We start from the raw sequence: 61,991 nt of genomic DNA on the forward strand, positions 1-61,991 counted from the left end.
AAGGTCTTTAGTTCAGGTTTCAGCATTTATGTATTCTGTCCTGTATCTCAGTCTATGCCGGTCTGATATTGCTCGTGCAAAAATGTATATATTCTTAATTAAATTCCTTTACTTTAGATTGTGTGTATTGTTAGATATTACTTGTTAGATATTACTACACTGTTGGAGCTAGAAACACAAGCATTTCGCTACACCCGCAATAACATCTGCTAAACACGTGTATGTGACAAATAACATTTGATTTGATGATGCTGGTATAGTAGGTGTCACAGATACGCTGGGAGTCAGGAAGCAGGTGCAGAAAGTTAGTTTAATCGTGATAAATGCAGGTAAACAAAACATGAGAAGCGTACAGCACGTGAACGAAAACAATACTACCTAATGACTGCTGTCTACTGAGGGCTAAATAAAGTGGGAGTAATCAAGGAGATAATGATGTCCAGGTGTGCGTAATGATGGGGAGTAGGTGTGCGTAATGATGGGGAGCAGTTGTGCGTAATGATGGGGAGCAGGTGTGCGTAATGATGGGGAGCAGTTGTGCGTAATGATGGGGAGCAGGTGTGCGTAATGATGGGGAGCAGGTGTGCGTACTGATGGGGAGCAGGTGTGCGTAATGATGGGGAGCAGGTGTGCGTAATGATGGGGAGCAGGTGTGTATACTGATGGGGAGCAGATGTGTGTAATGATGGGGAGCAGTTGTGCGTAATGATGGGGAGCAGGTGTGCGTAATGATGGGGAGCAGGTGTGCGTAATGATGGGGAGCAGGTGTGTGTAATGATGGGGAGCAGTTGTGCGTAATGATGGGGAGCAGGTGTGCGTAATGATGGGGAGCAGGTGTGCGTAATGATGGGGAGCAGGTGTGCGTAATGATGGGGAGCAGGTGTGCGTAATGATGGGGACCAGGTGTGCTTAATGATAGGGACCAGGTGTGCTTAATGATAGGGAACAGGTGTGCGTAATGATGGGGAGCAGGTGTGCGTAATGATGGGGAGCAGGTGTGTGTAATGATGGGGAGCAGGTGTGTATAATGATGGGGACCAGGTGTGCATAATGATAGGGAACAGGTGTGCGTAATGATAGGGTGCAGGTGTGTGTAATGATGGTTGCCAGGGCCCGGTGGTTAGTAGATCGGCGACGTCGAGCGCCGGACAGGGAGTAGGCGTGACACTAGATCAAAACGTTTAATTCATGGAATGGGGGTGTGGTATATTGTATATCTTCAATGTATGCCTACATTCAGATGTGGATCTCTCTGTTCAACGTCACATCCTTCCACAGGGATGTTGTTTCAATGTGCCAATTCGTAGGCAAGTTCTCCTGGTTTGAGGCTACTAAGCCCATGAAACTGGGCTGCGAGATTCTTGATATGTTTATCAAGCTCAGACTCCATGTCATCAGATAGGACCTTATTTTCCTCTGTTACTCTGTCATAGCCTCTCTATATCAAGCTCAGACTCCATGTCATCAGACCTTGTGTTCCTCTGTTACTCTATCATAGCCTCTCTTTATCAAGCTTAGTTAAGGACAAGGGGGTGCTGTTTTCACTTTTGGAGAAAATCGTAAGATTTTTAAACGGCCTCGTACTCAATTCTTGCTCGTACAATATGCATATTAATATTACTATTGGATAGAAAACAGTCTCTAGTTTCTAAAAACGTTTGAATTATTTCTCTAAGTGAAACAGAACTCCTTTTACAGACCATTTCCTAACCGGAACTGAGATTTCCAAAATCGAACTCTCTCTTCAGGAGCTTGTCTATAAAAGGGCATGTCACTTATGACTGTAGAAACACGTCATACGCCTTCGCCTGTGTGTAATGCGAAAGTGAGAGAAAAAATCAGTTGATTATCTCGACCAGGGACTGAACACAACGTCTTTGACTGAGACGTGCGCACTTTTATTTATTTTCTGGGCGCGAAGTCTGACCTGTACTCGGCTCATTGAAGAACCTTTTTAAAGGTGAATATGATCTCTGGCTTCGATTTTCTTTGATACATGTCACAATATCATCTTAAAGTATGTTTTTTCAATATAGTTTAATTATATTATTGAAATTTATTCTGGACTTTAGATGTGATGCGACGCAAGAATTGGTTCAAGAACGAGAGGCTAGCAATGCTAGCTAATGTTGCTTGCTAATTCTGAGGGAAATCGTTCCTTATGGATCCAAATAAAGTCGGTTCTGAACAAAGGACCCCTTGGAGAACATTCCGATGGAAGATCCACAAAGATAAGGACCCAATTTGGGATGCTTTTTCATATATATCTGTCGAACTGTGCTATGCTACCGTTTGACTAGAAGCAATAACGATATATTGTGTTTTTGCTGTAAAACACTTCAAAAATCGGAAATATTGGCTCTGTTCACAAGATCTTATTCTTTCATTAGCTATCCACCATATATTGTTCTGAAATGTTATATGATGTGTAATTAGTAGTTGACGTTGGTGTCTGTATTTTCTCTGGCTACTGCCGTGCGATTTCTGACTGTAGCTGTGATTGTGGCTATGATGGTAGCAGTAATGTAAAACTGATTTATAGCTAAAATATGCACATTTTTCGAACAAAACATAGATTTATTGTGTAACATGTTATAGGACTGTCATCTGAGGGAGTTTTTTCTAGGTTATTTAGGTTGGTTCTAGGTTGGTTCTAGGTTAGTTAGGTTAGCTACTTGCATGCTACCGTTGCTGTGAAAAACTGTCTGTCTGTCTTTTGTATTTGGTGGTGAACTAACATAAATATATGTGGTGTTTTCGCTGTAAAACACTTCAACAATCGGAAATATTGTCTGTATTCACAAGATATTTGCCTTTCATTAGCTATCCACCATATATTTGTCTGAAATGATTTATGATGTGTAATTAGGTAGTTGGTGTCTGTATTTACTCTGGCTACTCCCGTGCGATTTCTGACTGTAGCTATGATGGTAGCAGTAATGTAAAACTGATTTATAGCTAAAATATGCAATTTTTTTGAACAAAACATAGATTTATTGTGTAACATGTTATAGGACTGTCATCTGAGGTAGTTTTTTCTAGGTTATTTAGGTTGGTTCTAGGTTAGTTAGGTTGGCTTGTGCATGCTAAATGCAGCCTACTTGTGCTGTGAAAAATGAATGTCTGTCTTTTTTTATTTGGTGGTGACCTAACATAAATATATGTGGTGTTTTCTCTGTAAAACATTTAAAAAATCGGACATGTTGGCTGGATTGACAAGATGTTTATCTTTCAAATGCTGTATTGGACTTGTTAATGTGTGAAAGTTAAATATTTCATTTTTTTTTTGAGAATTTGCCGCTCTGCCTTTTCAATGGAATGTGGGAGGAGTGCCGCTAGCGGCACCTGTAGCCCCAACAGGTTTTAAACTCCATGTTATCAGACCTTGTGTTCCTCTGTTACTCTGTCATAGCCTCTCTTTATCAAGCTCAGACTCCATGTTATCAGACCTTGTGTTCCTCTGTTACTCTGTCATAGCCTCTCTTTCACACAGGTACATATTCATTTTATTTTTTTGTCAGCGTATCTCTTCAGTGTCATTCAGTCTATTTCTTCATCCCTTGCTGCTGCTCTAATTTCATCCCTTCTCTCACTTCCTTGGCTGTTCTCTCAAGAACCTCAAGGGGGGGGGGGGGGCCCTTCTCTGACTTCCTTGGCTGTTCTCTCAAGAACCTCAAGGGGGGGGTGGGGAGGGGCTGTTCACTCAAGAACCTCAAGGGGGGGGGGGGGGGGGGGGCTGTTCTCTGGTGACCATTAGCTCAACTTAGCCCATGGCCATTGACTCAACTAAGCCCATAGCCATTGGCTCAACTTACCCCAAGGCAAACATTTTGACTATATTAGCCCACACAGCTACAAGGATGCCCTTTCATTCTAAGTTTAGGGCCTCGTATTGAAGCTGATAGAGACCCCAACCGACGTATAAAAACCATCTACCTTCGCTTAGATACAAGTGTCATTAAACCTATAACACCATAAATTAATTCGAATTTGTGAAATCCGTTTTTTGGACCTAACTTGCATACCACTTTTTCCATGTGGTTTATAGGTTTCACAGTGTGTGGCCTCTTCCTATATATTTGGTCACATGATTCATTTTGTGTATGGTTACCTAGAAACAAGGGGTGGTTCAACTAACCCGTTGGCTCTCCCCTAGTACATAACAGTACTACAGCCATACAGTGAATATTATCAGTAAACACATTTTCTTTAAATAAAACATGAGTCAGAACATACATATTAAATAGTACTTGACTAACCACCCTAATAACACATGAATCAGTAACTATTGAATAGTATGAGCGTGGAGATTCCTATAATTATATGAAAAAATGATGAATTATAGGATCTGTGAGTACAAGAATGTGTCTATAACAAGACATGACTAAGGCTGTACCTCCACTAAGTGAAAGAGAAAAAACAGTAATCTCTCCTGCCCAGGGGTGTTTATGCATGAGTCTCATTCATTCTGCATCTGAGGAGACTCACCAACTCAGACTACCTGCTACTACATTCTACACTAATATTTCTCTCTATATATAGCCTATTAAGCCTAAGTGTTATAACCTCTCTCTGCCTCCTTATAACACTCTTTGCCTGTATATAACACAGTTATAACATGTCTGTCTTCACATAACACTGTAATAACAGTTATAACATGTGTCTGTCTTCACAACACTGTAACAGCAGTTATAACATGTCTGTCTTCACATAACACTGTAACAGCAGTTATAACATGTGTCTGTCTTCACATAACACTGTAATAACAGTTATAACATGTGTCTGTCTTCACATAATACTGTAATAACAGTTATAACATGTATCTGTCTTCACATAACACTGTAATAGCAGTTATAACATGTGTCTGTCTTCACATAACACTGTAATAACAGTTATAACATGTGTCTGTCTTCACATAACACTGTAATAGCAGTTATAACATGTGTCTGTCTTCACATAACACTGTAATAGCAGTTATAACATGTGTCTGTCTTCACATAACACTGTAATAGCAGTTATAACATGTGCCTGTCTTCACATAACACTGTAATAGCAGTTATAACATGTGTCTGTCTTCACATAACACTGTAATAGCAGTTATAACATGTGTCTGTCTTCACATAACACTGTAATAGCAGTTATAACATGTGTATGTCTTCACATAACACTGTAATAGCAGTTATAACATGTGTCTGTCTTCACATAATACTGTAATAACAGTTATAACATGTGTCTGTCTTCACATAACACTGTAATAGCAGTTATAACATGTGTCTGTCTTCACATAACACTGTAATAGCAGTTATAACATGTGTCTGTCTTCACATAACACTGTAATAGCAGTTATAACATGTGTCTGTCTTCACATAACACTGTAATAGCAGTTATAACATGTGTCTGTCTTCACATAACACTGTAATAGCAGTTATAACATGTGTCTGTCTTCACATAACACTGTAACAGCAGTTATAACATGTGTCTGTCTTCACATAACACTGTAACAGCAGTTATAACATGTGTCTGTCTTCACATAACACTGTAATAGCAGTTATAACATGTGTCTGTCTTCACATAACACTGTAATAGCAGTTATAACATGTCTGTCTCCCTGAATACCATTGTTATAACACCTCTTTGCCTCCATATTAAACACTTATAACACCTCTTTCCTTAATTATAACACTGTTATAATAACATATCTTATAACACTGTATAGCATATCTCTGCTTCCATATAACACTGTTTAAGCTCACAGGGCGGAGGCCCCTTTGATACTTACCAACGCTGACTATTGTAACTAAATTCATGCATCTCTCTACCTCTACAGTACGGGTTGAACACTGCCGTAGTGCTCTCATAACACATCTCATCCCCCATCTACTGTAGCAGTGTTAAGGCTTACTGGGAGGTTCCTGTCATACTGTAAATCCTCTTATCCCATTGGACACAGTCAAAACTTCCATCCTCTTATCCCATTGGACACAGTCAAAACTTCCAATCAGCCTCCAATTGTATATTCCGCCATGCAAAGGGGAAATTAGATGATCTCTCCCAAATGGCACCCTACAGTATTCCTTATGTAGTGCACTACTTTTGACCAGGGCCCATAGGGTAGTGCACTATGTAGGGAATAGGGTGCCATTTGGGACACATCCCCTATATGACCTCTCCCAAATAGGGCTGAAAATGTGCCTGCTGCAGTAATAATAAAGAGATGCCAAATAATACATGGCCTAGCTATGGCAACTACTAACCTGTTAGTTAGGCTAGCTATGGCAACTACTAACCTGTTAGTTAGGCTAGCTATGGCAACTACTAACCTGTTAGTTAGGCTAGCTTTGGCAACTACTAACCTGTTAGTTAGGCTAGCTATGGCAACTACTAACCTGTTAGTTAGGCTAGCTATGGCAACTACTAACCTGTTAGTTAGGCTAGCTATGGCAACTAATAACCTGTTAGTTAGGCTAGCTATGGCAACTAATAACCTGTTAGTTAGGCTAGCTATGGCAACTACTAACCTGTTAGTTAGGCTAGCTATGGCAACTACTAACCTGTTAGTTAGGCTAGCTATGGCAACTACTAACCTGTTAGTTAGGCTAGCTATGGCAACTACTAACCTGTTAGTTAGGCTAGCTATGGCAACTACTAACCTGTTAGTTAGGCTAGCTATGGCAACTAATAACCTGTTAGTTAGGCTAGCTATGGCAACTACTAACCTGTTAGTTAGGCTAGCTATGGCAACTACTAACCTGTTAGTTAGGCTAGCTATGGCAACTACTAACCTGTTAGTTAGGCTAGCTATGGCAACTACTAACCTGTTAGTTAGGCTAGCTATGGCAACTACTAACCTGTTAGTTAGGCTAGCTATGGCAACTAATAACCTGTTAGTTAGGCTAGCTATGGCAACTAATAACCTGTTAGTTAGGCTAGCTATGGCAACTACTAACCTGTTAGTTAGGCTAGCTATGGCAACTACTAACCTGTTAGTTAGGCTAGCTATGGCAACTACTAACCTGTTAGTTAGGCTAGCTATGGCAACTACTAACCTGTTAGTTAGGCTAGCTATGGCAACTACTAACCTGTTAGTTAGGCTAGCTATGGCAACTAATAACCTGTTAGTTAGGCTAGCTATGGCAACTACTAACCTGTTAGTTAGGCTAGCTATGGCAACTACTAACCTGTTAGTTAGGCTAGCTATGGCAACTACTAACCTGTTAGTTAGGCTAGCTATGGCAACTACTAACCTGTTAGTTAGGCTAGCTATGGCAACTACTAACCTGTTAGTTAGGCTAGCTATGGCAACTAATAACCTGTTAGTTAGGCTAGCTATGGCAACTAATAACCTGTTAGTTAGGCTAGCTATGGCAACTACTAACCTGTTAGTTAGGCTAGCTATGGCAACTACTAACCTGTTAGTTAGGCTAGCTATGGCAACTAACAACCTGTTAGTTAGGCTAGCTATGGCAACTACTAACCTGTTAGTTAGGCTAGCTATGGCAACTAATAACCTGTTAGTTAGGCTAGCTATGGCAACTACTAACCTGTTAGTTAGGCTAGCTATGGCAACTAATAACCTGTTAGTTAGGCTAGCTATGGCAACTAATAACCTGTTAGTTAGGCTAGCTATGGCAACTAATAACCTGTTAGTTAGGCTAGCTATGGCAACTAATAACCTGTTAGTTAGGCTAGCTATGGCAACTAATAACCTGTTAGTTAGGCTAGCTATGGCAACTAATAACCTGTTAGTTAGGCTAGCTATGGCAACTAATAACCTGTTAGTTAGGCTAGCTATGGCAACTAATAACCTGTTAGTTAGGCTAGCTATTTAAACTAATAACCTGTTAGTTAGGCTAGCTATGGCAACTAACAACCTGTTAGTTAGGCTAGCTATTACAACTACTAACCTGTTAGTTAGGCTAGCTATGACAACTAATAACCTGTTAGTTAGGCTAGCTATGACAACTAATAACCTGTTAGTTAGGCTAGCTATTACAACTAATAACCTGTTAGTTAGGCTAGCTATGGCAACTAATAACCTGTTAGTTAGGCTAGCTATGGCAACTACTAACCTGTTAGTTAGGCTAGCTATTACAACTAATAACCTGTTAGTTAGGCTAGCTATGGCAACTAATAACCTGTTAGTTAGGCTAGCTATTACAACTAATAACCTGTTAGTTAGGCTAGCTATTACAACTAATAACCTGTTAGTTAGGCTAGCTATGGCAACTAATAACCTGTTAGTTAGGCTAGCTATGGCAACTAATAACCTGTTAGTTAGGCTAGCTATGGCAACTAATAACCGGTTAGTTAGGCTAGCTATGGCAACTAATAACCGGTTAGTTAGGCTAGCTATGGCAGCTAATAACTTGTTAGTTAGGCTAGCTATGGCAACTAATAACCTGTTAGTTAGGCTAGCTATGGCAACTAATAACCTGTTAGTTAGGCTAGCTATGATAACTAATAACCAGTTAGTTAGGCTAGCTATTACAACTAATAACTTGTTAGTTAGGCTAGCTATTACAACTAATAACCTGTTTGTTAGGCTAGCTATTACAACTAATAACTTGTTAGTTAGGCTAGCTATGACAACTAATAACCTGTTATTTAGGCTAGCTATTACAACTAATAACCTGTTAGTTAGGCTAGCTATGGCAACTAATAACCTGTTAGTTAGGCTAGCTATTACAACTAATAACCTATGCTAGTTAGTTAGCCTAGTTATTACAACTAGTAACCTGTTAGTTAGGCTAGCTATGGCAACTAATAACCTGATAGTTAGGCTAGCTATTACAACTAATAACCTGTTAGTTAGGCTAGCTATTACAACTAATAACCTATTAGTTAGGCTAGCTATGACAACTAATAACCTGTTATTTAGGCTAGCTATTACAACTAATAACCTATGCTAGTTAGTTAGCCTAGTTATTACAACTAATGACATGTTAGTTAGGCTAGCTATTACAACTAATAGCCTATGCTAGTTAGTTAGCCTAGTTATTACAACTAATAACATGTTAGTTAGGCTAGCTATTACAACTAATAACTGGTTAGTTAGGCTAGCTATTACAACTAATAACCTGTTAGTTAGGCTAGCTATTACAACTAATAACCTGTTAGTTAGGCTAGCTATTACAACTAATAACCTGTTAGTTAGGCTAGTTATGACAACTAATAACATGTTAGTTAGGCTAGCTATTACAACTAATAACCTATGCTAGTTAGTTAGCCTAGTTATTACAACTAATAACATGTTAGCTAGGTTAGCTATTTCAACTAATAACCAGTTAGTTAGCCTAGCTATTACAACTAATAACCTGTTAGTTAGGCTATCTTTTACAACTAATAACCAGTTAGGTAGTTAGGCTAGCTATTACAACTAATAACCTATGCTAGTTAGTTAGCCTAGTTATTACAACTAATAACCTGTTAGTTAGGTTAGCTATTACAACTAATAACCAGTTAGTGAGCCTAGCTATTACAACTAATAACCTGTTAGTTAGGCTAGCTATTAAAACTAATAACCTATGCTAGTTAGTTAGCCTAGCTATTACAACTAATAACATGTTAGTTAGGCTATTTATTACAACTAATCATCTATGCTAGTTAGTTAGCCTATCTATTACAACTAATAACCTGTTAGGCTAGCTATTACAACTAATAACCTATGCTAGTTAGTTAGCCTAGCAGTTACAACTAATAACCTGTTAGTTAGGCTAGCTATTACAACTAATAACCTGTTAGTTAGGCTAGCTATTACAACTAATAACCTATGCTAGTTAGTTAGCCTAGCTATTACAACTAATAACCTGTTAGTTAGGCTAGCTATGGTAACTAATAACCTGTTAGTTAGGCTAGCTATTACAACTAATAACCGGTTAGTTAGGCTAGCTATGGCAACTAATAACCTGTTAGTTAGGCTAGCTATTACAACTAATAACCGGTTAGTTAGGCTAGCTATGGCAACTAATAACCTGTTAGTTAGGCTAGCTATTACAACTAATAACCGGTTAGTTAGGCTAGCTATTACAACTACCAACCTGTTAGTTAGGCTAGCTATTACAACTACTAACCTGTTAGTTAGGCTAGCTATGGCAACTAATAACCTGTTAGTTAGGCTAGCTATTACAACTAATAACTGGTTAGTTAGGCTAGCTATGGCAACTAATAACCTGTTAGTTAGGCTAGCTATTACAACTAATAACCTGTTAGTTAGGCTAGCTATGGCAACTAATAACCTGTTAGTTAGGCTAGCTATTACAACTAATAACCGGTTAGTTAGGCTAGCTATTACAACTACTAACCTGTTAGTTTTAAGTTCCTCGGTGTACACATCACGGACAAACTGAACTGGTCCACCCACACAGACAGCGTTGTGAAGAAGGCGCAGCAGCGCCTCTTCAACCTCAGGAGGCTGAAGAAATTCGGCTTGTCACCAAAAGCACTCACAAACTTCTACAGATGCACAATCGAGAGCATCCTGTCGGGCTGTATCACCGCCTGGTACGGCAACTGCTCCGCCCACAACCGTAAGGCTCTCCAGAGGGTAGTGAGGTCTGCAGAACGCATCACCGGGGGCAAACTACCTGCCCTCCAGGACACCTACACCACCCGATGTCACAGGAAGGCCATAAAGATCATCAAGGACAACAACCACCCAAGCCACTGCCTGTTCACCCCGCTATCATCCAGAAGGCGAGGTCAGTACAGGTGCATCAAAGCAGGGACCGAGAGACTGAAAAACAGCTTCTATCTCAAGGCCATCAGACTGTTAAACAGCCACCACTAACATTTAGCGGCCGCTGCCAACATACTGACTCAACTCCAGCCACTTTAAAAATGGGAATTGATGGAAATTATGTAAAAATGTACCACTAGCCACTTTAAACAATGCCACTTAATATAATGTTTACATACCCTACATTACCCATCTCATATGTATATGTATATACTGTACTCTATATCATCTACTGCATCTTGCCATCTTTATGTAATACATGTACCACTAGCCACTTTAAACTATGCCACTCTATGTTTACATACCCTACAGTACTCATCTCATATGTATATACCGTACTCTATACCATCTACTGCATCTTGCCTATGCCGTTCTGTACCATCACTCATTCATATATCTTTATGTACATATTCTTTATCCCTTTACACTTGTGTGTATAAGGTAGTAGTTGTGGAATTGTTAGGTTAGATTACTTGTTGTTATTACTGCATTGTCGGAACTAGAAGCACAAGCATTTCGCTACACTCGCATTAACATCTGCTAACCATGTGTATGTGACTAATAAAATTTGATTTGATTTGAGTTAGGCTAGCTATTACAACTACTAACCTGTTAGTTAGGCTAGCTATGGCAACTACTAACCTGTTAGTTAGGCTAGCTATTACAACTAATAACCTGTTAGTTATGCTAGCTATTACAACTACTAACCTGTTAGTTAGGCTAGCTATTACAACTAATAACCGGTTAGTTAGGCTAGCTATTACAACTAATAACCTGTTAGTTAGGCTAGCTATGACAACTAATAACCTGTTAGTTAGGCTAGCTATTACAACTAATAACATGTTAGTTAGGCTAGCTATGACAACTAATAACCAGTTAGTTAGGCTAGCTATTTCAACTAATAACCTATGCTAGTTAGTTAGCCTAGTTATTACAACTAATGCCATGTTAGTTTGGCTAGCTATTACAACTAATAACCTATGCTAGTTAGTTAGTTAGGCTAGCTATTACAACTACTAACCTATGTTAGTTAGTTAAGCTAGCTATTACAACTACTAACCTATGCTAGTTAGTTAGGCTAGTTATTACAACTAATAACCTATGCTAATTAGTTAGCATAGCTATTACATCTAATGACCTGTTAGTTAGGCTAGCTATTACAACGCATAACTGGTTAGTTAGGCTAGCTATTACAACTAATAACCTATGCTAATTAGTTAGCCTAGCTATTACATCTAATGACCTGTTAGTTAGGCTAACTATTACAACTAATAACCGGTTAGTTAGTTAGCCTAGTTATTACAACTAATAACCGGTTAGTTAGGCTAGCTATTACAACTTATAACCTATGTTAGTTAGTTGGGCTAGCTATTACAACTACTAACCTTTGTTAGTTAGTTAAGCTAGCTATTACAACTACTAACCTTTGTTAGTTAGTTAAGCTAGCTATTACAACTACTAACCTTTGTTAGTTAGTTAAGCTAGCTATTACAACTACTAACCTTTGTTAGTTAGTTAGGCTAGCTATTACAACTACTAACCAATGTTAGTTAGTTAGGCTAGCTATTGCAACTACTAACCTATGTTAGTTAGTTAGACTAGTTATTACAACTAATAACATTTTAGTTAGGCTAGCTATTACAACTACAAACCAATGTTAGTTAGTTAAGCTAGCTATTACAACTAATAACCTGTTAGTTAAGCTAGCTATTACAACTACTAAACAATGTTAGTTAGTTAGACTAGTTATTACAACTAATAACCTGTTAGTTAGGCTAGCTATTACAACTACTAACCTATGTTAGTTAGTTAGGCTAGCTATTACAACTACTAACCTATGTTAGTTAGTTAAGCTGGCTATTACAACTACTAACCTATGTTAGTTAGTTAAGCTGGCTATTACAACTACTAACCTATGTTAGTTAGTTAAGCTGGCTATTACAACTACTAACCTATGTTAGTTAGTTAAGCTGGCTATTACAACTACTAACCTATGTTAGTTAGTTAAGCTGGCTATTACAACTACTAACCTATGTTAGTTAGACTACATAAAAATTCTGAAACCTGATCATAGCTGCTCATCTAGAATGATTCAAAGGTTTACAAAAATACCTTTGTTTGTAGATGCATTGGCGTGTATTATATTACATCATATGCGTGCGTTGCATGTTCCTAAATAAATACAGCTGCCAGTGTGCCCATGCACACAATCATATTACCAATTTGCCATTTTGAATGCAACTCCCTATTTATAATTGGCCGGTATGAAGCGTAGGCTATTATGTAAATCCTGTGTCAATTACAGACTTTATCTAGGAATATTTTATAGCCTGCTATGTGCCAATTTTTAACTCTTAATTATACTAGATCACATCACGTGGTCCCTATCATCACTCTTTTCTCCTCTCTGTCCCCTCTTTATTTCTCTTCAATCACTCTCTCTGCTCCCTCTCCCTATTTTCCTCCCCCACTCTCCCATCCATCTCCTCTGCCCTCCCCTCTCTCTCTCGCTCTCTCTCCCCTGCCCCCTCTTTCCCTCTCCCTTTCTAACCATGTGATGTACGTGTTTGACAATGCTCTCTCATGTCCCTCTGTTTCGGTTGCTAGGGAGGGGAGACAGTCCTAGGCAACGTTGTACGCAAATCTCCAGCCGAGACGCGAGAACCAGGATAACGTACACTAGTTTGAGATATCAAGAGGCGACAGTGAAGAGTGGACCGAGCGACAGCGCGCAACCGATAGTTTTCATAGTAGCCAAATTGAAAATTCTCCATTTTGTATACAGGCGACGGTCTAGTGACTTTGGGCACCAAGATGACGACATTAACGATGCCCGAAATGCGCAACCGTCATCACCAAAGCAAGAGTGAGTGATCACCAAAGTGGACTTCCCTTTTGCTCTTTCACTTTGCCGCTGGCCAGGTCAACACATCACATCACCACACAGCTGCGTAGCCGCCTGCGCGTCAAGCTGGGCTCCGACTCGCTCGCTCTCTCGACGGACGGAATATACAGTCATCACGGAAAAGAACATCTAGCGCGAACGTATCCACTTTTTTTGGGGAGGTAATTCTTGTTCTGCGTTCTCACATCATACGATCAGTGGAACAGGTGACACTGACATCTGCTCCGTCTGTCGAGCAGAATTCAAGCTCATATGGAAACTAAAATGAAATGTGTAAAGCCTGCGGTTGTCGTGTGTCACACAGGGCTGAAAACATATCTACTGAAAACTTCCATGGAGTAAAGTAGCCGACAGTAAGACGCGGACAGCATCAACATGAACATATGATACCCAAATGGCAAGTTTGCTTCTGTTGGAAGTTTGTGGAGCCATTTTATCTGTTCTGGGAAGACATTTATAGTCTTATTTACATTGGTTGACTGCTCTGTCTGACTCCAAACAGACACGAAGAGACTATGTTTTATCATCAACATTCAGCTTTATATTGTTGAGTTAAATTATTATTATTATCACTTCTGTAAACACTACTCTGCTGCTTTTGGTTGTTGTTGATAATACGCCTCTAATTGGCTTATCCATCCCCCCCACCTCATCCTTTCAACTGTTCCCCAGGTCCTTGCTGTAAATGAGAATGTGTTCTCAGTCAACTTACCTGCTAAAATAAGGGTAAACATATATATATATATATTTTTACAATTACAAGTAAATCAATGTTATTGTAATGTGTAGATGTCAGTTGACACTTCATCTAATGTGGGGCAGTCAGACAGTGCCACTTCTAGTACCATGTGTTGGTCTGTGGCTGCTGAGCTAGCAGAGAGCAATCACTGGCCTATTAAGGAACACAATGCCCCCTGTTGCTGCGGGTCCTGCCACTGGATCCTTTCTCACCAGTTCAGAGCCTCCGACCGGGCTGACCAGCACCAGCCTCAGTTCAGAGTAGGAGCCTCCGACCGGGCTGACCAGTCTCAGAACCAGCGCCAGCCCCAGCCAGACCAGCCTCGGACACAGACACGACCAGCCTCAGAACCAGCCTCGGACACGTCTTCAGACACTGTCCTATCCTGACCAGCTTCAGCCTCAACCCCAGACAGTGTCGAAGCTTCAGTCTCAGTCTCAGTCCCAACCCCAGTCTCAGACAAGGCTTCAGCCTCATCCCCTGATTCCATCCTGACTCAGCCAGTATCCAACGGCAGGCTGCCGGGCCACGGGTGTAGCAACGGGCGTAGCAACGGGCGTAGCATGGGCAACTCCTCCAGGAAGGAGGAGGATGAGGAAGAGAAGGATGGGGATGGGGAGAAAGTGAAAGTAATGGAGGAGGAGAAGAGGAGGAGGAAGAAGAAGAAAGAGGAGGAGATGGAGGACGATGAGCTTCCCCTAGGTGTGGAGGAGATGCTGGCGAGCGGAGATCCCGTCTTGGATCTGAGCTATAAGAAGTTCCGCAGGTTGCCCGGTGTGATCTGTGGGCTACGCCACCTGGAGAAGCTGTATGTGTGTGGTAACAGCCTGCGGACCCTCCCGGAGAACATCGTCCAACTAAAGGGCCTCCGCATCCTGGCTCTAGACTTTAACAAGATGGAGGACGTCCCGTTGGCCATCTGCCAGCTCCGCAACCTGACACGTCTCTACCTGGGCTCCAACCGCCTGATATCTCTCCCTCCAGAGCTACGCAACCTTCAGAGCCTTCGCTGCCTCTGGATGGAGAGCAACTACTTCACGTGCTTCCCCCGCCAGCTCTACGATTTACCCCACCTCAGGTCCCTCCAGATGGGGGACAACAGGCTACGGACCCTGCCCCCGGACCTGTGGCGTATGGAGGCTCTGCGAGGGCTATGGTTATACGGGAACCGTTTCACAGAGTTTCCCCGTGTCTTACTCCGCATGGTGGATCTGGAGATCTTAGACCTGGACAAGAACAAGATCGCGGTGTTCCCTAATCTGAGTCGGCTCCCCGCCCTCCGCCTCTTTTCCTACGACCACAACCCTGTGGAGGGGCCTCCCGGCGTGGGGGAGGAGGTGCTGCTGGTTGGGGAGGGGGCCCAGGAGGAGCTCCAGGATCGGGCAGACAGGAAGGCTAAGAAGGAGCAGGATGTGAGGGATGCGGAGGAGGCTGTGCTGGCCGGGGATGGGCCTGTGATCCAAGGCATTCTAAAGACGGCCAAACAGAACAGTGCATCGCACGCTGGGCACAAGTACAACGAGGTGGTAACCGAAGCGATGCCCCTAACCGAGGAGGAGAGGAGGAAGAAGGAGATGGAGGCGGAGTTAGAGAGGGCGTTGAACGACTACGGGGCGGGGCTTGAGTATGACCTGGAGGGGATAGAATATGACAAGGAGGAGCTTATATGTGAGGGGGAGGGGTATGAGGTTGGGGATTTGGAGTACGAACGAGGAGATATGGACTATGAGTATGAGGAGGGGGAGGAGCTAGAGGAACCAGGAAGACAAGGGGGCCGGCATTGATGACTGACTGATTGACTCCTCCTCCTGCAAAGGCTCTGACTCCTGCCCTCCTAAGTCTAGACTTGTTTGACCTTGCAGCAGACATTGCAGGCGACTGACTGATCTACAAGCCACCTTGCATCATAAATAGCTACTTCGAATTATTTGTAGATCAGTCAGTCACAATTTACCAACAATGCATCACGGATTCGATGCTCTCAGACACAGCCTCTCACCCCTCCCCTTCCTAAACCTAGGACCCATCCCCTTCCTAAACCTAGGACCCCTCCTCTTCCTAAACCTAGGACCCATCCCCTTCCTAAACCTAGGACCCCTCCCCTTCCTAAACCTAGGACCCCTCCCCTTCCTAAACCTAGGACCCCTCCCCTTCCTAAACCTAAGACCCCTTCCTAAACCTAGGATCCATCCCCTTCCTAAACCTAGGACCCCTCCCCTTCCTAAACCTAGGACCCCTCCCCTTCCTAAACCTAGGACCCCTCCCCTTCCTTAACCTAGGACCCATCCCCTTCCTAAACCTAGGACCCCTCCCCTTCCTAAACCTAGGACCCCTCCCCTTCCTAAACCTAGGACCCCTCCCCTTCCTAAACCTAGAACCCCTTCCTAAACCTAGGACCCCTCCCCTTCCTAAACCTAGGACCCATCCCCTTCCTAAACCTAGGACCCCTCCCCTTCCTAAACCTAGGACCCATCCCCTTCCTAAACCTAGGACCTATCCCCTTCCTAAACCTAGGACCCATCCCCTTCCTAAACCTAGGACCCATCCCCTTCCTAAACCTAGGACCCCTCCCCTTCCTAAACCTAGGACCCATCCCCTTCCTAAACCTAGGACCCCTCCCCTTCCTAAACCTAGGACCCATCCTCTTCCTAAACCTAGGACCCATCCTCTTCCTAAACCTAGGACCCCTCCCCTTCCTAAACCTAGGACCCCTCCCCTTCCTAGACCTCGGACCCATCCCCTTCCTAAACCTAGGACCCATCCCCTTCCTAAACCTAGGACCCCTCCCCTTCCTAAACCTAGGACCCCTCCCCTTCCTAAACCTAGGACCCATCCTCTTCCTAAACCTAGGACCCCTCCCCTTCCTAAACCTAGGACCCCTCCCCTTCCTAGACCTCGGACCCCTTCCTAAGATTCTGACTACTTGACAGCTTCCTGATTTGCACTAGGAGGTGATATGAGAACTAAGTGGACAATATAGGGAAAACACCAGGATTAATAGCCTATGTTAGTTAGTTAATTATCCATTCAAGTGGATTCAAATATTGTTCTTCTGCCTTTCAAGGCTAGACCTTTTTATGACAACGCTCCAGCTGTCATGACAACGCTCCAGCTGTCATGACAACGCCCAACTAGAGGGTTGTTTAACTTAGTAAATCCTGTGTGAAATGAATTAATGACTAGCCTCCTGAACCTGTTGCTATAATCTGTGACTTTGACATTCTCTCTCCGTAGTTAGAAGTAGAGCAGGGCTGAGCCACTAAATAACTAAAGTCATTAGATGTTTTTCAAACTGACCTGAAGACAGATCCATGCACTGCTCATTGTGGAGATGACGGCAGGCGACGGCGTCTTTGCCAACTCGGCAAATTGGCAAGTCAGAGCAGGACTCCGGTGACGCTGTATGTGTGTGTCAGTGTGTGTGTGTCTGCATGGAGTGTGTGTGTGTGTGTGTCTGCATGGAGTGAGTGTGTGTGTGTATTTGAGTGGCTGTGTGTGAATGCGGACACGCAAGTGTGTATATATGTGTGCGTGTGTGAACGTGTACACGCTTGAGTGTGTGTGTGTGTGTGTGAACGCGTACACGTTTGAGTGTGTGTATTTTGAAGTGGGGGGTAAACTTATTACCTTGTAATGTGATATAGTTTGTTTTGTTAAATCCATTATGTGTATAAAGGAAATGTAATCTTGCCTCATTAAATAATGATTGAGTTTATCAGGTTGGACTGAATCATTCATACACAAGGGGACCGAGGCTGTATTCACCAGGCCTCTCAGGAATCTGTTACAGCTCCCAGATGATGTTCGGACAATATCTGAGCCAGGAACTAAGTCAAATAAAATAACAAATACAATAACATTTTATTAGTCACATGCGCCGAATACAACAGCTTGTTGTAGCTTGTAGCTCGTTTACCTTACAGTAAAATGCTTACTTACAAGCCCCTTAACCAACAAATGCAGTTTAAAAAAATATATAAATACGGATAAGAATAAGAAATAAACATCAAATGTTGCAATGAAAAAAATAAAAAAAAGAGTTTGGTATAGTATTCCCCTGACACGATCACTTCTCTTAAAATATTGCCTAATATGTTGATTATGTGAATCAGCTGAGTATAGTGTGAGGTACCCACGACTGAGTTTGGGAAACACTGATATAGGTCGTTAAATAATCTAGAGAAACGCGTTTATTTATTGGCCTAGTGGTTATTAATATTCAGGCATGTCATGGGAAATAGGCCTCGTTGTCAAATGCACAAGAGATTCTGTTGTTGCTATTAGGTTTAAGATGATGTATGGATTGATCATATCGAAACAGAAATATGAAAACATTATTTTCACAATTTCATGTGGCGCAGGAAACCCCCCTGACTCGCTGCATGTTGCTATTATCAAGACATCTGCTGGTAACTGGGGCCGACAGTCTGAGAGGAGTTCTGATTGGTCCGCATTGACACAGTCTGAGGAGGAGGAGGAGTGCTGATTGGGCCGCATTGACACAGTCTGAGGAGGAGGAGTGCTGATTGGTCCGTATTGACACAGTCTGAGGAGGAGGAGTGCTGATTGGTCCGTATTGACACAGTCTGAGGAGGAGGAGTGCTGATTGGTCCGTATTGACAGTCTGAGAGGAGGAGTGCTGATTGGTCCGCATTGACACAGTCTGAGGAGGAGGAGTGCTGATTGGTCCGTATTGACACAGTCTGAGAAGAGGAGGGCTGATTGGTCCGTATTGACACAGTCTGAGAAGAGGAGGGCTGATTGGTCCGTATTGACACAGTCTGAGAAGAGGAGGGCTGATTGGGCCGTATTGACACAGTCTGAGAGGAGGAGTGCTGATTGGTCCGTATTGACAGTCTGAGAGGAGGAGTGCTGATTGGGCCGCATTGACACAGTCAGAGGAGGAGTGCTGATTGGTCCGTATTGACACAGTCTGAGAGGAGGAGGAGTGCTGATTGGTCCGCATTGACACAGTCTGAGGAGGAGGAGTGCTGATTGGGCCGCATTGACACAGTCAGAGGAGGAGTGCTGATTGGTCCGTATTGACACAGTCTGAGAAGAGGAGTGCTGATTGGTCCGTATTGACACAGTCTGAGAGGAGGAGGGCTGATTGGTCCGTATTGACACAGTCTGAGAGGAGGAGTACTGATTGGTCCGCATTGACACAGTCTGAGAGGAGGAGTTCTGATTGGTTCACATTGACACAGTCTGAGAGGAGGAGTTCTGATTGGTTCACATTGACACAGTCTGAGGATGAGTGCTGATTTAGGATCAGTTTAGCCTTTTAGATCCCAGTTAATCAGATTAAATGGACGGGGGGGGGGGGGGGGGATCTGCTCCTAGATCAGAATGAATCAGATTAAATGGACGGGGAGGGGATCTGATCCTAGATCAGAATGAATCAGATTAAATGGACGGGGGGGGGGGGGGATCTGCTCCTAGATCAGAATGAATCAGATTAAATGGACGGGGGGGGATCTGATCCTAGATCAGCACGCTTTTTGAAAACTGCACAAAGAGATCTATGGTGTTAACGTGAAGAGTAACATAAATAATTAAGCCGTTCAAAATTGCACTAGTTAGAAGTAAATATTACGTCTAATTGGTGTAATATACAAGACACAGTAAACATGTATTGAAGACCACTAACTTTAATGTGTCCATTACTTGTTGATGTTTCTTCACCATTTTGTCTTGTTTGCGGACAGTGGCTGTGTTCTTTGTAAGCACACAATCCAACAGCATCATTTGTACAGTATTCATGACCAATCCTTAACAAGACCTTCACCTCCTCCCTTCCCTCTGCCAGCGGCGAGGAGTGTTATCAGTAGTCTCCTGAGCATGTCTGTGCCAAGAGGGAGAGAGAGAGACAGTTGGAGAGAGAGAGAAAGAGATGAGAGGGGGATAGAGAGAGGGGGGCAAGGGGGAGAGAGAGAGAGAGAGGTGACGGGGATAGAGGGAAGAGAGAGGGAGAGAGGTGAGGGGGATAGAGGGAAGAGAGAGGATAGAGAGATGTAGAAAAGGGGAGAGAGGGGGAGAGAAAGGGAGAAGGGAGAGAAAGAGAGAGAGGGGGAGAGAAAGAGAGACGGGGAGAGAAAGAGAGAGGGGGAGAGAGATGAGAAAGGGAGAGAGAGGAGGAGAGGAGAGGGGTGAATAGTTGCCTGGGGTACTTCTCCATAAAAGGCAGGGAGAGACGTTTTAAACACAAGATGGAATGTCACCAAGAAAACAAGGGAGAGAAGAGAGAGAGACCACTGTGCAGGTACAGTTAGCATGCATCCCCATGGCATCATGTCCTGTGGAGCCTTATGGGCCCTGGTCTACAGAGGGAATAGAATGGGAAGCAGGTTAGAGAGAACACCCTACACTCAGAGGAGAGGGTCATAGGTCAGCTGGCATCAGAGAGGGTCATAGGTCAGCTGGCATCAGAGAGGAGAGGGTCATAGGTCAGCTGGCATCAGAGAGGAGAGGGTCATAGGTCAGCTGGCATCAGAGATGAGAGGGTCATAGGTCAGCTGGCATCAGAGAGGAGAGGGTCATAGGTCAGCTGGCATCAGAGAGGAGAGGGTCATAGGTCAGCTGGCATCAGAGAGGGCCATAGGTCAGCTGGCATCAGAGAGCAGAGGGTCATAGGTCAGCTGGAAATCAGAGAGCAGAGGGTCATAGGTCAGCTGGCATCAGAGAGCAGAGGGTCATAGGTCAGCTGGCATCAGAGAGGAGAGGGTCATAGGTCAGCTGGCATCAGAGAGCAGAGGGTCATATGTCAGCTGGCATCAGAGAGGAGAGGGTCATAGGTCAGCTGGCATCAGAGAGCAGAGGGTCATAGGTCAGCTGGCATCAGAGAGGAGGGGCATAGGTCAGCTGGCATCAGAGAGGAGGGTCATAGGTCAGCTGGCATCAGAGAGGAGGGTCATAGGTCAGCTGGCATCAGTGAGGAGAGGGTCATAGGTCAGCTGGCATCAGAGAGCAGAGGGTCATATGTCAGCTGGCATCAGTGAAGAGAGGGTCATAGGTCAGCTGGCATCAGAGAGAAGAGGGTCACAGGTCAGCTAGTATCAGAGAGGAGAGGGTCATAGGTCAGCTGGCATCAGAGAGGAGGGTCATACGTCAGCTGGCATCCGAGAGCAGAGGGTCATAGGTCAGCTGGCATCAGAGAGGAGGGTCATAGGTCAGCTGGCATCAGAGAGGAGAAGGTCATAGGTCAGCTGGCATCAGAGAGGAGAGGGTCATAGGTCAGCTGGCATCAGTGAGGAGAGGGTCATAGGTCAGCTGGCATCAGAGAGAAGAGGGTCACAGGTCAGCTGGCATCATAGAGGAGAGGGTCATAGGTCAGCTGGCATCAGAGAGAAGAGGGTCACAGGTCAGCTGGCATCAGAGAGGAGAGGGTCATAGGTCAGCTGGCATCAGAGAGCAGAGGGTCATAGGTCAGCTGGCATCAGAGAGGAGGGTCATAGGTCAGCTGGCATCAGAGAGGAGAGGGTCATAGGCCAGCTGGCATCAGAGAGCAGAGGGTCATAGGTCAGATGGCATCAGAGAGGAGGGTCATAGGTCAGCCGGCATCCGAGAGCAGAGGGTCATAGGTCAGCTGGCATCAGAGAGGAGGGTCATAGGTCAGCTGGCATCAGAGAGGAGAGGGTCATAGGTCAGCTGGCATCACATCTGACCCCTGATGTGTTATTTAGTGATAGATTTACTCTTTCTTTCAAGGGCCTTATTCACAAAGCGCCTGGAGTTGGAGTCTGGGGTTGATCTTTGAAAAGGTGGACCTGATCCCAGATCAGCACTCCTAGACTGAATGAAAAGGTGGACCTGATCCCAGATCAGCACTCCTAGACTGAATGAAAAGGTGGACCTGATCTCAGATCAGCACTCCTAGACTGAATGAAAAGGTGGACCTGATCTCAGATCAGCACTCCTAGACTGAATGAAAAGGTGGACCTGTTCCCAGATCAGCACTCCTAGACTGAATGAAAAGGTGGACCTGATCTCAGATCAGCACTCCTAGACTGAATGAAAAGGTGGACCTGATCTCAGATCAGCACTCCTAGACTGAATGAAAAGGTGGACCTGATCTCAGATCAGCACTCCTAGACTGAATGAAAAGGTCTGTGTCCCTCTGTCTCTCCCAGCCTCTGTTCTGCTCTCTGTCTCTCCCAGCCTCTGTTCTGCTCTCTGTCTCTCTTAGCCTCTGTTCTGCTCTCTGTCTCTCCTAGCCTCTGTTCTGCTCTCTGTCTCTCTTAGCCTCTGTTCTGCTCTCTGTCTCTCCTAGCCTCTGTTCTGCTCTCTGTCTCTCCCAGCCTCTGTTCTGCTCTCTGTCTCTCCCAGCCTCTGTTCTGCTCTCTGTCTCTCCCAGCCTCTGATCTGCTCTATGTCTCTCCTAGCCTCTGTTCTGCTCTCTGTCTCTCCCAGCCTCTGTTCTGCTCTCTGTCTCTCCCAGCCTCTGTTCTGCTCTCTGTCTCTCCTAGCCTCTGTTCTGCTCTATGTCTCTCCCAGCCTCTGTTCTGCTCTATGTCTCTCCCAGCCTCTGTTCTGCTCTCTGTCTCTCCCAGCCTCTGTTCTGCTCTCTGTCTCTCCCAGCCTCTGTTCTGCTCTCTGTCTCTCCTAGCCTCTGACTGGTTACTGTGTCTGGTTACTGTGACTGGTTACTGTGACTGGTTACTGTGACTGGTTACTGTGACTGGTTACTGTGTCTGGTTACTGTGACTGGTTACTGTGACTGGTTACTGTGTCTGGTTACTGTGACTGGTTACTGTGTCTGGTTACTGTGACTGGTTACTGTGACTGGTTACTGTGACTGGTTACTGTGTCTGGTTACTGTGACTGGTTACTGTGACTGGTTACTGTGATTGGCTGCATATTGAAAACAAGTGCCAAGCAACATTTCTTGTGAAGACCTCAACATTATCTATAAAGATCTTAGGTTCAGGTCTCAGGTTACGTCTCAGGTTACCTCTCAGGTTACGTCTCAGGTTACGTCTCAGGTTGCGTCTCAGGTTACGTCTCAGGTTACCTCTCAGGTTACGTCTCAGGTTACCTCTCAGGTTACGTCTCAGGTTACCTCTCAGGTTACGTCTCAGGTTGCGTCTCAGGTTACGTCTCAGGTTACCTCTCAGGTTACGTCTCAGGTTACGTCTCAGATTACGTCTCAGGTTACCTCTCAGGTTACCTCTCAGGTTACCTCTCAGGTTCCCTCTCAGGTTACGTCTCAGGTTACCTCTCAGGTTACGTCTCAGATTACGTCTCAGGTTACCTCTCAGGTTCCCTCTCAGGTTACGTCTCAGGTTACCTCTCAGGTTACGTCTCAGGTTACGTCTCAGGTTGCGTCTCAGGTTACGTCTCAGGTTGCGTCTCAGGTTACGTCTCAGGTTACCTCTCAGGTTACCTCTCAGGTTACGTCTCAGGTTACGTCTCAGGTTACCTCTCAGGTTACGTCTCAGGTTGCGTCTCAGGTTACGTCTCAGGTTACGTCTCAGGTTGCGTCTCAGGTTACGTCTCAGGTTACCTCTCAGGTTACGTCTCAGGTTACCTCTCAGGTTACGTCTCAGGTTACGTCTCAGGTTGCGTCTCAGGTTACCTCTCAGGTTCCCTCTCAGGTTACCTCTCAGGTTACGTCTCAGGTTACGTCTCAGGTTACGTCTCAGGTTACGTCTCAGGTTACCTCTCAGGTTACGTCTCAGGTTCCCTCTCAGGTTACCTCTCAGGTTGCGTCTCAGGTTACGTCTCAGGTTACCTCTCAGGTTACGTCTCAGGTTACGTCTCAGGTTGCGTCTCAGGTTACGTCTCAGGTTACCTCTCAGGTTACGTCTCAGGTTACGTCTCAGGTTACGTCTCAGGTTACGTCTCAGGTTACGTCTCAGGTTACGTCTCAGGTTACGTCCCAGGTTCCCTCTCAGGTTACCTCTCAGGTTACCTCTCAGGTTACGTCTCAGGTTACGTCTCAGGTTGCGTCTCAGGTTACCTCTCAGGTTACGTCTCAGGTTACGTCTCAGGTTACGTCTCAGGTTACGTCTCAGGTTACCTCTCAGGTTACCTCTCAGGTTACGTCCCAGGTTCCCTCTCAGGTTGCGTCCCAGGTTACGTCTCAGGTTACCTCTCAGGTTGCGTCTCAGGTTACGTCTCAGGTTACGTCCCAGGTTCCCTCTCAGGTTACCTCTCAGGTTACCTCTCAGGTTACGTCTCAGGTTACGTCTCAGGTTGCGTCTCAGGTTACCTCTCAGGTTACGTCTCAGGTTACCTCTCAGGTTACGTCTCAGGTTACCTCTCAGGTTACGTCTCAGGTTACGTCTCAGGTTACGTCTCAGGTTACGTCTCAGGTTACCTCTCAGGTTACGTCTCAGGTTGCGTCTCAGGTTACCTCTCAGGTTACGTCTCAGGTTACGTCTCAGGTTACGTCTCAGGTTACGTCTCAGGTTACCTCTCAGGTTACGTCTCAGGTTACCTCTCAGGTTACCTCTCAGGTTACGTCTCAGGTTACGTCTCAGGTTACGTCTCAGGTTGCGTCTCAGGTTACCTCTCAGGTTACGTCTCAGGTTACGTCTCAGGTTACGTCTCAGGTTACGTCTCAGGTTGCGTCTCAGGTTACCTCTCAGGTTTGTAATAATAATATAATTATTATCACGTTTCATCTCAGCCTCCATAGTGTCCTAGTGTAGTGGGACGAAGTCTTGATGAGGTAAACCAACTCATTGTCCTGTATTTCACTCCAGTGAATCATTTGGCAGTTGGTCACTGCTGTCTCTAGGACTGTTGCTGTGTCTGCTGCTGTTTATGTCTGCCTGTTGATGTGTCTGTCTGTCTGTTACGATGTCTGTTACTGTTTATGTTGCTGTATATGTCTGCCTGTTGATGTGTCTGTCTGTCTGTTACTGTGTCTGCTGCTGTTTATGTCTGCCTGTTGATGTGTCTGTCTGTCTGTTACTGTGTCTGCTGCTGTGTCTGTTGCTGTATATGGGGCGGCAGGTAGCCTAGTGGTTAGAGCGTTGGACTAGTAACTGAAAGGTTGGAAGATTGAATCCCTGAGCTGACGAGGTGAAAATCTGTCGTTCTGCCCCTGAACAAGGCAGTTAACCCACTGTTCCTAGGCCGCCATTGAAAATAAGAATGTGTTCTTAACTGACTTGCCTAGTAAATAAATGTTAATAAAAAATTAAAAAATATGTCTGTATGTTACCGGGTCTGCCGCTGTGTCTGTTGCGGTTTATGTTACTGTGCCTGTGTGTCTGTTGCGGCGTCTGTGTGTCTGTTACGGTGTCTGTCTGTCTGTCAGTCTGTAACAACCAGAGACACTGGCTGTATCCAAAATGACACTCTCTTACCCATGAAGGGTAGGGCCCTGGTCAACAGCAGTTACCCATGAAGGGTAGGGCCCTGGTCATCAGCAGTTACCTACGAAGGGTAGGGCCCTGGTCAACAGCAGTTACCCATGAAGGGTAGGGCCCTGGTCAACAGCAGTTACCCACGAAGGGTAGGGCCCTGGTCAACAGCAGTTACCCATGAAGGGTAGGGCCCTGGTCAACAGCAGTTACCTACGAAGGGTAGGGCACTGGTCAACAGCAGTTACCCATGAAGGGTAGGGCCCTGGTCAACACCAGTTACCTACGAAGGGTAGGGCCCTGGTCAACAGCAGTTACCCATGAAGGGTAGGGCCCTGGTCAACAGCAGTTACCCACGAAGGGTAGGGCCCTGGTCAACAGCAGTTACCTACGAAGGGTAGGGCCCTGGTCATCAGCAGTTACCTACGAAGGGTAGGGCCCTGGTCATCAGCAGTTACCTACGAAGGGTAGGGCCCTGGTCATCAGCAGTTACCCACGAAGGGTAGGGCCCTGGTCAACAGCAGTTACCTACGAAGGGTAGGGCCCTGGTCATCAGCAGTTACCTACGAAGGGTAGGGCCCTGGTCATCAGCAGTTACCCACGAAGGGTAGGGCCCTGGTCAACAGCAGTTACCCATGAAGGGTAGGGCCCTGGTCAACAGCAGTTACCTACGAAGGGTAGGGCCCTGGTCATCAGCAGTTACCTACGAAGGGTAGGGCCCTGGTCATCAGCAGTTACCCACGAAGGGTAGGGCCCTGGTCAACAGCAGTTACCCACGAAGGGTAGGGCCCTGGTCAACAGCAGTTACCCACGAAGGGTAGGGCCCTGGTCAACAGCAGTTACCCATGAAGGGTAGGGCCCTGGTCAACAGCAGTTACCCACGAAGGGTAGGGCCCTGGTCAACAGCAGTTACCTACGAAGGGTAGGGCCCTGGTCAACAGCAGTTACCCACGAAGGGTAGGGCCCTGGTCAACAGCAGTTACCTACGAAGGGTAGGGCCCTGGTCAACAGCAGTTACCCATGAAGGGTAGGGCCCTGGTCAACAGCAGTTACCTACGAAGGGTAGGGCCCTGGTCAACAGCAGTTACCCATGAAGGATAGGGCCCTGGTCAACAGCAGTTACCTACGAAGGATAGGGCCCTGGTCAACAGCAGTTACCCACGAAGGGTAGGGCCCTGGTCAACAGCAGTTACCTACGAAGGGTAGGGCCCTGGTCAACAGCAGTTACCCATGAAGGGTAGGGCCCTGGTCAACAGCAGTTACCTACGAAGGGTAGGGCCCTGGTCAACAGCAGTTACCCATGAAGGGTAGGGCCCTGGTCAACAGCAGTTACCCATGAAGGGTAGGGCCCTGGTCAACAGCAGTTACCTACGAAGGGTAGGGCCCTGGTCAACAGCAGTTACCCATGAAGGGTAGGGCCCTGGTCAACAGCAGTTACCCATGAAGGGTAGGGCCCTGGTCAACAGCAGTTACCCATGAAGGGTAGGGCCCTGGTCAACAGCAGTTACCTACGAAGGGTAGGGCCCTGGTCAACAGCAGTTACCCATGAAGGGTAGGGCCCTGGTCAACAGCAGTTACCCATGAAGGGTAGGGCCCTGGTCAACAGCAGTTACCTACGAAGGGTAGGGCCCTGGTCAACAGCAGTTACCCATGAAGGGTAGGACCCTGGTCAACAGCAGTTACCTACGAAGGGTAGGGCCCTGGTCAACAGCAGTTACCCATGAAGGGTAGGGCCCTGGTCAACAGCAGTTACCCATGAAGGGTAGGGCCCTGGTCAACAGCAGTTACCTACGAAGGGTAGGGCCCTGGTCAACAGCAGTTACCCACGAAGGGTAGGGCCCTGGTCAACAGCAGTTACCTACGAAGGTTAGGGCCCTGGTCAACAGCAGTTACCCATGAAGGGTAGGGCCCTGGTCAACAGCAGTTACCTACGAAGGGTAGGGCCCTGGTCAACAGCAGTTACCTACGAAGTGTAGGGCCCTGGTCAACACCAGTATATTGAACCGCATCATTAGAACACCTACTGTCATTGGACCAGCATCATTAGAACACCTACTGTCATTGGACAACATCATTAGAACACCTACTGTCATTGGACCGCATCATTAGAACACCTACTGTCATTGGACCACATCATTAGAACACCTACTGTCATTGGACGGCATCATTAGAACACCTACTGTCATTGGACCACATCATTAGAACACCTACTGTCATTGGACAGCATCATTAGAACACCTACTGTCATTGGACCACATCATTAGAACACCTACTGTCATTGGACCACATCATTAGAACACCTACTGTCATTGGACCACATCATTAGAACACCTACTGTCATTGGACCACATCATTAGAACACCTACTGTCATTGGACCACATCATTAGAACACCTACTGTCATTGGACCACATCATTAGAACACCTACTGTCATTGGACACATCATTAGACACTGTCATTGGACCACATCATTAGAACACCTACTGTCATTGGACCACATCATTAGAACACCTACTGTCATTGGACCACATCATTAGAACACCTACTGTCATTGGACCACATCATTAGAACACCTACTGTCATTGGACAACATCATTAGAACACCTACTGTCATTGGACCGCATCATTAGAACACCTACTGTCATTGGACGGCATCATTAGAACACCTAATGTCATTGGACCACATCATTAGAACACCTACTGTCATTGGACCACATCATTAGAACACCTACTGTCATTGGACCACATCATTAGAACACCTACTGTCATTGGACCACATCATTAGAACACCTCCTGGCATTGGTCCACATCATTAGAACACCTACTGTCATTGGACCACATCATTAGAACACCTCCTGTCATTGGACCACATCATTAGAACACCTTCTGTCATTGGACCACATCATTAGAACACCTCCTGTCATTGGACCACATCATTAGAACACCTCCTGTCATTGGACCACATCATTAGAACACCTACTGTCATTGGACCACATCATTAGAACACCTACTGTCATTGGACCACATCATTAGAACACCTACTGTCATTGAACCACATCATTAGAACACCTACTGTCATTGGACCACATCATTAGAACACCTTCTGTCATTGGACAGCATCATTAGAACACCTACTGTCATTGGACCAGCATCATTAGAACACCTTCTGTCATTGGACAGCATCATTAGAACACCTACTGTCATTGGACCAGCATCATTAGAACACCTACTGTCAATGGACCAGCATCATTAGAACACCTTCTGTCATTGGACAGCATCATTAGAACACCTACTGTCATTGGACCAGCATCATTAGAACACCTTCTGTCATTGGACAGCATCATTAGAACACCTACTGTCATTGGACCAGCATCATTAGAACACCTACTGTCATTGGACCAGCATCATTAGAACACCTACTGTCATTGGACCACATCATTAGAACACCTTCTGTCATTGGACAGCATCATTAGAACACCTACTGTCAATGGACCAGCATCATTAGAACACCTCCTGTCATTGGACCAGCAACGTTTAACTGCCTCATCCTTGTCCTGTTTCAACGACGGCTCCGTGCGTCCCAAACGACACACTATTCTAATGCCTGATACAGAGCCCTACAAGCCCTGGTCTAAAGTAGTGTACTTCATAGGGAATAAGGTGCATTTGGGACGTGTCCTCTGTTCAGAAAGGAACAGGTGTACCACACAGATCCACAGCTATGAACCATGTAGTAGAGGAAGTGTTACGTTTTATGTGTTTCTCCAGACTTTCATTTATTCTATTTTGCCGTTATTTAACCAGGTAAATTCATTGAGAATACAGTATATAATTTTACACAAATAACGAGATGAAGCCTAGTCCCGGAAACAGATTATTTTTATGCTTTTTAGTCCAGGACTGGGTTTAAGATGTATCTATGTCTGCCCGGGAAACTGTCCCATTGTGTTTTGGCGCAGTAAGCCTGTATTTATTTAAACTAGTGTCGATTTTGAAAAGGGGAAAAACGACTGCTAATACTGTATGTAATTGTGTCGGCTTGGCTGGTGCTGTTGCCTGTAGGGAGCGAGGCTAGGTCTACTGGGGGGTAAAAGATGACACGCTGATACACTACTGTGACGCCGATGCGGCATGACCTCACAGGGGTCATTGTCCTGAATACTGCCTCTTCATTCCAGGCCTGGATTCAAACACTATTCAAATACTCTCCTGGGCGTTTGCTTGAGTCTGCCCGGGTTGCCAGATAGGCAGAATTTAGGACTAGTTCCATTAGATTGATATCACGCGGGTTGCCAGATAGGCAGAATTTAGGACTAGTTCCATTAGATTGATATCACGCGGGTTGCCAGATAGGCAGAGCAGCTGTGGAGACAGGTAGCCTGGTGGTTAGAGCGGCAGGTAGCCTAGTGGTTAGAGGTGCAGGTAGCCTGGTGGATAGAGGCAGGTAGCCTAGTGGTTAGAGGCAGGTAGCCTAGTGGTTAGAGAGGCAGGTAGCCTAGTGGTTAGAGAGGCAGGTAGCCTAGTGGTTAGAGAGGTAGGTAGCCTAGTGGTTAGAGAGGTAGGTAGCCTAGTGGTTAGAGAGGCAGGTAGCCTAGTGGTTAGAGAGGCAGGTAGCCTAGTGGTTAGAGAGGCAGGTAGCCTAGTGGTTAGAGAGGCAGGTAGCCTAGTGGTTAGAGAGGCAGATAGCCTAGTGGTTAGAGAGGCAGGTAGCCTAGTGGTTATAGGCAGGTAGCCTAGTGGTTAGAGGCAGGTAGCCTAGTGGTTAGAGGCAGGTAGCCTAGTGGTTAGAGAGACAGGTAGCCTAGTGGTTAGAGGTGCAGGTAGCCTGGTGGATAGAGGCAGGTAGCCTAGTGGTTAGAGGCAGGTAGCCTAGTGGTTAGAGAGGCAGGTAGCCTAGTGGTTAGAGAGGCAGGTAGCCTAGTGGTTAGAGAGGCAGGTAGCCTAGTGGTTAGAGAGGCAGGTAGCCTAGTGGTTAGAGGCAGGTAGCCTAGTGGTTAGAGGCAGGTAGCCTAGTGGTTAGAGGCAGGTAGCCTAGTGGTTAGAGAGACAGGTAGCCTAGTGGTTAGAGGCAGGTAACCTAGTGGTTAGAGGCAGGTAGCCTCGTGGTTAGAGGCAGGTAGCCTGGTGGTTAGAGAGGCAGGTAGCCTAGTGGTTAGAGAGGCAGGTAGCCTAGTGGTTAGAGGCAGGTAGCCTAGTGGTTAGAGGCAGGTAGCCTAGTGGTTAGAGGCAGGTAGCCTAGTGGTTAGAGGCAGGTAGCCTAGTGGTTAGAGAGGCAGGTAGCCTAGTGGTTAGAGGCAGGTAGCCTAGTGGTTAGAGGCAGGTAGCCTAGTGGTTAGAGGCAGGTAGCCTAGTGGTAGAGAGACAGGTAGCCTAGTGGTAGAGAGACAGGTAGCCTAGTGGTAGAGAGACAGGTAGCCTTGTGGTAGAGAGACAGGTAGCCTAGTGGTAGAGAGACAGGTAGCCTAGTGGTTAGAGAGGCAGGTAGCCTAGTGGTTAGAGAGACAGGTAGCCTAGTGGTAGAGAGACAGGTAGCCTAGTGGTTAGAGAGGCAGGTAGCCTAGTGGTTAGAGAGGCAGGTAGCCTGGTGGTTAGAGGCAGGTAGCCTGGTGGTTAGAGAGGCAGGTAGCCTAGTGGTTAGAGAGGCAGGTAGCCTAGTGGTTAGAGAGGCAGGTAGCCTAGTGGTTAGAGGCAGGTAGCCTAGTGGTTAGAGAGGCAGGTAGCCTAGTGGTTAGAGCGGCAGGTAGCCTAGTGGTTAGAGGCAGGTAGCCTAGTGGTTAGAGGAGGCAGGTGGCCTAGTGGTTAGAGGGGCAGGTAGCCTAGTGGTTAGAGCAGGTAGCCTAGTGGTTAGAGCGGCAGGTAGCCTAGTGGTTTAGTGGTTAGAGTGGCAGGTGGCCTAGTGGTTAGAGGGGCAGGTAGCCTAGTGGTTAGAGCAGGTAGCCTAGTGGTTAGAGAGGCAGGTAGCCTAGTGGTTAGAGGCAGGTAGCCAAGTGGTTAGAGAGGCAGGTAGCCTAGTGGTTAGAGCGGCAGGTAGCCTAGTGGTTAGAGCAGCAGGTAGCCTAGTGGTTAGAGAGGCAGGTAGCCTAGTGGTTAGAGAGGCAGGTAGCCTAGTGGTTAGAGGCGGCAGGTAGCCTAGTGGTTAGAGCGGCAGGTAGCCTAGTGGTTAGAGGCGGCAGGTAGCCTAGTGGTTAGAGAGGCAGGTAGCCTAGTGGTTAGAGAGGCAGGTAGCCTAGTGGTTAGAGAGGCAGGTAGCCTAGTGGTTAGAGAGGCAGGTAGTCTAATGGTTAGAGAGGCAGGTAGCCTAGTGGTTAGAGAGGCAGGTAGCCTAGTGGTTGGAGCGGCAGGTAGCCTAGTGGTTAGAGAGGCAGGTAGCCTAGTGGTTAGAGAGGCAGGTAGCCTAGTGGTTGGAGCGGCAGGTAGTCTAGTGGTTAGAGGGGGAGGTAGCCTAGTGGTTAGAGCAGGTAGCCTAGTGGTTAAAGCAGGTAGCCTAGTGGTTAGAGAGGCAGGTAGCCTAGTGGTTAGAGAGGCAGGTAGCCTAGTGGTTAGAGAGGCAGGTAGTCTAGTGGTTAGAGGGGGAGGTAGCCTAGTGGTTAGAGCAGGTAGCCTAGTGGTTAGAGCGGCAGGTAGCCTAGTGGTTAGAGAGGCAGGTAGCCTAGTGGTTAGAGCGGCAGGTAGCCTAGTGGTTAGAGAGGCAGGTAGCCTAGTGGTTAGAGCGGCAGGTAGCCTAGTGGTTAGAGAGGCAGGTAACCTAGTGGTTAGAGAGGCAGGTAGTCTAGTGGTTAGAGGGGGAGGTAGCCTAGTGGTTAGAGCAGGTAGCCTAGTGGTTAGAGCGGCAGGTAGCCTAGTGGTTAGAGGGGGAGGTAGCCTAGTGGTTAGAGCAGGTAGCCTAGTGGTTAGAGGGGGAGGTAGCCTAGTGGTTAGAGAGGCAGGTAGCCTAGTGGTTAGAGAGGCAGGTAGCCTAGTGGTTAGAGAGGCAGGTAGCCTAGTGGTTAGAGAGGCAGGTAGCCTAGTGGTTAGAGAGGCAGGTAGCCTAGTGGTTAGAGGCAGGTAGCCTGGTGGTAGAGAGACAGGTAGCAGGTAGCCTAGTGGTTAGAGAGGCAGGTAGCCTAGTGGTTAGAGAGGCAGGTAGTCTAGTGGTTAGAGAGGCAGGTAGCCTAGTGGTTAGAGGAGGCAGGTAGCCTAGTGGTTAGAGGGGGAGGTAGCCTAGTGGTTAGAGCAGGTAGCCTAGTGGTTAGAGCAGGTAGCCTAGTGGTTAGAGCAGGTAGCCTAGTGGTTAGAGCGGCAGGTAGCCTAGTGGTTGGAGCGTTGGACTAGTAACTTAAATGTTGCAAGATCGAATCCCCCGAGCTGACAAGGTAAAACATCTGTTGTGCTGCAGGCTCCGCAGTAGGCTGTCATAGTAAATAAGAATTTGTTCTTAACTGACTTGCCTAGTTAAATAAAGGTTAAATAAAAGTAAAATAACACAGCTCCTGTGGATTTACAACAGAGGCAACAGTTCTGTGTCTTTGAATCCAAACGGATAAAAATCAACCATTTTATTTGGATGGAAATAGCAGCACCCATGTCATTGTCATCTGAACATTGCATATGTTACACACCATCCCTGTTATATTAAGGGTATTTAATGGGCGAGCAGATGTCTGACTTTGTACCTTGGCTGTCAGTGCCTGAGGTTAAACCTGTGGAAGAGAGGAACAGGGGAAGTCAAAAAGGGAGAAATATGAGATACAACATTTCTGTCATAACAGGATATCACAAGAATATAGTGGTGTGTTAAACGCTCTACCTACCGGTCTGTCTCTCCCTGTCTGTGTCTCTACCTACCGGTCTGTCTCTCCCTGTCTGTGTCTCTACCTACCGGTCTGTGTCTACCTGTCTGTGTCTCTACCTACCGGTCTGTCTCTCCCTGTCTGTGTCTCTACCTACCGGTCTGTCTCTCCCTGTCTGTGTCTCTACCTACCGGTCTGTCTCTCCCTGTCTGTGTCTCTACCTACCGGTCTGTGTCTACCTGTCTGTGTCTCTACCTACCGGTCTGTCTCTCCCTGTCTGGGTCTCTACCTACCGGTCTGTCTCTCCCTGTCTGTGTCTCTACCTACCGGTCTGTGTCTACCTGTCTGTGTCTCTACCTACCGGTCTGTCTCTCCCTGTCTGTGTCTCTACCTACCGGTCTGTCTCTCCCTGTCTGTGTCTACCTGTCTGTGTCTCTACCTACCGGTCTGTCTCTCCCTGTCTGTCTCTCTACCTTCCGGTCTGTCTCTCCCTGTCTGTGTCTCTACCTACCGGTCTGTCTCTCCCTGTCTGTGTCTCTACCTACCAGTCTGTCTCTCCCTGTCTGTGTCTACCTGTCTGTGTCTCTACCTACCGGTCTGTCTCTCCCTGTCTGTGTCTCTACCTACCGGTCTGTCTCTCCCTGTCTGTGTCTCTACCTACCGGTCTGTCTCTCCCTGTCTGTGTCTACCTGTCTGTGTCTCTACCTACCGGTCTGTCTCTCCCTGTCTGTGTCTCTACCTACCGGTCTGTCTCTCCCTGTCTGTGTCTCTACCTACCGGTCTGTCTCTCCCTGTCTGTGTCTCTACCTACCGGTCTGTCTCTCCCTGTCTGTGTCTCTACCTACCGGTCTGTCTCTCCCTGTCTGTGTCTCTACCTACCGGTCTGTCTCTCCCTGTCTGTGTCTCTACCTACCGGTCTGTCTCTCCCTGTCTGTGTCTCTACCTACCGGTCTGTCTCTCCCTGTCTGTGTCTACCTGTCTGTGTCTCTACCTACCGGTCTGTCTCTCCCTGTCTGTGTCTACCTGTCTGTGTCTCTACCTACCGGTCTGTCTCTCCCTGTCTGTCTCTCTACCTTCCGGTCTGTCTCTCCCTGTCTGTCTCTCTAACTACCGGTCTGTCTCTCCCTGTCTGTGTCTACCTGTCTGTGTCTCTACCTACCTGTCTGTGTCTACCTGTCAGTGTCTCTACCTACCGGTCTGTCTCTCCCTGTCTGTCTCTCTACCTTCCGGTCTGTCTCTCCCTGTCTGTCTCTCTACCTACCGGTCTGTCTCTACCTGTCGGTGTCTCTACCTGTCTGTGTCTCTCCCTGTCTGTGGCTACCTGTCTGTGTCTCTACCTACCGGTCTGTCTCTCCCTGTCTGTGTCTACCTGTCTGTGTCTCTACCTACCGGTCTGTCTCTCCCTGTCTGTGTCTACCTGTCTGTGTCTCTACCTACCGGTCTGTCTCTCCCTGTCTGTCTCTCTACCTTCCGGTCTGTCTCTCCCTGTCTGTCTCTCTACCTACCGGTCTGTCTCTCCCTGTCTGTGTCTACCTGTCTGTGTCTCTACCTACCTGTCTGTGTCTACCTGTCAGTGTCTCTACCTACCGGTCTGTCTCTCCCTGTCTGTCTCTCTACCTTCCGGTCTGTCTCTCCCTGTCTGTCTCTCTACCTACCGGTCTGTCTCTACCTGTCGGTGTCTCTACCTGTCTGTGTCTCTACCTGTCTGTGGCTCTCCCAGTCTGTGTCTCTACCTGTCTGTGTCTCTCCCTGTCTGTGTGTCTCCCAGTCTGTGTCTCTCCCAGTCTGTGTCTACCTGTCTGTGTCTACCTGTCTGTGTCCACCTGTCTGTGTCTCTCCCTGTCTGTGTCTCTCCCTGTCTGTGTCTCTCCCAGTCTGTCTCTCCCAGTCTGTGTCTACTTGTCTGTATGTCAACCTGTCTGTGTCTCTCCCTGTCTGTGTGTCTCCCAGTCTGTGTCTCTCCCAGTCTGTGTCTCTCCCTGTCTGTGTGTCAACCTGTCTGTGTCTCTCCCTGTGTGTCTCCCTGTGTGTGTGTCTACCTGTCTGTGTCTCTCCCAGTCTGTGTCTGTCCCAGTCTGTGTGTCTACCTGTCTGTGTGTTTACCTGTCTGTGTCTCTCCCAGTCTGTGTGTCTACCTGTCTGTGTGTCAATCTGTCTGTGTCTCTCCCAGTCCGTGTCTCTCCCAGTCTGTGTCTACCTGTCTGTGTCTCTCCCAGTCTGTGTCTACCTGTCTGTGTGTCTACCTGTCTGTGTCTCTCCCAGTCTGTGTCTACCCGTCTGTGTGTCTCCCAGTCTGTGTGTCTCCCTGTCTGTGTGTCTCCCTGTCTGTATGTCAACCTGTCTGTGTGTCTCCCTGTCTGTATGTCAACCTGTCTGTGTCTCTCCCAGTCCGTGTCTCTCCCAGTCTGTGTCTACCTGTCTGTGTCTCTCCCAGTCTGTGTGTCTACCTGTCTGTGTGTCTACCTGTCTGTGTCTCTCCCAGTCTGTGTGTCTACCTGTCTGTGTCTCTCCCAGTCTGTGTCTCTCCCAGTCTGTGTGTCTACCTGTCTGTGTCTCTCCCAGTCTGTGTGTCTACCTGTCTGTGTGTCTACCTGTCTGTGTCTCTCCCAGTCTGTGTGTCTACCTGTCTGTGTCTCTCCCAGTCTGTGTCTACCTGTCTGTGTCTCTCCCTGTCTGTGTGTCTACCTGTCGGTGTGTCTACCTGTCTGTGTCTCTCCCAGTGTAACCATTGGTCCTGTGCTTGTGGATGCCTCCCCTTGTCCAGCCTGCTCTTAGCTTCTCCAGCGCTGAAACGTCACAGAACCTGGAACATATTGTAGCGACCTCAGTACAACACCTAGGGGCAGTTTCCCGGACACAGAGTACGCCTTTTCCTGGATTTAAAGCTCAATGAAGAATCTCTATTGAAAATGCTTTTTGGTCCAGGATAAGGCTGTGTCCGGGAAACTAGCCCGTAAGACCTTGTCAAGAGGTTTGGACCTCTAGATGTAACAGTTAACTGACAGTCACAGGGACCACGGTTCAAGTCCTGATGAGGACTACCCCCTGAATTCACCACAATATGTACAACTGACGTTTATCTCATTTTACATCTACATGTTAGTCATTTAGCAGATGCTCTTTTCCAGAGAGACTTACAGTAGTGAGAGCATACATTTTATTACATTCTTCATCTCAAGTCCCAGTCAGGACTAACGTGTTGCCATGACGTCACTGCAATATGTACTACTGACGTTCACCTCAAGTCCCAGTCAGGACTAACGTGTTGCCATGACGTCACTGCAATATGTACTACTGACGTTCACCTCAAGTCCCAGTCAGGACTAACGTGTTGCCATGACGTCACTGCAATATGTACTACTGACGTTCACCTCAAGTCCCAGTCAGGACTAACGTGTTGCCATGACGTCACTGCAATATGTACTACTGACGTTCACCTCAAGTCCCAGTCAGGACTAACGTGTTGCCATGACGTCACTGCAATATGTACTACTGACGTTCACCTCAAGTCCCAGTCAGGACTAACGTGTTGCCATGACGTCACTGCAATATGTACTACTGACGTTCACCTCAAGTCCCAGTCAGGACTAACGTGTTGCCATGACGTCACTGCAATATGTACTACTGACGTTCACCTCAAGTCCCAGTCAGGACTAACGTGTTGCCATGACGTCACTGCAATATGTACTACTGACGTTCACCTCAAGTCCCAGTCAGGACTAACGTGTTACCATGACGTCACTGCAATATGTACTACTGACGTTCATCTCAAGTCCCAGTCAGGACTAACGTGTTGCCATGACGTCACTGCAATATGTACTACTGACGTTCATCTCAAGTCCCAGTCAGGACTAACGTGTTGCCATGACGTCACTGCAATATGTACTACTGACGTTCACCTCAAGTCCCAGTCAGGACTAACGTGTTGCCATGACGTCACTGCAATATGTACTACTGACGTTCACCTCAAGTCCCAGTCAGGACTAACGTGTTACCATGACGTCACTGCAATATGTACTACTGACGTTCACCTCAAGTCCCAGTCAGGACTAACGTGTTGCCATGACGTCACTGCAATATGTACTACTGACGTTCACCTCAAGTCCCAGTCAGGACTAACGTGTTACCATGACGTCACTGCAATATGTACTACTGACGTTCACCTCAAGTCCCTTATGTTTTTAATTCACACCAAAACAATAATGAAAATAATACACAATACAACATAAGACATTTGACAAGATGATGTAAATAAAAAGAGCTACCTACTTGGACTGGTAGTGCGTGCGGACGCGTGAGGGGTCAGACGGTGTGTGTGAAAGGCTTTTCAGATTTGGTGAGTTGAGGATGAATCCTGAACGCTCCTGGAAACCAAACTAAAGGTAACACCTTACCCTGACAGTAACTAACGGCAACACTTTACCCTGACAGTAACTAACGGTAACACTTTACCCTGACAGTAACTAACGGTAACACTTTACCCTGACAGTAACTAACGGTAACACTTTACCCGGCCAGTAACTAACGGTAACACTTTACCCTGTTCGTATAATGCTTTAGAAAATGTTATAAGCATGTACGAGCCTTCAGAATGTCTTATTAAGGCGTGTATGATATAGCTCTCTAACCTTCATCCCAATCAACTTCTGGTCAGCAGGTGAGCTGATCTTCTGAGTCCCAGAGCCAGGTAACACAGAGGCCTAGAGGTAATACACAGGAAGTGACATCATACAGTATAACAGAGCAGCTTAGAGGTAATACACAGGAAGTAAGTCGTTTCAGTATAGACATTGCCATTGAGGACTTCCAACATTTAAAAGTAGTCGACTGTGTGGGGATTCCTATGGGATCAGTCAGCATAGCATAGTGGGTCTATATCTTCCTATGGGATCAGTCTTCTATAGTGGGTCTATATCTTCCTATGGAATCAGTCTTCTATAGTGGGTCTATATCTTCCTATGGAATCAGTCTTCTATAGTGGGTCTATATCTTCCTATGGGATCAGTCTTCTATAGTGGGTCTATATCTTCCTATGGGATCAGTCTTCTATAGTGGGTCTATATCTTCCTATGGTATCAGTCTTCTATAGTGGGTCTATATCTTCCTATGGGATCAGTCTTCTATAGTGGGTCTATATCTTCCTATGGAATCAGTCTTCTATAGTGGGTCTATATCTTCCTATGGGATCAGTCTTCTATAGTGGGTCTATATCTTCCTATGGGATCAGTCTTCTATAGTGGGTCTATATCTTCCTATGGGATCAGTCTTCTATAGTGGGTCTATATCTTCCTATGGGATCAGTCTTCTATAGTGGGTCTATATCTTCCTATGGGATCAGTCTTCTATAGTGGGTCTATATCTTCCTATGGGATCAGTCTTCTATAGTGGGTCTATATCTTCCTATGGGATCAGTCTTCTATAGTGGGTCTATATCTTCCTATGGGATCAGTCTTCTATAGTGGGTCTATATCTTCCTATGGGATCAGTCTTCTATAGTGGGTCTATATCTTCCTATGGGATCAGTCTTCTATAGTGGGTCTATATCTTCCTATGGGATCAGTCTTCTATAGTGGGTCTATATCTTCCTATGGGATCAGTCTTCTATAGTGGGTCTATATCTTCCTATGGGATCAGTCTTCTATAGTGGGTCTATATCTTCCTATGGGATCAATCTTCTATAGTGGGTCTATATCTTCCTATGGAATCAGTCTTCTATAGTGGGTCTATATCATCCTATGGAATCAGTCTTCTATAGTGGGTCTATATCATCCTATGGAATCAGTCTTCTATAGTGGGTCTATATCTTCCTATGGGATCAGTCTTCTATAGTGGGTCTATATCTTCCTATGGAATCAGTCTTCTATAGTGGGTCTATATTTTCCTATGGGATCAGTCTTCTATAGTGGGTCTATATCTTCCTATGGAATCAGTCTTCTATAGTGGGTCTATATCTTCCTATGGGATCAGTCTTCTATAGTGGGTCTATATCTTCCTATGGGATCAGTCTTCTATAGTGGGTCTATATCTTCCTCTTCTTCAAACTGGGTTGGTTTGTAAACCAAAGGCTAAGGGGCGGATTCAATCAGATCCACTTTAGCAGACATCCGCATAGCAGCAGAGTACAGTAGAATAGAGTAGAGTACAGCAGAGTAGAGTAGAGTAGAATACAGTCGAGTAGAGTACTATACAGTAGAGTAGAGTAGAGTACAGTAGAATACAGCAGAGTAGAGTAGAGTACAGTAGAGTACAGCAGAGTACAGCAGAGTAGAGTAGAGTACAGTACAGTACAGTAGAGTGCAGCAGAGTACAGTAGAGTACAGCAGAGTAGAGTAGAGTACAGTACAGCAGAGTACAGCAGAGTACAGTAGAGTACAGCAGAGTAGAGTACAGTACAGTAGAATACAGTAGAATACAGTCGAGTAGAGTACTATACAGTAGAGTACAGCAGAGTACAACAGAGTAGAGTACAGCAGAGTACAACAGAGTAGAGTACAGCAGAGTACTGTAGAGTACAGCAGAGTACAGTATAGTAGAGTAGAGTACAGCAGAGTACAGTAGAGTACAGTGAAGTACAGCAGAGTAGAGTACAGTACAGTACAGTACAGTAGAGTACAGCAGAGTAGAGTACAGTACAGTACAGCAGAGTAGAGTACAGTAGAGTACAGTCGAGTAGAGTACTATACAGCAGAGTACAGTAGAGTACAGCAGAGTACAGTACAGTAGAGTACAGTGGAGTACAGTAGAATACAGTAGAGTGCAGTACAGTAGAGTACAGTGGAGTACAGTAGAATACAGTAGAATACAGTGCAGTACCGTACAGTAGAGTACAGTCCAGTAGCATACAGTACAATATAGTACAGCACATAATAGACATATATGTTTTGGCCAAATAGACATCAATGTTTTTTGTCTCTTGAAGGTTGGAGCCGTCCGTCTGGCTATACATCTGAATCACAGGAGGCTGGTGGAGGATGGGCTGGCGGTAATGACTGGAGAGGAGTCCGTGGAATGGCTTCCGTTCGCTCTGTTCCAGACATTATTATGAGCCGTCCTCCCGTCAGCAGCCGCCACTGATCTCAATATTCTACCCCTATTTCCACAAGCGTGTACTTGTCCACGACCCACACGATGGTCCTCTGTAGCTCAGTTGGTAGAGCGCGGTACGTTCAACTTTAGAATAGAGATCGCCTCGATGGCGTTGCCCGTGCTGTCACAGGCCCCATCTGGGCACAGACACAAAGAAGAGACCTCTATATATCGGTTATGACCGCTTCAGTTTGGACAAATTGGAATTATTAATCCCCATAGCTAGTACATGACATCCTGCAAACATATCTTTTAGTCCCAAATCCATACTTAACGTATTTATATATATATTTATAGATATACAGTACCAGTCAAAAGTTTGGACAACTTTTGTGCCAGCGAGGACATAAGGAAGTAGTCGAGACGACCAGCTTGATTAAACCTCCTCCGTGTATATCTCACTAGGTCAGGATATTAAACCTCCTCCATGTGTATCTCACTAGGTCAGGATATTAAACCTCCTCCATGTATATCTCACTAGGTCAGGATATTAAACCTCCACCATGTATATCTCACTAGGTCAGGATATTAAACCTCCTCCATGTATATCTCACTAGGTCAGGATATTAAACCTCCATGTATATCTCACTAGATCAGGGTATTAAACCTCCACCATGTATATCTCACTAGGTCAGGATATTAAACCTCCTCCATGTATATCTCACTAGGTCAGGATATTAAACCTCCTCCATGTATATCTCACTAGGTCAGGATATTAAATCTCCTCCATGTATATCTCACTAGGTGATTGAGTGTCCATATAGCCAAATACCATGGTATTTGCACTACTACTGAGTAGATCTCCCATTGTTCTCCACTATTCCACCTGCTAAAACCTCCCCACATCCCAATGTGGATTGTCGTCCCAGTGACTGGCAGACCCTGTCCACCAGTATCCCAGGGCCTGTGAGTATTTCGTTTTTTACATTGAGAGAGATCGTCTACAGTACACACTAGACAGGCCAGAGGGTCCACGGTGTCCCTGGTGAAGCCTGTTTCTCTGGGGCCTCTACTGACCAGCCTGGGGAGCATCTCAGAGCCCTGGAACACACAGAATAGATCTTGATTATTGTGCCAAAATACATTTTTATTTTGTCCTCTGCTCTGAAACCCACAGACACACAAAACAAAAAAGACAACTCCCAAAACAAAAAGACAAACCACAAAACAAAAAGACAACTCACAAAACAAAAAGACAAACCACAAACACACATTCATCCTCTAATTATAGAAGAGATGGTTTTACAAGAGACGGACGTATATTCTAATCTACTGTGACATATCGGCAGATAGAGAACAAGGACAAATAAAAACACGTTAGAGCCAACCTGAAGAAAGGATATTGGCAGGAAGTCATCTCTCATCACAGAGTTCTCAGTCCTCCTAGGATTGACCTAATAACACACACACACACACACACACACACACACACACACACACACACACACACACACACACACACACACACACACACACACACACACACACACACACACACACACACATTTTAATAACAGGAACAAAGACACAACGAAGATGAAAAATGATCAGCCGTGTGGTTACGTTGATATAATACAACATAAAAACAAAATGGAGGATGAACGAGGTGCTACGTAAAGCTGTTTACTTCCCATTGGACGCGTCCCAAAAGGCACCCTATTCTCTGTATAGTGAAGGACTTCTGACCAAATCCCTAGGGGTCCTGGTCAACAGTAGTGCACTAAGTAGGGAACAGGGAGCCATTTTGGGACGCGGGCGTGATGTTTATCCTTTAGTTGGGACGCAGACTGCTTAGCCTTGGGGTTAAGTGACTGCTCATGCTAAAGTGGGATAATGTCAACCTCAGGGTTAGCACAGACTTTTTTTCAGGGCATGAATATCACAGAATTACGCTGTCAGTTAATTTGAATATTCTACTCCAGTTCCTGTTTGATTTTCTTTTAATGAACAGATTAACAATTTCTTCTTAGGCACAGTAAAACCGTCCGTGTCCTGGTCAGTTTTGGTGTTGATGTGGTGTTACTATGACTGAATGCCAGCTGGTGCTGCTTTGAAACTCTTGTTAAAGAAGTACTGTTCTTCAATCAGGGTGTCAAACTGGACAGTTGCTAGTAAGTGTTGATTATTCAGTGTAACATTTCTCCTGTTGAATCAGGTGTTAAATTAAATCTGTAAGTGTTAAATTAACAATTTTGTTTATAAAAGAACCCCAGTGTAGGTTTTAATAACCAGTGTAAAACCAAAACCACACCCATCATTGTCATATTTCCCAGCATGCTCTGATGCAGTTTGATTTTTAGAATTGTTTGTTTCAATATCTATGTTTATTTGCATGGACATTGATTGATTAATAATCTGACGCTACTCGAATATCAAATAACATAATTTTTTTATAAACTAATCCAATCTGTTATATGGATTTATTGCACCCGTTACTGAAACGGTTGTCCAGTTTAGTCTCAAATCTTAGTCTTCACGACACATCAAACATTCTGAATGCAGATTAAGGGTGAATAAAAATGTGAAATGTTGGATATCTCCATTCTACCTGCATTCCAATAGCACAACACTTTGCAAACCAGAATAATCTTATTTGAATGACATATTCACCTAGGATCTCACTTGGTGAAGGCCACAGGACTGAAAATGGATGAACGTAACAGCCATACAATGGAGATAATACAAGACAAGTACTGGAAACCAGGCCTGGTATTCATAGCTGACTTTGAAAAGGCCTTTGATAAAGTAAGACTGGAATTGATATATAAATGCCTGGACTATTTTACATTTTTTGAGAATTTCTTATACAGTGGCAAGAAAAAGTATGTGAACCCTTTAGAATTACCTGGACACCTGCATTAATTGGTCATCAAATGTGATCTGATCTTCATCTAAGTCACAACAACAGACAAACACAGTCTGCTTAAACTAATAACACAGAAATTATTGTATTTTTATTGTCTATATGGAATACATTGTTTAAAATGTCAAGAGGAGTAAAACATGGTTGTTCACTATCGGCATATCTATTCTTTATTATTTTTTATCTATTTCTTTATCGCCATCGAAATGTTAGCTATTAAAATCATAATAATAATCATTTAAAAGGGATTGGAAATGCAGGGCTTAAAAACAAAGGTGTCATTGTACGCTGATGATTCACGTTTTCTTCTAAATCCACAATTTGGATCCACAGCCTCATAGAGGATCTAGATCATTTTCCTGACCTCTCTGGATTAAAATCTAGTTATGTTAAGTGTTCTATATTACGTATTAGATGACAAAAAAAAAAAGTACTTTCACATTACCATGTAGTTTACCAATAAAACGTTCTGATAGTGCAGTGAAAATACTCTGTATTCATATTCGAAATAAATAAATAATCTCACTACAATACATTTTGGGCTCCCGAGTGGCGGAGCGGTCAAAGACACTGCATCTCAGTACAAGAGGCGTCACTACAGTCCCCGGTTCGATTCCAGGCTGTATCACATCCGGCCGGAAATTGGGAGTCCCATATGGCAGGGCACAATTGGCACAGCGTCGTCCGGGTTTGGCTGGGGGTAGGCCATCATTGTAAATAAGGTTCAATTAATAATTAAAAAAAAAAATTGAATGTTAGTCAAATTAGATAAGATCTTGCTACTGGAAAAATCACCCTGATAGTTTAACATCTACTTCCAGCTCACACCCTCAAACACCTAGATCCCCTGAACGCAGCTCACTCTCCAGATCCCAATCACCTGAATTCTGATCACCTGTTCACACACCTGTATGTCATTATCACACACTATTTAGTTCAGTTCTTTGCAGCCCATCACTGTGAGGTATTGTTTGTTTTGTGATACACTTCTATTCAGAGCTCTGTTTTTGCAGTAATTTAATCCTCCCCTGCCTCACTAACGACGCCTATTCCCTGCCTGTACTTTAGCCTATCGGATTTCCTGTTATCAACCTATTGCCTGATCTCCCGGACTACGTTACTAGCCTTTTCCCTGCCTGTACTGTTGCCTTTGGACCCCTTGTGTATGACCTTCTGCCTGCCCCTGGACCCAGCTACCTGCCTCCTCCTGTGTATGACCTTCTGCCTGCCCCTGGACCCAGCTACCTGCCTCCTCCTGGACCCAGCTACCTGCCTCCTCCTGGGTATGACCTTCTGCCTACCCCTAGACCCAGCTACCTGCCTCCTCCTGGGTATGACCTTCTGCCTACCCCTGGACCCAGCTACCTGCCTCCTCCTAGGTATGACCTTCTGCCTGCCCCTGGACCCAGCTACCTGCCTCCTCCTGTGTATGACCTTCTGCCTGCTCCTGGACCCAGCTACCTGCCTCCTCCTGTGGTCTTTTACTAAATGAACACCTACTGTGCCCTGTGCTTGAAACCAGCTCTGTCTCCCCTCGTGTTCATTACAGATTCATTCTTTCATATCTTTACCTATTTACTTATGGCCCTGCCTACACCTAACAACTTGTTTTTTTATTATCTGAGCAAAGAATATTCCATTTTTATTTGGAATGGCAAACCAGACAAAATTAAATGGGCCTATTTATATAATGAATTTGGAGAGCAAAAATGATTACGTATTAAAGCGTTAGACCTAAAGACTTCAATCATAAAGCTATACTTCAAATAAAATGTTGTCACATGCGCCGAATACAACAGGTGTAGTAGACCTCACAGTGAAATGCTGAATACAACAGGTGCAGTAGACCTCACAGTGAAATGCTGAATACAACAGATGTAGTAGACCTTACAGTGAAATGCTGAATACAACAGGTGTAGTAGACCTCACAGTGAAATGCTGAATACAACAGGTGTTGTAGACCTCCCAGTGAAATGCTGAATACAACAGGTGTAGTAGACCTCACAGTGAAATGCTGAATACAACAGATGTAGTAGACCTTACAGTGAAATGCTGAATACAACAGGTGTAGTAGACCTCACAGTGAAATGCTGAATACAACAGATGTAGTAGACCTTACAGTGAAATGCTGAATACAACAGGTGTAGTAGACCTCACAGTGAAATGCTGAATACAACAGATGTAGTAGACCTTACAGTGAAATGCTGAATACAACAGGTGTAGTAGACCTCACAGTGAAATGCTGAATACAACAGATGTAGTAGACCTTACAGTGAAATGCTGAATACAACGGGTGTAGTAGACCTCACAGTGAAATGCTGAATACAACAGGTGTAGTAGACCTCACAGTGAAATGCTGAATACAACAGATGTAGTAGACCTTACAGTGAAATGCTGAATACAACAGGTGTAGTAGACCTCACAGTGAAATGCTGAATACAACAGGTGCAGTAGACCTCACAGTGAAATGCTGAATACAACAGGTGTAGGTAGACCTGACAGTGAAATGCTGAATACAACAGGTGTAGTAGACCTGACAGTGAAATGCTGAATACAACAGGTGTAGTAGACCTCACAGTGAAATGCTGAATACAACAGGTGTAGTAGACCTTACAGTGAAATGCTGAATACAACAGGTGTAGTAGACCTTACAGTGAAATGCTGAATACAACAGGTGTAGTAGACCTGACAGTGAAATGCTGAATACAACAGGTGTAGTAGACCTCACAGTGAAATGCTGAATACAACAGGTGTAGTAGACCTTACAGTGAAATGCTGAATACAACAGGTGTAGTAGACCTTACAGTGAAATGCTGAATACAACAGGTGTAGTAGACCTCACAGTGAAATGCTGAATATAACAGGTGTAGTAGACCTGACAGTGAAATGCTGAATACAACAGGTGTAGTAGACCTCACAGTGAAATGCTGAATACAACAGGTGTAGTAGACCTTACAGTGAAATGCTGAATACAACAGGTGTAGTAGACCTTACAGTGAAATGCTGAATACAACAGGTGTAGTAGACCTGACAGTGAAATGCTGAATACAACAGGTGTAGTAGACCTCACAGTGAAATGCTGAATACAACAGGTGTAGTAGACCTTACAGTGAAATGCTGAATACAACAGGTGTAGTAGACCTTACAGTGAAATGCTGAATACAACAGGTGTAGTAGACCTCACAGTGAAATGCTGAATATAACAGGTGTAGTAGACCGCACAGTGAAATGCTGAATACAACAGGTGTAGTAGACCTCACAGTGAAATGCTGAATACAACAGGTGTAGTAGACCGCACAGTGAAATACTGAATACAACAGGTGTAGTAGACCGCACAGTGAAATGGTGAATACAACAGGTGTAGTAGACCTCACAGTGAAATGCTGAATACAACAGGTGTAGTAGACCTCACAGTGAAATGCTGAATACAACAGGTGTAGTAGACCTTACAGTGAAATACTGAATACAACAGGTGTAGTAGACCTTACAGTGAAATGCTGAATACAACAGGTGTAGTAGACCTTACAGTGAAATGCTGAATACAACAGGTGTAGTAGACCTTACAGTGAAATGCTGAATACAACAGGTGTAGTAGACCTCACAGTGAAATGCTGAATACAACAGGTGTAGTAGACCTCACAGTGAAATGCTGAATACAACAGGTGTAGTAGACCTTACAGTGAAATGCTGAATACAACAGGTGTAGTAGACCTTACAGTGAAATGCTGAATACAACAGGTGTAGTAGACCTTACAGTGAAATGCTGAATACAACAGGTGTAGACCTTATAGTGAAATACTTACTTACAAGCCCTTAACCAACAATGCAGTTTCAAGAAAATACCAACAAAAAAAAAGTAAAAGATAAGAATAACAAATAATTAAAGAGCAGCAGTAAATAACAATAGCAGGACTATATACAGTATAGTGATACTCTGAATGATCGGCTATGAAAAGCCAACTGACATTTACTCCTGAGGTGCTGACCTGTTGCACCATCTACAACCACTGTGATTATTATTATTATTATTATTTGACCATGCTGGTCATTTATGAACATTTAAACATCTTGGCCATGCTCTGTTATAATCTCCACCCGGCACAGCCAGAAGAGGACTGGCCACCCCTCATAGCCTGGTTCCTCTCTAGGTTTCTTCCTAGGTTCTGGTCTTTCTAGGGAGTTTTTCCTAGCCACCGTGCTTCTACACCTGCATTGCTTGCTGTTTGGGGTTTTAAGGCTGGGTTTCTGTACAGCACTTTGAGATATCAGCTGATGTAAGAAGGGCTATTATAAAAACATTTGATTTGATTTGGTTTGATGCACCTGAGCTCAATTTTGAGTCTCATAGCAAAGGGTCTGAATACTCTGAATACTCTGAATACTCTGAATACTCTGAATACTCTGAATACTCTGAATACTCTGAATACTCTGAATACTCTGAATACTCTGAATACTCTGAATACTCTGTACACATTTCGCTTTGTCATTATGGGATGTAGATGTTTTTTTAATTAAATCCATTTCATAGCATAACAAAATGGGGAAAAAGTGAATGGGTCTGAATCCTTTGCTGTGAAGGTAACTTGAACAATGAGTTAGTGTAACATTTGAAAGTATCGGTGTTAAAAGGGCAACACTTTGAAAAGTGTAAATTCAACACTTTCTCTTGGTTCACTTCAAAACACACTTCAAAAGTGTGAAATTGAACACCATCAGTGTTTACTGAGGGTAAAATTCTGTGATTTCTGGGCTAAGAATATGCTGTGTGAAAAATGGCACCCTATTCCCTACATAGTGCACTCCTTTATACTAGAGCCTATGGACCCTGGTCAATATTAGTGCACTACTTTATACTAGAGCCTATGGGCCCTGGTCAATATTAGTGCACTACTTTATACTAGAGCCTATGGGCCCTGGTCAATATTAGTGCACTACTTTATACTAGAGCCTATGGGCCCTGGTCAATATTAGTGCACTACTTTATACTAGAGCCTATGGGCCCTGGTCAATATTAGTGCACTACTTTATACTAGAGCCTATGGGCCCTGGTCAATATTAGTGCACTACTTTATACTAGAGCCTATGGGCCCTGGTCAATATTAGTGCACTACTTTATACTAGAGCCTATGGGCCCTGGTCAATATTAGTGCACTACTTTATACTAGAGCCTATGGGCCCTGGTCAATATTAGTGCACTACTTTATACTAGAGCCTATGGGCCCTGGTCAATATTAGTGCACTACTTTATACTAGAGCCTATGGGCCCTGGTCAATATTAGTGCACTACTTTATACTAGAGCCTATGGGCCCTGGTCAATATTAGTGCACTACTTTATACTAGAGCCTATGGGCCCTGGTCAATATTAGTGCACTACTTTATACTAGAGCCTATGGGCCCTGGTCAATATTAGTGCACTACTTTATACTAGAGCCTATGGGCCCTGGTCAATATTAGTGCACTACTTTATACTAGAGCCTATGGGCCCTGGTCAATATTAGTGCACTACTTTATACTAGAGCCTATGGGCCCTGGTCAATATTAGTGCACTATATAGGGAATAGGTGCCATTTAGGATGCAACCTAGGAGATATGACACTAACCATGTGACCAGACCTGGGTTACTGACATCACTAACCATGTGACCAGACCTGGGTTACTGACATCACTAACCATGTGACCAGACCTGGGTTACTGACATCACTAACCATGTGACCAGACCTGGGTTACTGACATCACTAACCATGTGACCAGACCTGGGTTACTGACATCACTAACCATGTGACCAGACCTGGGTTACTGACATCACTAACCATGTGACCAGACCTGGGTTACTGACATCACTAACCATGTGACCAGACCTGGGTTACTGACATCACTAACCATGTGACCAGACCTGGGTTACTAAGTGTTGTCTCTATCCTGGAGTGACAGATGGCCGGGGTTTTCTATTGTTTACATTGTGCCAGGCAATCTCAAACAAGCCAAGGTAGAGTATTTGATATTATTTCCAATAGTATTTGAACCCAGGTCTGCTCATCACTAACCATGTGGCAATGTTGTATACTTAGAGGGAGCATCACTAACCATGTGGTAATGTTGTATACTTAGAGGGAGCAACACTAACCATGTGGTAATGTTGTATACTTAGAGGGAGCATCACTAACCATGTGGTAATGTTGTATACTTAGAGGGAGCATCACTAACCATGTGGTAATGTTGTATACTTAGAGGGAGCAACACTAACCATGTGGTAATGTTGTATACTTAGAGGGAGCATCACTAACCATGTGGTAATGTTCTATACTTAGAGGGAGCATCACTAACCATGTGGTAATGGTGTATACTTAGAGGGAGCAACACTAACCATGTGGTAATGTTGTATACTTAGAGGGAGCATCACTAACCATGTGGTAATGTTGTATACTTAGAGGGAGCAACACTAACCATGTGGTAATGTTGTATACTTAGAGGGAGCATCCCTAACCATGTGGTAATGTTCTATACTTAGAGGGAGCATCACTAACCATGTGGTAATGTTGCATACTTAGAGGGAGCAACACTAACCATGTGGTAATGTTGTATACTTAGAGGGAGCATCACTAACCATGTGGTAATGTTCTATACTTAGAGGGAGCATCACTAACCATGTGGTAATGGTGTATACTTAGAGGGAGCAACACTAACCATGTGGTAATGTTGTATACTTAGAGGGAGCATCACTAACCATGTGGTAATGTTCTATACTTAGAGGGAGCATCACTAACCATGTGGTAATGTTGCATACTTAGAGGGAGCAACACTAACCATGTGGTAATGTTGTATACTTAGAGGGAGCATCACTAACCATGTGGTAATGTTGTATACTTAGAGGGAGCATCACTAACCATGTGGTAATGTTGTATACTTAGAGGGAGCAACACTAACCATGTGGCAATGTTGTATACTTAGAGGGAGCATCACTAACCATGTGGTAATGTTGTATACTTAGAGGGAGCATCACTAACCATGTGGTAATGTTGTATACTTAGAGGGAGCAACACTAACCATGTGGTAATGCTGTATACTTAGAGGGAACATCACTAACCATGTGGTAATGTTGTATACTTAGAGGGAGCATCACTAACCATGTGGTAATGTTGTATACTTAGAGGGAACATCACTAACCATGTGGTAATGTTGTATACTTAGAGGGAACATCACTAACCATGTGGTAATGTTGTATACTTAGAGGGAGCAATACTAACCATGTGGTAATGTTGTATACTTAGAGGGAGCAACGTTAACCATGTGGTAATGTTGTATACTTAGAGGGAGCAATACTAACCATGTGGTAATGTTGTATACTTAGAGGGAGCATCACTAACCATGTGGTAATGTTGTATACTTAGAGGGAGCAATACTAACCATGTGGTAATGTTGTATACTTAGAGGGAGCAACACTAACCATGTGGTAATGTTGTATACTTAGAGGGAGCAACACTAACCATGTGGTAATGTTGTATACTTAGAGGGAGCATCACTAACCATGTGGTAATGTTGTATACTTAGAGGGAGCAACACTAACCATGTGGTAATGTTGTATACTTAGAGGGAGCAACACTAACCATGTGGTAATGTTGTATACTTAGAGGGAGCATCACTAACCATGTGGTAATGTTGTATACTTAGAGGGAGCATCACTAACCATGTGGTAATGTTGTATACTTAGAGGGAGCAACACTAACCATGTGGTAATGTTGTATACTTAGAGGGAGCATCACTAACCATGTGGTAATGTTGTATACTTAGAGGGAGCATCACTAACCATGTACTGGGGCAGAAAGGTGTTGGGTTGCAGGGCCGTCCCTTCAGTGAAACCGCTCTCTCCTTGGGCTCCCACTAACTGGTGCTTCTGAGAAACTAAAGGACAATCATGTGTCATTTATGCACTGCTCTCTAAACAGCCCCTTCCCTGCAGCGGGCAGAGCTGGGTGAAACTACGTCATTGCAATCAGTTTTGCCAGAGGAGTAATACACTTTTCACACAACAAACGGAGCAGAGGCAAGTTGTGTTCTCCTCATTATGCCCCCCAGCACAGAGCCAGTACAGAGCCAGTACAGAGCACAGAGCCAGCACAGAGCCTGCATCAGAGCCAGCACAGAGCCTGCATCAGAGCCAGCACAGAGCCAGCACAGAGCCTGCATCAGAGCCAGCACAGAGCCTGCATCAGAGCCAGCACAGAGCCAGCACAGAGCCAGTACAGAGCACAGAGCCAGTACAGAGCCAGCACAGAGCCTGCATCAGAGCCAGCACAGAGCCTGCATCAGAGCCAGCACAGAGCCTGCATCAGAGCCAGCACAGAGCCAGCACAGAGCCTGCATCAGAGCCAGCACAGAGCCTGCATCAGAGCCAGCACAGAGCCTGCATCAGAGCCAGCACAGAGCCTGCACAGAGCCAGCACAGAGCCTGCATCAGAGCCAGCACAGAGCCTGCATCAGAGCCAGCACAGAGCCTGCATCAGAGCCAGCACAGAGCCTGCATCAGAGCCAGCACAGAGCCTGCATCAGAGCCTGCATCAGAGCCTGCATCAGAGCCTGCACAGTTCTGGTCTGTTCTGGTCAGTTCTGTGAAAAGGGTATTACGAAACCATTCAGCTCCTCAGTATATTACACTGTACCTGGTGGTCTGGGACGATATGGAACAAAGTGATCCATATACTCTGTCTGGATGGATACATTCTGGGGGAGAGAGAGGGAGAGAGGGAGGGAGGGAGGGAGGGATGGATGGAGGGAGGGAGACAGAAATACACTTAAAATCCATTTATTCTCTCAGTCTCTCTCCCTCATCCCTCCCTCTCTCCTCCTCACTGCTGTAGGCCGTGTCTTGAGTTGTAGGTATCCACTCTCTCTGATCTGTCCACTGGGGCAAGGCAGGGTCTCTGACCCATCAGGTCTGGTCAGGGGCTGGAAGTGTCGCTTAGTCTGAGACTGGAAACTATCTAGCAGAGAACGCCTGGAGAAGACCCAAAACACACGCTTGATGTCACTGTTATAATCCACTGTATATGTGATCCCTGCAGGGATTGAACCTATGACCTTGGCATTCCTATCGCCAAGCTCTTGATAACTGAGCCATACAGGACCACATAATATTATATATTTATGAGCATAGGATTCCTATCACTACCAGTAAGCACCTCTGGGTGGCATATCTGAGATGGCAACATATTTTTAAAAATGCACTTCTTTTGGCCAGAGCTCTGCGGTAGACTAGCGTCCTGTCCAGGGGGTCGTTCTGGCTCGGTAGACTAGCACCCTGTCCCGGGGGTCGTTCTGGCTCGGTCAAGGCTACTAGCGTCCTGTCTAGGGGATCGTTCTGGCTTGGTCAAGGCTACTAGCGTCCTGTCCAGGGGGTCGTTCTGGCTCGGTCAAGGCTACTAGCGTCCTGTCTAGGGGATCGTTCTGGCTTGGTAGACTAGCACCCTGTCCAGGGGGTTGTTCTGGCTCAGTCAAGGCTACTAGCGTCCTGTCCAGGGGGTCGTTCTGCCTCGGTCAAGGCTACTAGCGTCCTGTCCCGGGGGTCGTTCTGGCTCGGTCAAGGCTACTAGCGTCCTGTCCAGGGGGTCGTTCTGGCTTGGTCAAGGCTACTAGCGTCCTGTCTAGGGGATCGTTCTGCCTCGGTCAAGGCTACTAGCGTCCTGTCTAGGGGATCGTTCTGGCTTGGTCAAGGCTACTAGCGTCCTGTCCCGGGGGTCGTACTGGCTCGGTCAAGGCTACTAGCGTCCTGTCCAGGGGGTCGTTCTGGCTCGGTAGACTAGCATCCTGTCCAGGGGGTCGTTCTGGGTTGGTCAAGGCTACTAGCATCCTGTCCAGGGGGTCGTTCTGGCTCGGTCAAGGCTACTAGCGTCCTGTCTAGGGGATTGTTCTGGCTTGGTCAAGGCTACTAGCGTCCTGTCCAGGGGGTCGTTCTGGCTCGGTAGACTAGCATCCTGTCCAGGGGCTCGTTCTGGCTCGGTCAAGGCTACTAGTCTCCTGTCCTGTGGGCCGTTCTGCCTCGGTCAAGGCTACTAGTCTCCTGTCCAGGGGGTCGTTCTGGCTCGGTCAAGGCTACTAGCGTCCTGTCCAGGGGGTCGTTCTGGCTCGGTAGACTAGCATCCTGTCCAGGGGGTCGTTCTGGCTCGGTCAAGGCTACTAGTCTCCTGTCCTGTGGGCCGTTCTGGCTCGGTCAAGGCTACTAGTCTCCTGTCCTGTGGGCCGTTCTGCCTCGGTCAAGGCTACTAGTCTCCTGTCCTGTGGGCCGTTCTGGCCCGGTCAAGGCTACTAGTCTCCTGCCCTGTGGGCCGTTCTGCCTCGGTCAAGGCTACTAGTCTCCTGCCCTGTGGGCCGTTCTGCCTCGGTCAAGGCTACTAGTCTCCTGCCCTGTGAGCCGTTCTGCCTCGGTCAAGGCTACTAGTCTCCTGCCCTGTGGGCCGTTCTGGCTCGGTCAAGGCTACTAGTCTCCTGTCCTGTGGGCCGTTCTGGCCCGGTCAAGACTACTAGTCTCCTGTCCTGTGGGCCGTTCTGGCCCGGTCAAGACTACTAGTCTCCTGTCCTGTGGGCCGTTCTGGCTCGGTCAAGACTACTAGTCTCCTGCCCTGTGGGTCGTTTTGCCTTAGTCCAGACTATTTAATTACTTTATTTGGACCAGAGCCCTATGTGGGTCATAAAATGTAGTGCACTGTGTAGTGTCCCTACACAGTGCACTACATTTTATGACATATGGCCCACTGGGGCTGTAGTATAATATAGTATAATATAATATAGTATAGTATAATATAGTATAATATAATATAGTATAATATAGTATAATATAATATAGTATAGTATAATATAGTATAATATAGTGTAATATAGTATAACATAATATAGTATAGTATAATATAGTATAGTATAACATAATATAGTATAGTATAATATAGTGTAATATAATATAGTATAGTATAATATAGTATAGTATAACATAATATAGTATAGTATAATATAGTATAGTATAATATAGCATAGTATAACATAATATAGTATAGTATAATATAGTATAGTATAATATAGCATAGTATAACATAATATAGTATAGTATAATATAGTATAATATAGCATAGTATAACATAATATAGTATAGTATAATATAGTATAGTATAATATAGTATAGTCTTACCCGAACTGTGGGTTATCAGTGTGGTCCAGACTAGGGCTGTAGTAAACAGCAGGTCTCAGGTTGGCAGAGTAACCTGTTCCGAAATGATGACCTAGACACGGACTGAAGTCTTCTTTGCCTGGATAAGATATGACAGTAAGATGGGAAGGGGTTGGGGGGGAGGGCTTCTCAATAATACCTCTCATGAGAGTAAAAGAGGGCTAGAGTTCCACCATATTTCTTATGGGAATTCAAATTTCCTTTGAAATCAGTGATGGGAAGTGAACAAGTACACATTTTAGTGAGGTAATTGGGACCAGTGTGTGGCCATGCGAGTGAGTCATTAGGGAATCTGGCTTTGCATTGTTAAAAATCACACAAGCGTATCATTGAGGGTGAAAGCAGAGTATACTTGAGAAAGCAGAACACTTCAGGCAAATGTAGTGGATACTATCTTACCATCAGTAGAATAAAATAAAATATAATTCAATACAATAGAGCGTTTATAATCAAGTCATATCAGATTTCTTGTTCTCACCGTAAGAAGCCCTGTAGGAGGTACAGTAGAGGTTGAGGGAGGTGTTGGCCAAGCGGCCTCCTGGGCTTCCTGTTCCTCCTAGAGAGGGCCTGGTGACCATGTCTACCTGACTAACCATCTGTGACGGACCAGGATAATGGATAAATACTACAGTTAACTTCACTAGCAACAACGATAGACAGAGAAAAAGCGCTGCCTGTAACCTGGAGAGAAGACTGATTTTAGTTCATGTTGAACGTTGACAGTCAAACAGATTGTTTTTGTTTTGTTTTTACACTCTTAGAAAATGTATAGCTTTCTCACAATAGTTTACACTCATTCTACATGTCATCATGTTGAGTGTTGATGTTATCGTGTAAGTCACGTATTTTCATCAAGAATGAAGAGAAATGGGAAGTTATCGTAGCAGAAGAAGTATAGGAAAAGCATGCTAAATGCCCTTATTATAGGCCTAGCCTACAGATTCATTCATTTGTGATCATCTCTGTAAATCTATAAATATATATTAAGAACTAGTAGGCCTAGTCGACATTCATTTCAGTAAAATATCTGCATAATTATGATAAAAGCGACCCCCCCTCCGCTCCTCATGCGCTCTACGGTTACCTGTCTGTCGAGGCGGGGTGTTTCTGCTTACCGCCGGCCTCTTCTCGCCGTGTTAGGTTTTATAGCCCGGGACCCGTGCCGTCGCCATGATACCGACCGTTGCTACGGTGATTCTCTAAGTGGCGCCAGCAGCACTTCACAATGACCGAGGAAATGAGGTCACAATAGAAGTCATAGACAGTTGCTCCCAATACAAGTAGCTTGCAGTTAGTTGCACCTTAAAAGCTCACTATGCTCCTGGTCCCTGATCTGTTTGTGCCTGTTGCTGTTGTCATTGTCAAGTCATGTTTGGCATGACAATTAGTGTGACAAGGAGTTGGCATGAAAGCACAAACAGACTGACATTAAGGTTGAAGCTGGCTAGGGTAAAAGGACATGAGTCAATCAAAGGGCATTTAATTTATGAATTATGAATTTATCATGATTATAATAATGTACGACCTCCAAGGATATAATCAATGCCTTGAGGGAGTTAGGTTACTAATAGCGAATGTTATTGCCAGGGCTGTAGACACCAAGGTCCAGGCCTCAGGCATTTTTTGTAATAATAAAATAAATATATATATATATATTCTAACTGTCAACAGTAAGTTCAGACCCCGACTGAGTTCTTAAAATATATATATATATTAAATTTGAATAAGTCAGTCAGTCACTCAGATATTATATTATATTAAGGCAAAATGTGTAGAATTGCAGGAACAAAAAAGTTATGTAAAGCAAACTTATTTATTTACGTTTAGTTAATAAAATAAAATTTTTTTCTGCAAACAGATCCCTCTGTGTGTATTAAATTATAGATTTTAATTGTGGTGCTGAGTTAATGTGATTATGTATGAAGCTACTGCAACCACCTTGATAATAGCAGTGGTATTTTTTTGTGGTTGTTTTTTGGTTTTTAAAAGTGTATAAACATCCCCTCTCAGACCCTGGCTATGGCCCTGTTTACTGTATGGTAAAAAAAAATGATATACTTTTAGATCAGATTTCTCCCTTCCTTGCATCACATCTCGTCTCTGCATACCTTAGCCTCACTTTTTACAGCACACCATTGAAGAAATCCTAGTGGAGCACGTTGGGTGTTTACGTGCTGGGCCTGTCTTAAATACATTTAAATACTAAGCATATACTTTTAATATCTTGGGTGTGCTTTTCCCCGTGAATAATGTGGATATATTTTTACACCCACTTTATGACATCAATATTGTCATCAATGATGGTACACATTATTAGGCAACACCCAAGTAGCACCTGTGTCAAGAGACCGTTGTTACATGTTATAGCCATTAGATGGCGGTGTTGCAACACAGTTGTGTTAAGCAGACCTAAACAACCCCAGTCCTTAGTGTAGCTTCCACACAATCTATCTCGACAAGGTGAGGTGGTGGCTTTATGTTCAAATAATTAACTAGGTAATAAATTCACTTCATCAACGTTAAGTGGAGGGTTGATTACTACAGTAAAGCACTCAGCATTTTCACAAAACACAGTTTGCGTGGCTACCTGCACTGTCATTATGAACATAATTAACCACAACACTGTAGTCTGACCGCTTGGCTAAACTACAATTCACATCGACATGACCAGTCATACGAAATAAAGCACGGTCATACATTTTCTGTAGCCCAGTTCAAACATTTAAAATTAAAGACTTGTTATGACCGATGTATTTAATTTCCTCATTAAAGTAAATCTCCAATAGCATTAGAGAGGCTATTGCAAGAGAGCAACAGACGCGCGGAGAGAAAAAAAAAAATGGTTTGTTTATCTTGACTCATTTTATGCTTGTTCAAAATAGTATCATGTCCCCCTCTTTTTCAATCTGTGAAAAAGTAAATGTGGCATATTGAGGTTTGGTTGAGACTGATGAGAGGAGATAGCTTGGAGAGGAGAGCAGAACAGAGGAGGCTCTGTGGAAGGGATACAGCGCCCCACAGTCATCTGAGACATGGCTCCAGAAGAGGAACACCTTCACTCCCTCCCTTTGCCTCACCCAGCCCACAGAGAGAGAGAGAACCTGTCTGGAGGGACACAAACCCAGGGACCATATAAACAGTGAGAGCCAGGGTACCCTCAGGAACACTGTCAGTAATGTTGTACCCAGACATCCAGGAAGACTGTCAGTAATGTTGTACCCAGACATCCAGGAAGACTGTCAGTAATGTTGTACCCAGACATCCAGGAACACTGTCAGTAATGTTGTACCCAGACATCCAGGAACACTGTCAGTAACGTTGTACCCAGACATCCAGGAAGACTGTCAGTAATGTTGTACCCAGACATCCAGGAAGACTGTCAGTAATGTTGTACCCAGACATCCAGGAAGACTGTCAGTAATGTTGTACCCAGACATCCAGGAACACTGTCAGTAATGTTGTACCCAGACATCCAGGAACACTGTCAGTAATGTTGTACCCAGACATCCAGGAAGACTGTCAGTAACGTTGTACCCAGACATCCAGGAAGACTGTCAGTAATGTTGTACCCAGACATCCAGGAACACTGTCAGTAACGTTGTACCCAGACATCCAGGAACACTGCCAGTAATGTTGTACCCAGACATCCAGGAAGACTGTCAGTAACGTTGTACCCAGACATCCAGGAAGACTGTCAGTAATGTTGTACCCAGACATCCAGGAAGACTGTCAGTAATGTTGTACCCAGACATCCAGGAAGACTGTCAGTAATGTTGTACCCAGACATCCAGGAAGACTGTCAGTAATGTTGTACCCAGACATCCAGGAACACTGTCAGTAATGTTGTACCCAGACATCCAGGAACACTGTCAGTAACGTTGTACCCAGACATCCAGGAAGACTGTCAGTAACGTTGTACCCAGACATCCAGGAACACTGCCAGTAATGTTGTACCCAGACATCCAGGAACACTGCCAGTAATGTTGTACCCAGACATCCAGGAAGACTGTCAGTAACGTTGTACCCAGACATCCAGGAACACTGCCAGTAATGTTGTACCCAGACATCCAGGAAGACTGTCAGTAATGTTGTACCCAGACATCCAGGAAGACTGTCAGTAATGTTGTACCCAGACATCCAGGAAGACTGCCAGTAATGTTGTACCCAGACATCCAGGAACACTGCCAGTAATGTTGTACCCAGACATCCAGGAAGACTGTCAGTAATGTTGTACCCAGACATCCAGGAACACTGCCAGTAACGTTGTACCCAGACATCCAGGATTGCATGTGTCTGGATTGGTTTGAGATTCTCTAGCTCCACCGCTAGCCCCAGGTCAACAACAGCTAGCCCCAGGTCAACAACAGCTAGCCCCAGGTCAACAACAGCTAGCCCCAGGTCAACAACAGCTAGCCCCAGGTCAACAACAGCTAGCCCCAGGTCAACCACAGCTAGCCCTAGGTCAACCACAGCTAGTCCCAGGTCAACCACCTCTAGCCCCAGGTCAACCACCTCTAGCCCCAGGTCAACCACAGCTAGCCCCAGGTCAACCACAGCTAGCCCCAGGTCAACCACCTCTAGCCCCAGGTCAACCACAGCTAGCCCCAGGTCAATCACAGCTAGTCCCAGGTCAACCACCTCTAGCCCCAGGTCAACCAAAGATAGCCCCAGGTCAACCACCTCTAGCCCCAGGTCAACCACCTCTAGCCCCAGGTCAACCACCTCTAGCCCCAGGTCAATCACAGCTATCCCCAGGTCAACCACAGCTAGCCCCAGGTCAACCACAGCTAGTCCCAGGTCAACCACCTCTAGCCCCAGGTCAACCAAAGATAGCCCCAGGTCAACCACCTCTAGCCCCAGGTCAACCACCTCTAGCCCCAGGTCAACCACCTCTAGCCCCAGGTCAATCACAGCTATCCCCAGGTCAACCACAGCTAGCCCCAGGTCAACCACAGCTAGCCCCAGGTCAACCACCTCTAGCCTCAGGTCAACCACCACTAGCCCCAGGTCAACCACCACTAGCCCCAGGTCAACCACAGCTAGCCCCAGGTCAACCATCACTAGCCCCAGGTCAACCATCACTAGCCCCAGGTCAACCACCACTAGCCCCAGGTCAACCACAGCTATCCCCAGGTCAACAACAGCTAGCCCCAGGTCAACCACAGCTAGCCCCAGGTCAACCACCTCTAGCCCCAGGTCAACCACCTCTAGCCCCAGGTCAACCACAGCTAGTCCCAGGTCAACCACAGCTAGTCCCAGGTCAACCACAGCTAGCCCCAGGTCAACCACCACTAGCTCCAGGTCAACCACAGCTAGCCCCAGGTCAACCACAGCTAGCCCCAGGTCAACCACCACTAGTCCCAGGTCAACCACAGCTAGCCCCAGGTCAACCATCTCTAGCCCCAGGTCAACCACCTCTAGCCCCAGGTCAACCACAGCTAGCCCCAGGTCAACCATCACTAGCCCCAGGTCAACCATCACTAGTCCCAGGTCAACCACCTCTAGTCCCAGGTCAACCACAGCTAGCCCCAGGTCAACCACAGCTAGCCCCAGGTCAACCACAGCTAGCCCCAGGTCAACCAACTCTAGCCCCAGGTCAACCACCTCTAGCCCCAGGTCAACCACCTCTAGCCCCAGGTCAATCACAGCTATCCCCAGGTCAACCACAGCTATTCCCAGGTCAACCACCTCTAGCCCCAGGTCAACCACCTCTAGCCCCAGGTCAACCACAGCTAGCCCCAGGTCAACCACAGCTAGTACCAGGTCAACCATCTCTAGCCCCAGGTCAACCACCTCTAGCCCCAGGTCAACCACCTCTAGCCCCAGGTCAACCACCTCTAGCCCCAGGTCAACCACAGCTAGCCCCAGGTCAACCACAGCTAGCCCCAGGTCAACCACCACTAGCCCCAGGTCAACCACAGCTAGCCCCAGGTCAACCACAGCTAGTCTCAGGTCAACCACCACTAGCCCCAGGTCAACCACAGCTAGCCCCAGGTCAACCACAGCTAGCCCCAGGTCAACCACCACTAGCCCCAGGTCAACCATCACTATCCCCGAGTCAAGCTGTGCTGGCTCCACCTAAACCTGCTAGCTGCCAATGTGGTAGACCCCTTCATAGCGTCAGCCAATGGGATACCAAAGCCTTCATTACTAACCTTCAGAAGTGGAAGGGAAAGTGATTAACACTTCTCCAGATGTCATTGGACAGTCTCCTGAACAATCATGCTCATTTCAATTGAACCATATAAATATCAGGTCCTCTTGGATCATGTCCAGTTTCCAGGCCTGTATGCATGATGCCAGACCCTACACCACAGCTCTTCAATTCCTGCAGGACAAATATAGCCAACCACGTCACCTGAGCAAACCAGGCTGTCATCTAGTGAATCTAAGTGGATGTAGAGAATCTAGCTAAAGGTTTTAACATTACTGCAATTAGAATAAACCATTTTGTAAGCTTGCCTCACTGTTAATTTAAAAAATATATATAATTCTGACTTGTCATTGTTCTTTATTGTAGTAATGTTAGAGATTTAAAATATTTCACTGCAGCTGAAGTAACGTAGCTGGGGGGGGTAAGGGTGGGGGGGTAATGGGATTGAGCTTAAGTGTCTCATGTCTTCACTCACAGGCTGACCACACCGCTCGCGAGAGTTGCAAAACATATTTAGAAATGTATGTTATTCAATTATTACACCCACACTGCTCGCGCGCGCCAACAAGCATCTGCGCTGCCAAGGGCTAAAATAGTGGTTCTATTCTGATGCAGTTCCCGCTGCATGTCCTGCCTCTCCCATCTCCTCATTGGTTTATAGAAGCAGGTACCCACGTGCCATCTCCTCATTGATTAAACCCACGTGGGTGACTGAAAGACGAACGAGGTAAGTGGCGGTAATGCACCTAATTTATGAAAGTTGCCAATCGCAATATAAAGTCAAGAGAAGAAAAAGCCTGGAAGGAAGAGAGATGACTAGAAACGATTGGGTTGACCGTTTTATGTGTGGATTAATTGTCAGAGTAGAGGACCTTGTGTATTTCAGGTAAAATAACAACTCTGTTTATATCCCAGGACAAATTAGCTAGCAAGTGCAAGCTAACTAGCTAAATTGCCATACATTTTTAATGCTTTTCGACCTGTCCCCAAATTAATATAATTGGGTCAGATTTTGTTTCAATATTTTAACCTGCGTGTAGTGATCGCGTTTGGTGTAAAGGGCGCACGCGTGCAGCCGGTTTGGGTTCCGTGTAAGCCTACACCAGCTTTAGAGAGAGAGGGAGAGGGAGAGGGAGAGAGAGAGGGGGAGAGAGAGAGAGAAAATGAGAGAGAGAGAGAGAGAGAGAGGGGGATAGAGGGGGGTAGAGGGAGGGA

General features: G+C 45.5%; 2 protein-coding genes across 2 annotated transcripts; one reads left to right on the forward strand and one right to left on the reverse strand.

The window, feature by feature from the left end:
• Positions 1 to 13,207: 13,207 nt before the first annotated feature.
• LOC139584117 (leucine-rich repeat-containing protein 10B-like) lies at positions 13,208 to 18,094 on the forward strand. The gene has a single exon (XM_071415623.1). The coding sequence runs from the start codon at positions 14,943 to 14,945 to the stop codon at positions 16,161 to 16,163; it is 1,221 nt and encodes a 406-aa protein (XP_071271724.1). The 5' UTR covers positions 13,208 to 14,942; the 3' UTR covers positions 16,164 to 18,094.
• A 15,123-nt stretch (positions 18,095 to 33,217) lies between these two features.
• Positions 33,218 to 55,315, reverse strand: saxo4 (stabilizer of axonemal microtubules 4). Its single transcript, XM_071415624.1, has 11 exons — positions 55,101 to 55,315; positions 54,584 to 54,701; positions 52,258 to 52,402; positions 52,068 to 52,128; positions 51,215 to 51,309; positions 41,875 to 41,940; positions 41,501 to 41,587; positions 38,089 to 38,160; positions 37,730 to 37,824; positions 36,162 to 36,263; positions 33,218 to 33,370 (listed from the first exon to the last, which is right to left on the reverse strand). The coding sequence occupies exons 1-11, from the start codon at positions 55,216 to 55,218 to the stop codon at positions 33,352 to 33,354; spliced, it is 978 nt and encodes a 325-aa protein (XP_071271725.1). The 5' UTR covers positions 55,219 to 55,315; the 3' UTR covers positions 33,218 to 33,351.
• Between the last annotated feature and the right edge of the window lie 6,676 nt (positions 55,316 to 61,991).

This window comes from Salvelinus alpinus, chromosome 9 (assembly GCF_045679555.1).
Source record: "Salvelinus alpinus chromosome 9, SLU_Salpinus.1, whole genome shotgun sequence".
NCBI classification, from domain to species: domain Eukaryota; kingdom Metazoa; phylum Chordata; class Actinopteri; order Salmoniformes; family Salmonidae; genus Salvelinus; species Salvelinus alpinus.

What these genes read in the sequence shown, in the direction of transcription:
- LOC139584117 (XM_071415623.1), top strand. Translation starts at nt 14,943, where the DNA reads ATGGGCAACTCCTCCAGGAAGGAGGAGGATGAGGAAGAGAAGGATGGG.
- saxo4 (XM_071415624.1), bottom strand. Translation starts at nt 55,218, where the DNA reads ATGGTTAGTCAGGTAGACATGGTCACCAGGCCCTCTCTAGGAGGAACA. An exon ending in CTCCTACAGGGCTTCTTACG is followed by an intron (nt 54,702 to 55,100) that starts GTGAGAACAAGA and finishes TATCTTATCCAG; the next exon opens with GCAAAGAAGACTTCAGTCCG. An exon ending in AGAAGTTGATTGGGATGAAG is followed by an intron (nt 37,825 to 38,088) that starts GTTAGAGAGCTA and finishes TTTGGTTTCCAG; the next exon opens with GAGCGTTCAGGATTCATCCT.